The sequence below is a fragment of the Tachypleus tridentatus genome, chromosome 12, assembly GCF_004210375.1.
Source record: "Tachypleus tridentatus isolate NWPU-2018 chromosome 12, ASM421037v1, whole genome shotgun sequence".
Classification (NCBI taxonomy): domain Eukaryota; kingdom Metazoa; phylum Arthropoda; class Merostomata; order Xiphosura; family Limulidae; genus Tachypleus; species Tachypleus tridentatus.
The window spans coordinates 46997057-47060244 of NC_134836.1; the positions used below are offsets into that span (position 1 = coordinate 46997057).

Consider the following 63188-nt stretch of genomic DNA (forward strand, 5'->3'; position numbering starts at 1 on the left):
GAAACTTTTAGTTGGAGAGATATGTTATATTATTTTGAATGAATTTTCTGTGACATATTGCTATCTCCAAAACGCCAGTAAGAGTCTTCGTGACTTTATGTCAGCTGTATTTTTACGTGAATTGTCGATTTGTATATTACAATCGTTTTAATGTGACGCAATGAATGCTTTATTCTATAAGCATCATTGAGCGTTTTTGACAAATAGAAAACACATTTTACTTTTAAAATCCTTGAAGAACAATGTTATAAAGAAGAATTCGTAAGGTATAATTAAGGAAGCTAAATCTAAGTTATCTGAAAACAAACTAAAACATTTCGCTCCATCAGAAACTTATCACGAGAGGAATAGAGGCTGTTTACCTTGAAACTAACAATTTTTCAGGAAAACAAAACCAAAATAAAATATGTCCTATCTCAAGAATAGTAGAATATATTGCTTGCATAATATTTGTAATATATTAAGTTAGAAGTTGAACAATAACAAATTTTATTTGATGTGATAAATAAAAGGATAGATTCTAAGCTTGCCTTCAAAATATAATAGATTTGCAGCAATGAAATTCTAAATAATTACATGCTGTAAATGAATAAATTTCTGGGTATAGTCAATTATATTAATCATTTGAAATAATTTTTACACCAAATTCACTTAGCCAGATAAAAATTACTTAACGAAATAGCTATACTTTAACATGTGTAAAGATGCAATTTTTCTATTCGATATATAACTATGAACTGTTGTCATAGATTTATATTGGTAATTTTTTCTCTTGTTCTTTTTACTATTTTATACAAATATCATTATACTTCCTTCATAGAAAATTAACAAATACCCTAAGAACGACAATAATTATTTGGTGGGATGATATAAATTATTTGGTTTCAATTCCTTCTAACTTGATTGATTTAAAATGGTAACTGGTGGACTTTATTCATGTTGACTTAACACAAAATGTTCGAAGATTTATTATAAGTGTCAGAAAGCTCTAATTTTTCTCGCCTATAAAAATTAAAAGCATAGTAAAGACATGGAGAAAATATTGGACAAACAAGTATAAAACTATATGAGATTAAAGAAATTGGATAGAAAGTCTGACTGTAGAGAAGACAGATTGGGAATAGAAAAACGTAGAAAATTCTTTGTTTACATAAAAGAAAAAAATGATTTCTTCAGTGAATACTTATCCTGATGCTTGTATTAGTTCTAGATTTGGGCGTTTTTATTGCTTATAGATGAAGTAATAGATTCAGCCTTACGGTGTAAAATATATTGGCATTCACATATACCAATATATCGAAGTCGAAGATTTTCAAATCAATTTTCTAGAAGAATAAACGTATTTTAATTAATTCTGTTCTACATCTTTATTCTGCAAATTAATGTTCACGTGGAGATTATGTATTAATAAACAAGTTTATCATATAGACTATATTTATTGTTCTAGCCTGTATTTCATAATAAAATGTAAATAAAAAAGCTTAATTTTTAATGAATTTATCGACAAGCTCTGAACTGTTTCTTTCTGTCTTAAAGACGTGAAGCGAGTTTACCTTATTACCTCTATGAAAAGCCAAATACAACCTTTGCAGTTATAATTTTTTATTTAGCTACTCTAAAATAGATTTGAAACCAAAACTGTAAAATGAAACAATTAGTTTTTTTGTTTGTTTCTTTTATCAACGTCAAGTCATCACCCTAGAGGCCTTTACTTTATTAACAGAACTTATCAGTTACACTGTCTACGTAATAACAACTGTCAAAGTGTACACAGTAATAGTAACCCAACGTTAACATGTACTTTTTTTATTCTGGTTATTGAGATTTCTATTTTCGACAGGTTGGATGTTTATTTCTTTTTTAGGTTACTTTAGAAATATGCTTAGTGTGCCAAGGGTATACTCTTTGATATAACTTAAGTGAAAGGTCATAGTAATAGAAAAAATCTGTTTTTAAGTTTGAATTAAATAGATAAAAACTTCGTTAATTCTGTATTGCGAGTAAGTGTTCAGTAGTACTTTTCTGATTATGTAATTTCGGCTTCTTTTAAAGAATTACAAGAACAAATTAGAGTAATTAGCAAAGTGCTACTGAACCTTTTATTCGCGATTGAGGCATTTGAATTTTTTTTAAACTTTCCAATTTACTGTGTTAAATCTAGTCAAAAAGCATAATCCAATTTTTGTATATGATCGTAAATTTGAGACGACAGTAGGTATTGAAATATATATCATAGATGTCTCGGATACTCGCACTTTTGAACACCTTTATTCTGTATGAAAGAAATGTTCGAAGTAATCTCGGTACGTACAATCTATGAGCGAGCATAACAAATGCTATAAAGTTATGATGGCAGAATCGTACGAAAGGCCAGAGAAGCACATTTTATGTTGAAGTATACAACAACAATCATGTTGAAGCTAAAAAATCAGGATTCTTCTGAGATGTATTTTTCTATTTAGACCAGTTGACTAAAACTGATTCGAATTGTACCAAATTTTAAGGATCTAAACTCCTTAGCAAAAGAAATTTCATTTACAGTCCTGTAAAAAGTTAAATAGTTTTATCGATATAAATGTTAATTTGTTATATACATATCACACATCTGGTGGGACAACGATAAGACTACGCGCTTACAACTCTAAAATACTACGTTCGATTTCCTTCAGTAAACAAAGGAGAGATCCTCATGTAGTTATGTTGAAAGTAACAAAGAAACACACACCTTCATTTACAAACGTAAATTAAATCTTTTTGAAAAATTTAAATTGTATACACATTCCAAATGATTTTGTTTCATTACGTTTCCATTAAATTATTAGCGAAAAGATAAAGGTGCGTAATAAACAATATGAAAACAAACAAACTGATGATGTGATTTAGACTACTTTATCTGCTACGGATGATCGCATTAACATGGCGCAGTGATTCTTATTTTATGGCTGAAAAATTCTGGAACGTTTAAGTAATTTGGTAATGACATTCCTTCTACTTCTTCAAGTAGTCAGGACCTATAACAAATATAAAGATCTAGTCAGTAGCAGAAAGCAAAGAGATTTAGTGAAGCCATTCATAATCAAAACAGAAAAAACAATTTTTTTAACTATGGCTGTATTCTGAAGTTTAAGAATACCTTGATATCTACAAATACAAAGTATAAAAACAAAAAATGGAATAGAAAAAAGTTCGTTTTCCATTAATGAAATTCCCAATTTTAACAGAGTAGAGCCTACCTAATATGAGCATATTAATTATAGGTTTATAAGCATAAATGTTTTTTTCTGCATTCATCCCACGTGTAAGTGTTATAATTTAAATAAAACAAAAGATGTTGAGGTGTATTGATCTTACATTTTTATTGGTAGACCCCAGCAGATCATTTCTACATTCAACCCACGTGTAAGTGTTATAATTTCAATAAAACAAAAAATGTTGAGGTGTATTGATCTTACATTTTTATTGGTAGACCCCAGCAGATCATTTCTAAATTCAACCCACGTGTAAGTGTTATAATTTCAATAAAACAAAAATGTTGAGGTGTATTGATCTTACATTTTATTGGTAGACCCCAGCAGATCATTTCTACATTCAACCCACGTGTAAGTGTTATAATTTCAATAAAACAAAAGATGTTGAGGTGTATTGATCTTACATTTTTATTGGTAGACCCCAGCAGATCATTTCTACATTCAAGACATAGGGTAAAAGCGAAAGAAAATATGTCTAAAAATGAAATAGTTTATTTGGTAGACAATTACGTAAGTACACCAATGAATTCGCTGCACAACAAAGTTTTTGCTTCTTGAACACTGTTGGGTGTTCCTTATAGATTTTTGACTGCTGATCACGAAAATCACATCCAAATTTGCCCACAACGTACCATTTCATCGAAATCATTGGTTTCATCGGGACATTGCTACAATGGAAAAACGATATCAGGGCAACTGGAATCCGGCAATGCTTGCTGACTACTGTTGGACACTGATGCACCGGATATTGAATACAAACCAAAATCGGGAGAAAAACACTTTTAATTATGTTGAACTTAATAGCGTATTAGAAACATAAACGCAATAAAATACGTCATTGCCGGTAAACAGTTAACTATCTATTTCTCAGAGTTCCTACGTGATGAAGCAAAACCAAAACTATATTTGTGCATACCCACCAGGTACCTGTCACAATCAGCAAACACTTTTCAGGAAGCAAAACGTTTCAAAAAAATTGTTGTGCAGTAATGTTAATGCAAATAACAGTAACGTTATAAAAAGTAAGAGAGATAACATAAGAACGTGGAAGTAAATCATCATTATATTATATTTTTGAAAAAATCTAAGCAAAATAAGATGTATCTGAGATCTCGTATGTTGTTTTAATCTGTGCTGAATAAACACTAAATTTTTACTTCAGTGTATTTCTAAAGTAATGACACATATGTAAGATAAACGTATTTTAAATGGCTTAGAGAAACTAAAATATTAGGAATACTTTACGTTTATGGCACAAAGTTCAATAAAGTTATGGTTTAACATATTTTTATACATAATAAAAATTACTTTTGTTTAATATTGTGAAAGTAAGGACTAAATAACCAGGTATGCACGTTTTTACACTTGAATTTTGGTGTATTAAAACATTGTTAGTCTTTTTCGTATTTAATGGAACAATGAGTTTTAAAGTCATTACACTTAAAAACACAAATTCAGAAATTTAAATCAGCGTCTTCAGTTGTTTATTTACATAAGACAACAAGTACTTTTAGAATCATAGATTAAGCAAATAATGCTAGGCCTTATTTTCTACCACAAGAACTTTCAAATCAATCAAAGTACACTATTTGGACTCAACATCTGTTGTTAGGGACAGCGGTTTTTTTATATCTTCGAAAAGTTTTCGAAATTCTCGAGTTCTAATGTGTGCTTAGATCGATATATATATATATTCGTCTTTCTGATAGAAATTCCGTAACTAGCCACTTGTTTCTTTATTTTTTCTGAAACCTTTCCTAGCTAGTAATTTATAATAAATTGCAGTAAAATAATGTATTCAACAAGACTAACTTAGTTTAAAATCTACCTCTGATATGAAGAAATCTCTGATGCAGAACGAAATGGTTAAAAAAGAACACCTTCTAACCAGATTAATGCATTTTTCCCATAGAAATACAGGAAATTATTGTTTTTTGTTCTTGTTTTGTTTTTACGGATGAAGCTGTCTTTAAGATATGATGTAGCAAGAGTTCTGTGAAAATCTTAGAAAATAGAAAATTTTGAGCTGCAAGTGAAGACGGAAAGAAGACCAGAAATGTGTCAATTTTTAAGGCTTTTTGGGCGATCTTATGAAAACAAATGTGAATGTAATTTTAAACAATCCCACGAGAATATCAATGAATAATCATTTCAGTTGCGATGACACCAAAATTTATTCTTGGAAAATGAACTTAGTATTGAATAGAATTAAGTGAATATGACAAAATCCACGTGTTTTAAAAGATTTTCTGAAAAAGCAGGAAATTGAATGGTTTTAATGTATGCAAGAGAATGTATTTAAAATTGCTTTCAGCGTATGACAAATTTCGCTCATTGTTAATGTGTAGGACAAATATTATTATACATCCTTCATGATTGGAAACTGTATTGGACGAGTAAAGTACCATGCTGGATCAACTATTGTGATTATTATTTTAAAGAAATATCTATCCTATTACCAGATATTTTGCCCGGCATCGCCAGGTGGGTTAAGGCGTTTGACTCGTAATCTGAGGGTCGCGGGTTCGAATCCCCGTCACACCAAACATGCTTACCATTACAACTGTGGGGGCGTTATAATGTGACGGTTAATCCCACTATTCATTGATAAAAGAGTAGCCCAAGAGTTGGCGGTGGGTGGTGATGACTAATTGCCTTCCCTCTAATAATACGCTGCAAAAGTAGGGACGGCTAGCGCAGATAGCCCTCGTGTAGTTTTGTGCGAAACTCAAACCAAACAAACAAATCTATTCTTTTACGTATGATATTTTTATATTTCTTCTCCAGAATATTTCTTAATAATAATCGCATTAAACTTTAACATCTTCTGACAGAACAATAACTTAAATAATTATATTCTGTCAAAAAAAAAAAAATGACATGTCAGTTTAAGTTGCACAATGGAAGGAAATGCCTGACAGTGAAGTAGCTATTTTCAGTAATTATAATTGGCTTAGTTGCTTTGTTGTTGTTTTATTCTCGCTTTTCCATTGACAAACTGGTTTTGGCATTATATCAGACAATTTATTCATGAAATATTACAGTGTATTTAAATATAAGCCAATGATGCACGTAATTAAATATAGAAAAATTTACTAAGTTGAGACGGCTATTGCAGATATCCCTTGTGTCGCTTTGCGCGAAATTCAAAAAACAAATAAACAAAAATGTTTTTATCTTCAAAATAGTACTGCATAACTTTCTTGTCACTTGGTTTGTTGTAAGAGGTGTTCAGTAAGATTGCACTGAAGTTATCGTTGTAGTTATATTTTAAAGGTTAAAATATTAAACAATGCAACATCCATGGAGTTTTAAATCAATAATTTTTATGACCTGTGTGATTTAATAACATGTTTTTGTTGGGAGGTTTATTACAGACTGCACTCGCATTTTTTTCAGATATTTAGAAACAGTAAATCACCTACAAGTAAAATTATATTTCACTGGTGATTATTTAACTGTTTATAAAATGTGAATATAGAATTAATAGGTATTTAGTTTATTGCTGTAACAGTTTCTCTTCAATTGTTCGATGAAAAGTCTAGTTACCGAAACCTAAAGCGTTGTATTTCTTTCTCTGTAAGTTCTATAAACTTTGTTGTTTGTTTTTAAGCACAGAGCTACACAAAGGGTTATATGTGCTCTGCCCACCATGGAAATCAAAACTCGATTTCTAGCTGTATAATTCTGCAGACATACCACTGTGCCAGTGAGGGACAAGCTCTACACATCAGCTGAAAGGCTTAAATTCACAGAAGACTTTAACACGGACAAACTTATTAACTTCAAGTTTATAAATCTGGACGAAACGACCGACTGACGGTAACAGGTAAACTAACTAACAAGGCGTTCAGCTAATAATCAATCATTCAGTGAAATGAACTTACACTAGTCAGATGTTTTCTGACTAGTTTAGCTTTTGATTCACTTCACTCAAATAATTTTCTTAGCTTTCAAGAAAATTCCAGACAATGAGATAAGATTTCCTGTAGTCAACAGTAATAGAAAATTTTAAATTAAGTTTCTTTTGAATTTCGGATAAAGCTTTACAAGGGCTATCTGCGCTAGCCATCCCTTGTTTATCAGTGTGAGACTAGAGGGAAGCCAGATAGTCATCACTACCCACCGCCAACTCTTGGGCTACTTTCTTATCAACGAACAGTGGGATTGATCGTTATAATATACCGGTTCCACGGATGAAAGAACTATCATGTTTGGAGTGATTGGGATTTAAACTCACTGCCCTCAGATTACGAGTCGAGCTCCATACCCACCAGACTATGCCGGGCCACAAAAGGTTTTTTTGCTTCAAGTTAAGCAAAAGCTTCACAATGGACTATCAGTGATCTCCTCATCATGTGTATCGAAACCCGGTTTTGAGCGTTATAAGTCCGCAGACATACTGTCGTGCCACTGGGGACTATCTAAATTAAGAAAAAAAAACATAGCCTACAACATTAGAGAGAACAGAGTAATACCTGCTTTTCGAAATTGAAATGACAGTTCTTTGCTTTTACTTTGAGTTAAGAGATATATTTTACACAAAAAGTAAAAGACATACAGAAAATTTGCTATTAGCGAGGAAACATTTTATAGCGGCTGATAAATTCGTACTAAATACGTTTCTCTGTCTATCTATTTATCCATCCATCTGTCCATCTATCTTTCAGAGAAAAACCAAATGTTGCCATCAAAAGAGTACTTTCCTGTTGATATAAGGTAAATCAAATCACTTGAAAGATTTAGTGAGGTAGTAACGTGATTGCAGAAACTTGTTATAGGTTTGTTTTGCATGTCAAACTATTTTAACTTTTTTTACGTTTTGATACGTATATTTACAAAACTTGTAATGAAAAATAAAACTGTATGTTTTCTGAACTACTGATCATTTTACTTCGTAAGAAAATATCTTATAGGTGAAATGTTGCATACATAATTTATAGAGTATGGTATTATATTTGTACTAGAAATTCTAGATAATTACATTTGTTTTATTATGTTGGTTTAGTTTCTAATATTACAGATTAATTTGGCGAATATTTGACATCTTCATATCATCGAACAACTAATGTGTGCACATAAAGGTATTGTGGAGTTCATTTCCCAGTAAATCCTGTAACTTTTAGAGTGGAATGTAACAAACTATTCATGCCGTTAGAGACGCTTAGATTTTTAACAGAAATTGAGAAAATTATTTACTGATAATGAACATTCTAACACATTTAAAACTCATTTTGTTTTAAACTTCTTTATACAAGTGATATTGCAGTTCATGACCTTTAAAACATGTTAAGTTTTTAACATGTTAATGTTAGAATGATATTATTTTAGAAGGAAAAAAAAAAAAGACTAACATTTTTTTCGTTTTATCTAACCAATTGCAGTGTTCTTAGCGTGCTCCCGATAGTACAGTGATATGTCCACGGATTTACAACGCTAAAGTCAGGTTTCGGTGGCTCAGCAGATAGCTCGATGCGGCTTTGCTATAAGAAAACACACACACGCACACTCTTATTAAGCGATTGTAAAGCTATGTCTATAGGAGCAACACATGCCACACGTTTAAAGAAACACCAACTGTTTTATCCAAATATACCAACTTATCTAATTAAACAGATATGAAGTTGTTGTCGACGAAACGTTTTGCACAGTTAGTTTGTCATAATGGAAAATTATTAACGTTATGGAATATAGAACAATGAGCATATTTGTTCTATCCAAGAAAGAACTTTCGCTCTTTCCTTGATTATGTTTTCCTTTTCATGAAAGCGAAGCAAACTCTTACTTCAATAACATTAATATTAACATTTACATGTTAATATTACATGTTATTTACACTATTCAGTGCACCTCATCACTATTAATTAATCTAAAACTATTGGTCTTCTTAATTATTCAAATTTTTGAGAAGTTACAACAGTCCATTTGCCTAATTGGGTACTACAGAAAACTATCCACGTCAGTCCATTAAAAATAGAAGTTAAACTCTGTTTTCTAACAAGCTTCATGGTTCTATTTGTTTCAAAAAATAGTGCGAGAACTCTATCTGCATATCCAATATTACTCGAACGTCTTATCTGTACGTAGCACTTAGAGAATATTAAATATAAGTTCAATCACCCAAATCAAAAACAGATCATTTAATTCATCTAAAATAAGTAGAAAAATCATTTATAGAAATTTTAGTTGAAAACTACATACTTAGTTCTAATTATTATAGGGAAACGTGGTGTTTTGGAAGATCTTTGTTAACTGTGCTGTCAAAGTTTTAATAATCTGTCTGTTTCAACAATAACAAAAACGTAAAATACACGTGGTAATTTATTTTATTCTTTCTTAAATAGTTTGTACAACAAAGTGCAAATATTTCGAGATTTTTTTTCCTTTTGTTTTATGGATAATGCAATCTCAATGGTTCATTGCATTCTTTTATTAAAGTGTGCACTCTTTCATATTCGCAGAATGGTGGAATATATACCGAGCCTTGTTTAATCAATACATGTTTTGCTGGGCAGAACAGTGTTTCAGCACATGTAATATTTCGATGCAGACAAGCTACGGTAAACCCCGACTAGTGTACTATATATAGATTTCGTGCTGGAAGTTGAGTGAAAGAGGTTTTGTGGTAGCAATTCATATAAAATGCTTAGATATATTATTTCTCATGCCTTATCCATTTTTAGAAAGAGTAGCAAGCTATTCAATGATTTCAATAACGTGTGGTACCACAAATTGTTACTTTTGATGGGGAGGCAATATTAACAGCTTAACTATTAACCTCTCATGTCGTTATCTTACGTCAAAATACCTGTATTTTCAGTAGTGTAACTTTTGCTCTCAAACACGTGTACCACTTAAATCATTTTTGTATAACATTGTTATATTCACTAAATATTTTATTTAGAAAAAGTTTGTTTGTTTGTTCTTGAATTTCGCACAAAGTTACTCTAGAGCTATCTGTGCTAGCCGTCCCTAATTTAGCAGTGTAAGACTAGAGGGAAGGCAGCTAGTCATCACCACCCACCGCCAACTCTTGGGCTACTCTTGTACCAGCGAATAGTGGGATTGACCGTCACATTATAACGCCCCCACGGCTGAAAGGGCTAGCATGTTTGGCGCGAACCCGTGACCCTCAGATTACAAGTCGCACGCCTTAACACGCTTGGCCATGCCGGGCCATTAGAAAAGGAAATCCACAAAAAAAGAATTGTATTTCTCTTTCTATGAGCAATCCATTAAACAATATCACTTATTTCTTTTAATATTATCATATACCAAGAGCCTTTTAACCTCCAGATAAATCTTTAGAATATTTTACATAGCTTTCCTCAACAGATCGCTTTTACCTTTGAAATTTCCTATATAAGTAAACCAATATCTTTTTCTTGCAAGGTGAAGTTCTGGAAAGAATAACAGTAAGTCTTTTTTTGGGGATATATGTATCTAAATGAGCCTTCGTGTCATTAAAACAGATACCTTGAACATTTTCTTTCTGGGATAAAACATCTTATTTTCATATTGTTTGTCGAAGTTAATGCGTTTGTTTTACTAATTTTCATGTACATTATTATAAATATGGTCAGTATTTTATGTATTTCGTTTTGGAAATAGATACTTTAATAAAGAGATAAGGCCAACTATACATGACTAGTATAAAATATCCAGGATATGCTGCAGGGTTCAAAGGCCCCAGTGTACCGATTAACCACTCTATTAGCTCCACTTACATCTACATCTATACCACAAATGGAGCTTCATACAGGAAGACAGTCCACAATAGCCTCGCTAGATTGTGAGTGGTAGTATGAACCCAAATTCAAATATGGTTCCTAGGAAATCGCTATATTGTCTGTAAGTAAAAAAAAAAAAAAAATGTCACATGCAATTCCTGCAACCATAAAAACTTACTCCTAGTCCCGTGTATAGAGAATGGGTGACCTTTTGGGTTGGTGTTTGCCAACCATGAAAAGCCACTTGGTATATGTGTACATCTTCGAGTTCGACTACGAAATTAGGTCATGCAAAACTTTGAATTGGTTATTGGTGTTAAGCATAACGCTACACAAAGGGCTATCTGTGCTCTGCCTACTATAGGTATGAAACAATATTTCTGTGGTGTAAGTTCGGAGACATACCGCTGTACTACTGGGAGACAAATCAATGGGAGAAGTTTGCAGACAAATAATTTGCAAATTAACAAACCCACAGAGTGACGTAGTGAGAGCATGATCCGCTACGTACTTCAAAAGCATTTTCATGACTTACATAGAACACAATTTATCAAATATACAATTTACACAATATGAACACATTTTAAACCAAAGTAGAGGAAGAAGAAATGAAAATTAAATACCAGTTTTGAGTAAAGAGATGCCGAAATTCTCTTATACTGTAAGACCACTATTATACTTGGGTGACAATCTGAGCACGTTTTAGTCTCCGTTTAATCCCTTCGTAGAGTAATTACAACATCATTCTATAATGGAACACTTGCTTATATGATACTGAAAAACACGTTCTTATTATGCGACGTGCGATCCCTAACTTCGCGAAAGTTTATCTTATGTGCATATAAAGTTGCAATAGGGGTTGCGATATTTCTATTTCGCCTCCATTTCCCGTCATGGAGAACTTTATTTTTCTCCATTCTTAGGGTGCAAATATGACGTCACGAATATGTCAGACGCGGATCTAATGCACTGGTGCTACGGGTAATTAAAAACAAATAGGTAAATCTAGAAACATCATTACGATTACCTGAAACTTGCCGTGACAAATAATGTGAACGTTTAAACCAAAACAAACGTTACTTAATTTTATGACGTAAGAAAAAACATACGAACCTTCTTGCCTCCCGCTAGTACAGCGGCATGTCTACGGATTTACAACGCTAAAATCAGGGGCTCGATTCCCCTTGGTAGGCTCAGCAGATAGTCCGATGTGGTTTTGTTTTAAGAAAACACACACACATGAACCTTCTTGTAAAATTAAGGACGCTCCTTGGAACACTCGTAGCGCCCCTGTTATCTTTGTTCCTGCTATCTGTAGAACTGTAGAAGGCAATAGCTCGAAATACATGCATACAAAGCTATCAGTTCAATTAATATAGATTGTGTTAAAAGCTTGTTTTTACCCATATGTATTTGATTCCAATGGAACATCAAAGCACGCTAATTCTTAGTAAGTACAAATACTTTATAGTGTATGTTGGATGAGATTTATTTTGGTTGGTTTAATAACCATATTTTTTTAAAAATTAGTATGTGTAGCTTCTTAAACTTGATCATTATTTTGAGTATTTTGTATATATAACAACAGAACGTGTCATATTCTGATATAAGAATTTCAGTGTGAGTTAATTCCTGCAAGAAGTTCAGTATTTTGGAGAATAAGTCACTTTTTGTACACCTTATTAATTTTAGAAGTATCATTTTTACTGATAAGTGAATTAAAATATTTGAATTCGAGAAGTATAACTATATTATATTAAATTTTATTTACGTGACTGCTTGGTCATATCAACAAAATAAAAATATTCATAGCAATGAACACACTGTATAACAGACATACAAAGATATAAAGAACACAATGTCGTTTAATGTAAATTAATATTTTTGATCTTTTTTCAAATCTAGTAATAACATATTAATCTATACGAAGATCCTTCTCGCTTGTACATGAAAGCATTCAAAGATAATTTTACATTTCAAATACGAGTTATTTTAATAACAAAAGTATATAAGAAAGTAGACGCTATGGAATAGGTACTGTGTAACAACATAATTAATAGTGAAGAAATTATTGTGAATGCAATTTTCATAAAAATAGTTGGACTAATAATACACTACTGCAATGTAAAGTTAGGTTTTACAATGTCTTTGGAAACTTAACCTTACGTTGCAGTAGTGTATTATTAGTCAATATCGTTTGATACTGTACAAGGTACAGCACCATTATTTATATATATATATTAGTGAAAGTTAATACATTTTGATGAAGTTAAGTAAACAAAATGACAAGGAAGGATTGCGTTAAAACAGCAAATTCAAACCTTTGACTAATTATACTAGTTTGTTTTATCTTAAAAATAATTCGAAACAAAAATAAATTAAACAAAAAAAAAACGTTGAACCAATTGAAAAGATCCCACGGTACAAACTATAATGTGGGATTATAAAATGCACCATAGGTTTTGGAGGTGATTTGGAAGAAGGACCCGCACTGCGGTGGGGATACTCACTCTGTCAGTTTTGACATCCATTCGCCAGTCTAACATAAGAAATGAAAGAGTAGCAATATATATAGAAATAGAAATTGGGAGAGCGAGATTTGGGTGCTCAAGCCCGCTGTGGGGAAGGTGACTGCTTTCCAAAATAAAGAAAAAATAATTGAAATAAAAATAAGAACAAGAAAACAAGATACTGCAATTTGTGAGTAAGTAAGTTGAAACTTACCTCTTTAAGTTAGCAATATGATAGAAAGGCTCTATTTCATAACACAGAAGACGAATTATACTGGTATGAAGCGTCCCATCCAGTTATCTAAACAAACTAGTATAGCTTCCAACCACCACCCAAATAATAGTATCTTATTTTCTTATTTGTATTTTTATTTTATTTTACTTATGTATATATATATTAGGGACTGTTCCCAGTAGCTCAGCGATAAATTTTGGCAGGATTACGACGCACAACATCGGGTTTTGATATCTTTAGACGCAGAATACAGATAGCCCATTGTGCACCTTAACAAGAAACAAACCATTAGCAACTATTAGTGTTGATGAAAATTGTATTTCATGCTATTTATAAGCATTACTGAAACATATCAATGCGATGTTTTTTTTCGCTAAAACATGAATCTGTGTTGCAACTACAGAGGGTTGAGTACGTTAAAATAGAACATTTTTCTGAGCCTCACCATAACGTGCAGAGTTTGACGGCTATAAATTTCGAAAACATTTCTGCAACGTGGTTTCCATTACAAAAAGGCTTAGTTATTAAACTATCAGTTTTAAAGTGCACAACTTCTCCCAGCACACTTTCCATAGTTCATCTAGTGTATGAAGGGCGACCTTTCCCCAGTGCCCTTTGCAACAGTCTCATTAACACAGACGCTCACAGATGACTATTGGTCTGCTATATTTCGGAAAAAATGAATAGCTATTTCGTTCTTAATCTGATTGAGGAACGCAACGGTTAAACGGCATGTATAACTAGAAGTCTTACCTTGGTAAAACTACACTCTGTTGACTTCGTTCTAAGACGGAGATATTCATTAATGATGTTGCATTTTGATGTCTGGAACACATATTCACCTTTTGTCACTAATTATTATCTGTTTCAAGACGCCGTACTTTGATTAACACGGCTAGGGCATGACTTGTTACAGGGCTTTATTTTGATTAACACGGCCAGGATATGACTTGTTACATAGCTTTATCTTGTTTAGCACGGCTAGTATATGACTTGTTACAGGGCACTTTCTTGTGAAACGTACACTAGAGTAAATAACATTAAATAAAGGGTATGACTTGTTTCAGGGCTTTTTCTTGTTTAGCACGGCTAGGGTATGACTAGTTACATGGCTTTATTTTGATTAACACGGCCAGGGTGTGACTTATTACACAGCTTTTTTAGCACGGCTAGATTCCGACTTGTTACAGGCCTTCTTCTGTATAATAGTGTTTCCTCAAATTAATCAATACTCCTTTGGTTTCCAATGGTATTAACTAGTTTTGAAATTCAACATTTGAACACAGGCTTATGATCTGAGTATATGAAGGACTGTGTCTTATTTTCCCGAAAGCCAGGATTTTCGGTGGCATGACATTACTTATAACATGCCAGTATTAAAATTTAGTTCTGATACATTTAGTTCCGCTGAAAGTTTAAATCAGCTGTGTTTGTCATATGGCTTGCTGAATAACATATTTAGAATAGTTTTAATATAATATTCTCAATTTGGTCGTGTGAGAGGGCAGGAGATATTTTTTATTTTCGTTTTTTTTTCTATCTCTTTTGGTAGCCTTTTAACAACTACCCGTACAAACTTAAATTATCTTATAAGTTCAAAACGTAAATCACATATTGGTAATTGATCCTAGCGTAATATGAAACGAGAATGCATATATAACCCTATATTTTACAGGAAATTAAAAATAGAAATAAACATTCGTAAAGTGTTATGTTAAATTGGATGATCCTCTTTTAAATAAAGACGTATACTAAAGGAAGGATTTAGTACAGTCTCTGTAACCTGTGGTTGCTCAGCTATCAACTGTATTTTACGAAAATCATTTTGTACAACCACCAAGTTTCAGCAGTTGATTAACAACGATATTGAAAACGATTTTGAAGTGCACCCTTGTGATCTGTATAACATTATTTTTTATAGGTGTTCAGTGACAAAAGTAGGTGGGTTATTTTATTTTCGTTTTTTTAAAGACGAATATGACTTCTTGTTCAAATGTACGAGTAAGTTGTACCTAAATAAATTATGATTCACGAGGTTTTGTGCTATAGTCATTGACAAAGATGTGATGTGCACTTGAGGGTGAGCGATACGAAACACCCACAAAAATCAAGTAACAAGAAAGACAACAAAAGAAATCTACTCGATAATTGACTTGTAAGAACAATACTTCTATAAAGAACATTAATGATACATTACACAGCAATAAAGTCGCAGTGATCGAATGTTTATTGACTATTTTCAACGACTTAGTCTGAATTCGGGTCCGACTTATCGACTTATTGAGCGATGGTTTGTTTAAACGTTCAATTCTTGTGGAGGAATCTTTAATTTTCATTCGAGGAATGAAAGGCATTAAAAGAATGTAATTATAGATAGAAAGGAGTGAAGCTGCAGGAGTAACATTAACTGTACGATCTTTCAAAAACCTTGTAGAACACTGTGGAAAAGTTTAATTATGGTTAGAGTTTTCACATTATTAATTGACACGAATTGAAACATTTAACTGTGCCATTTTGATTCACGTTTAAAACTAACTATGCTATAAATATGAGTGAAGGGCATTAGAATAAAAAAATATCACCTTGTCTTGTATAATTAAATGGACTTCAAAGGTTTCATATACTCTGGATTTTACTCTTTGCTGTTGGCTAAGTCTCTTACATTTGCTAAACTGTGTTTATTTAAACACCAAAAGAATAGCTCAAGAAAATTAGAACGCGTGTGTGGAAGTGGCCTACGCAATTACTTGAAACGTAAATGGAAGATATAAATGAAACCAGAATCTACTTCTTTTTTGCATTATATTTATTTGTAAATCACATAAAGTTTCATGGAGTACTTATAATAATAAGGGGATTTGGTACTTTTATTCCTGGAAATGAGCCTCAGCTTGTTTTATTCTTTTCGCCAGCTTTATTCTGATTTCAACTAATTCTTGGTTGAATAGCTCAGATGAAATCTCTGTATTCAGTCCTGCTTGTTTTGACTCTATAAAAAAAGAATTAAGAATAACAAGTTATTTTTCCTGCATAACACATAGTATCCAGTATATTTCTTTCTTTGCTTCAACGCAGTTTAGTTAAATTCAAACTTGCCAATTCTTCTGTTACAAAGAAAATTGGCCCGGCATGGCCAAGCGTGTTAAGGCGTGCAAATCGTAATCTGAGGGTCGCAGGTTCGCAATCCGGTCGCGCTAAACATGCTCGTCCTCCCAGCCGTGGGGGCGTTATAATGTGACGGTCAATCCCACTATTCGTTGGTAAAAGAGTAGCCCAAGAGTTGGCGGTGGGTGGTGATGACTAGCTGCCTTCCCTCTAGTCTTACACTACTAAATTAGGAACGGCTAGCACAGATAGCCCTCGAGTAGCTTTGTGCGAAATTCCAAAACAAACAAACAAAGAAAATTTACCTAACATCTCTGAATAAATTAGTTCAACCTGTGTATACATTATAATATGTAGGAATAAGACATTTTGGCACTTTTACCACACGATTTTATTACAGATTTTCTGTTTTTTTTTTTATAATGCCTATTGCCCTTACATTAAACTTTTGAGCCAACTAATTAAAGCTAATGCTTTTTTGAACGAATGTACTTTTTTTTTCAATGGAAGTTCTCACAACGGACAGGAGTAGTTTGCTGCTAAAGACAAATGGCTGTATGAGAGAGGTGTCGAGTCTAGGAGAAGTATATTTTGAGACATTGGACTCTTTCTTATGTTGCAAGAATCCTAGATGTCATATACAGCCATCTACTAAGAAAGATCGTTTGAAGTCTGGTGTACAAAAGATGTCAAACTGTATATTATCCCTGAGGATTTATATAAGCGCAATGTCACTTGGTGAAATGTCACTTGGTGAATTTGAAACCTTGTGGAGAAATCTGAATAGAACTTCTAGGCCATCTTCAACCAGAGTAACATAACCTTAGTTCTAATGAAGACCATTTTAGACCAGCAGTGACGAACTGGGTGTGTAACTAGCATAAATATACCTTATTAAATGAGACTGAAAATGAACTTCACAAACTTACTGTTTTCATCCAAACAAAATACGACTTCCTTCTCGAACAATTCGGTTTTCGAACATATTGTTTGAGAAAAAAATATCTCGGTTGTCGAACATAAACTCGGTTTCCTAACCAAACTGTCGTGGCCCGAACCCTCGAAATAACCCGACTGATGACCCGAACGACCCTTCGACCATTTTCGGCCCACGCCAATCTTGCCCAAAACATTTTAACCGCACTTGAAGCTCAAATCCCCCGCTAAAATCTGCTATGAACGTTCTCGTTGTTTTTTTTCTAAATATTCTGATTAAATAAGCTACCATGGGGTCAAAGAAGGATAATGAAAGCAGCAAATCAAAAAGAAAAGTTGTTAGAGCCACAATATAGGTGAAAAAAAGATCTCATAGCGAAGTATGAGAGTGGTATTTGCGTGTTTGACCTTGTTACACAGTTTGGTATGGCGAAGTCTACAGTCTGCACCATACTGAAAAATAAAGAGGTCATCAAAGGAGCTGATGTTTCAAAAGGAGTGATAGTGCTTACGAAACAAAGATCACAAACAATGGAAGAGGTAGAAAAACTGTTATTGATTTGGGTAAACGAAAAACAGTTAGCTGGTGATAGCATTTCTGAGACCATCATTTGTGAGAAAGCAAAAGAGTTGCATGCTGACCTCCTGAAAAACACCCCTGGAACGAGTGCTGATACAAGTGATGCTTTTAAGGCTTGTAGGGGTGGTTTGAAAAATTTAGGAAGAGAAGTGGCATACATAGTGTGGTGAGACATGGGAAGGGTGCCAGTTCTAACAAATACGCTGCTGATAAATTTGTTAGGATATTTAAGGACTATGTAGAAGCTGAGGATTTTATTCCCCAACAAGTGATCAACTGTGATGAGACAGGCTTCTTTTGGAAGAAAATGCCTTTTGGAAGGGAGGATGTTCCTAGTTCACGAATCAAAGAAATGTGTGGAAAATGGGGAGAGTTACAAAGTTTTCTGGAAAATTTTCACCCTGACAAAACTGTAGCAAACCGCAGCATAAACCTTTTCAATGACAATGCCATGTCTTACTTCAGAAACATTTTAAAATGCAGGCAGAAACAAACCTCATTAGACAAGTTTTTAGTGAGAAATAGGTCCAGTGAGTCTCAAGCAGGTTGAAGCGATACAAAGAGACAGAAAAGAGAAAGAACCACAGAAGGAGAGTTACCTGACGTTTTTATGGAAGGTGAATCCCCTTCCAAACAATAATAACCCTCCTACTCTCCACGTTTCTCACTATCTTTCATTTATGCCATCGGCTCTCCTCAGCACAGGTAAAGTGCGGTTAAATTTTCATTTATTGTTTTTATTGTGTTTATAGTTTTTATGGTTGACTTTATGCATGTAAGTATTATTATACATGTATAAATAAGCATTATTTTTACTTAAAATGCTTCATAATGCGTAATTTTTGGAGGTCTGTAACGGATTAATTTAATTTACAGTATTTCTTAGGGAAAAAATTGATTCGGTTATCGAACAAATCGGTTTTCGACAAGCCTTCTGGAACGGATTAAGTTCGAGAACCGAGGTACCAATGTATGCAAGTACAAATATTCTTATCTATGGAAATGTACATATCATTTTCCGACTAGGACGTACTCTATTGCAGAAGAGAAAGAACACTGAAAGAAACTAATTGGCTCATTCAAACACGTCTAGCATCTTAGAATAAAAACACCATTGTATTACCGCTACCATAGCTGGATATATTTAAGTTTTCAATTAGTACAAAACTATCAACATCATAATCAACTCTGAAACGAGAGGAACGAAAGGCAAAAATGTGAAACTTTTAACAAAGTGCACATGTTTCCAGCAAGTCACATGGAATGTGGGAAACATAATGGCATTATTTGATGCATCTCAGCAAATCATGTCGCTGCAACTCAGTATATATAAAGTATGCAGACATATTAAAAATGTTCAGTTGTTGTTTGAATGAACATTAAGATGAGGAATATGCGTGATCTAGGCGACTTTGACCGTGGAATGAATGATGGTGTAAGATATGGTGGATCCAGCATCTCAGAAACTGCTGATCTCCCGGGAGTTTCACGCACTACAATCTATACAATTTACAGAGAATGGTGAGATAAACGAAAAACATTCAGTGAGCGTCAGTTCTGTGGGCAAAACCACCTTGTAAATAAAATAGATCATAGAAGAACATTCAGACACGTTCAAGCTGACAGAAATGCCATAAATACTCAAATAACCACTCTTTACAACAGTGGTGTGTAGAAGGGCATCTCTGAGCGCAGAACATGTCGAACCTTGAAATGGATGGGCTACAGCAGCAGAAGATAACGCCAGGTTCCACTCCTGTCTGGTAAGAACAGGAATATAAGGTTACAGTGAGCACGGGATCACTTAAACCAGACGAATGAATATTGGGAAAACGTCTCCTGGTCTGACGAATATCGATATCTGCTGCGACGTGCAGATGGTAAAGTCAAGATGTGGTGTAAACAGCATGAATCCATCCTGCCTTGTGCCAATGGTACTGGTAATGGTTTAATGGTATGAGGAATATTTTCTTTGCAGACGTTAAGCTCCTTAATACCATTTGATCATCATTTGAATGTAACAGCGTACCTGAGCATTATTGTTGACATGTGCATCTCTTTGTGGCCACAGTCTACCTGTTTTCCAATGGCTGCTTCCAACAAGATAATTAACCATGTCATAAAGCGTGCATCATTTCAATCTAGTTCTATGAAAACATAATAGTGACTTTAGTGTACTCCAATTGCCTGCACAGTCTCCAGATCTCAATCCAATGGAGTACCTTTGGGATAATATGAAACGGGAGGTTTTCGGCGTGATGGTATGGCCGACAAATCTGCAGGAACTGTGTGATGCTATTGAGTCAGCATAGACCAAAATCCCTAAAGAATGTTTCGGCACCATGTTGAATCCATGCCACGAAGAATTCAGGCTGTTCTTTAGGCAAAAGATGGTCCTAATCGGTACTAGATAGGTGTACTTTATACAGTGACCATTGAGTGTATATCTAACTCACACTATTGACAACAGCTACACAAAGACATTGCTACCAAAAATAAATTACGTGATATTCCTTCCAGCTACTCTGAAACCACTCCAGTATGATGAAGAAGGGTCACAATGGTAAGAAAGTGTGTAAAGAATTTCCAAAGATGATGTTTGATTTAGGAAACAAAGCCAATGTAGCAAGGTCAGGGCTTTGAATCATACCAGTAGATTATATGTGCACGATGGGTTTCGTTTAATTTTTTCTCTGTAAAATTTCACTGTATGCCTATATTTGTAAAACATGCTTAAGTACATATCCAAATAACGAAAGCACGTTATAAAGTTTATTTAAATGTTAGTGTTTAGAGGTATCGTTTTTAATAACATTTTACTCTCTTCCTACCCTAACAGTAACCATTATCATTTAGTTTTATTATTCAATCCCTGTAATTTATATTTTAAAACTAAAAAATGACCACACCTCTATGACGTTTCAGAGAACAGAGATTATATCTGTACATATAACTTTTTCTGTACATTATCGTGTTAGAAATATTTCTTCTGAAATGTGAGAAAGAGAAAATATCAATTAATTTAACTTACTGCAAACTATCAATAAGTTTTGATTAATGAGAGAAACATGATATCCTTTCTTTTAAAATCCTTAAAATTGTCCTCCGTTGATTGGTAGAAACATTGCAAATATACATCCGAAACTTTAGAAAATAAAAGTGTTTTGAGCATTAAAATACTGTCATATTTACAGTTTTAATCTCCATGGAGTAACTTTTTAGTTCATCTAATAATATTAGAAAATATTCTTTTTAAAGGCGAATATTTTAAATTTACATATAGACCAAGGTCCATCACTGAAATATTTGTGAGTTCTGATTCAGTGTACTGTTACAACAGATTTTTAGTGATTTTGAAATTTGAATGGTATATACTAACTTACCACTTTATTAGGATTCCTATTATACATTTGCTGAGCATTCGATTTATTTGTTCACTGGTTTATAAAAATAAACTAATCATTTGGAATGTCATGTGATTCCTAGAATACTATAAATGCGAAAATGTAACGATATGAAAAACAATCTAAAATGTTTGGACAAAAGGCATAATAATGGGTACTCGTGTATACTGAGCTTAATGATCAAATACTATTTATTTGATCAGTTGTTGAAATAAATATCTTGTGAAATCGTTCCTGCCTATACCAGTTAGTTTGCTGCCATATTCAAGAAATTCCTGACAAAAACAATTTTTGGGAAATTATGGGTGGGATTCTATTTTCTTTATTGAAAGGCTGGTATACTGTTTTCTCATCATTTAGGCTCGAATCAACTTGTTTGAGTGCTTTCATGAGGAGATATTCAGATTTTGCTGATTTCCCTGCTAGGTTGTCTGAATGTCAAGTGTGTTTCATTTTGTGGCTGCAAAATCTTCATTTATAGTTCTTTTATTGTTAGTGTTATTCATATCCCATTATTTTAGTGTTATTTCAACTTATCGTATTGTCTGCTCTGGCCAACTCAGATAGACAAATTTATATAGTGTTGTGTATTTATTATGTTTTCGAGTTCTATTTTTTGGTTAGTCTTTGTGTTCTCCAATGTATAGAGTCTACATTCACAAGAAATGCTGTAAATGACGATTTTGATTTCCATTATCCTTTAAATGGTTTATTTTTATTAATTATGATATTAATTTATTTTGGATTTTAAATACTGTTCTGAATTTATGCTATTTACATATGTTCTATATGGTTTCAGAAAAACGTTTGACGTATGAGAGTATACTTGTCTGTGTAACTTTTTCTTGCTTATTTTTAATGATTAGATTGTCTTATTAATTTTCGTCTTTATCATGTGTTTCGAATATTTATTCCTAAAAACGGATGTAATAATGTGTTTTTCCTTCTTATAATCTTATATATTAAAATATTTTTAAAAGTACAAAGAAAACCCCAAATATTAATAAGGAGTGCCATATTTTCACTCTGCTAAACAAAATATTTTATAATGAAATAATCCATCGTTTTTTATTGTTCGAAACTGACTCAAAGACCATGAAACATAACTTTTTTCTTTATACAACACATTTAACACTTGATCACCTGCCAATATCACATTTAACTGAAAATCATAATGCTTGACAAATAGATTAAAAATTAATCAAAATATCTTCCGGCATCTTGTGGATGCTATGTCCAGGCACATTCAGATTATTATTGTGGCAAAATATAACGGTTCACATCTGTATGTCTATTTTATGTATGGGGAGAGGAATTCTAAAAAGTGGCAGTGAAGTTATTAGTTAAGTCTTTATTGCAAAATCTTGAGGTTTGACTGACTAATACATATATGCTCTAAAAAACAATTGTACATTAAAAGAAAACAGCTTTCAAAGAGAAATAATACTTACTATTTTCCTCAGATGTTGAAACAGACTTTATTCAGAAAATGCTACAAAAAGTTGTTTTTACGAGGTATGAACAAAATTGTATTTTTGATTTCTTCTGATCTTAAAATAAAGTAATTAATAAATACAAGAAACAAACATTATTTTCCGAAAAAGATGTTTAGTAACTTAAAAGTTAATCAATTATATTTAATTGATATATTTAAGTCATGTAAATTTATGAATATTGCATGTAATTATGCCCACCACTGACATAGCGGTATGTCTGCAGACTTGTACCACTAGAAACAGATTTTCAATACCAGTGGTGGGCAGAGCACAGATAGCCCATTGTGTAGCTTTGTGTTTAATTCCAATCAAACAAACAAAGCATCTGATTATTATGGAATACACTGAGTTGAGAAAAAAAAAACTTTGTGAAAACAGTTAAAGAACATATCGTACTATTTTGAAAACGTGGTTTGCTCGTTATGTCATTAGATTTCGTTATAAAAATAAATGCCATACATATCAGTTTTGTTTCACTGGAAGAGTTATTGTTTGATAACATTCACAATTATTTTTCTAACCATTGCACAATTTAAGAGGTTCTTAAGGAAAATTTTAAAATACTGAATTCAAACAAAATATGTTTAGCAAGATTGACATAATTGCGACAAACGGAACGATAATTTAGTTATTGTAAATATTTTTATGACGTTTTATAAAATAAATGTGCGAAAAGCACTAACAACTGTCATGATTTAAATAAAAGTTATTTTGCATATGGTTAACTAAGGGTAAAGTACAAGTTATACAATGTTTAAAGTAAAAATCACAAGGTGCAGTAGAATGAAGAATATTTTGTTTATTTGAAATTTAAATGCAGATAAAAATTAATAAATTATATTTTAAATTATTTAAATTTTACTGTGAACTTTCTTCATCTTGGTCCATTAACGTTATTTCGTCCGCTGTGTTAATAAATGTCATAAAAGCAAGATCAGATTCATTGGATTCTCTGTTATTGAAGCATCGTTGAGAAGAAGATTCGCTAAGCACCATTTCTTGATGATGTTTGCAGCATCTAACAATCTGTGCAATCCAAAAACACCCACAAATCATCACTAGCAAAATGCCACCTACCGACACAAATACGATGCTAACGTAGTTGGTTCTAATTCCTAAAAGGAACAAAAAATCTTCCTCTCTTGTCATCACTTGAACTGAGTTAAGAGGAATGATGAAAGTGCCTGTTTTAAGACACAACCAGATTGTGTATCGTGTTCCTGGCTTTAAACCACTAAGAGTGTAATGCTGAGCAGTTATACCAGTTTCAAATGATTTACTTAATATTTTTGCACTGTTTTCTTCCCTATATTGAAGTATGAAGTCTGCTTTAATTGAACTTGTTGTATTCCAGGACAACGTAACAAAGTGTGAAGCAACCGTTAGCGCAAAAAGTTGAATGTTTGGGTCTTTTACATCAAGCGCAACGTAACGAGTTACATTTCCTTTTTTATTAAATGCAAGACACGTATATATCCCACTGTCCTTGCCATGAAGATAACGTATCGATAAAATTCCATCACGAACGCAAAAGCGACTATGACATTCGCCATTGCTCAGAGTGTAGCCATTATTCAAGATCCATTGGATATTTGGAACAGGAACTCCAGAAGCTGAGCACAAGAAAGATACTGCTGTTGATGGAAGGCAAGATATGTTCAAAGGGAATAGCGGTAAGATTCTAGGTGGACAAGTGTCAGATAAATTAGGTAAGGTTCTAAGCAAATGAATCTTTCCATTTTCATCACGACAAATTGCTTCTTTAGCCATCGTAGGAATGTCATTTAATTTAACTGAATCTTGAATCCATCGTATTGTACAATCGCAATAGAATGGATTTCCTTGAAAAAAACTGTTGGTGATTGTTGATAAAATTCTTTCTGATACAGTTTCTAACTTATTGTTAGAAAAATTGGCGAACGATAGTTCGGGTACGTTTTTAAATGCATCAGTATCAATATAAGTAAGTTTAGGATTTCTGGATAAATCAAGATGGGTCAATTTTGGAAGATTAACAAATGCTTTCGATTCTATAAAAAATAGGTGCTTATTTTCATTTAAAATAATCGTGGATACATTAATCAAAGTGAAAGCCTCTGATGATATAACACGAAATGGATTACGACTGAAGTCTAATACTTTAATGAAAGGTATTTGTTGCAAAGCCTTTGTTGGTATTTTTGTAAAAAGATTTCCTGAAAGCCGCAGTTCCAGGATTTTATGAACACGCTGAAAAGCGAACTTACCCAGTTTTGCTAATCTATTATTTTCGAGATTTACGAGCTGCATCTGCCCGATGTGATGGATAACTGTTTGTGATACACGGCTGATATGGTTATTTGATAGCAGTAAGATCTCTACTGATCGCAAGTTCACAAAATAATGTGAGAACAGTGTGTCAAGTCGATTATTTGTTAAATCTAGGCTTCTTAATTTGGGGAGTTCTAAAGAGAGAGGAAATATTGTTGCGATTCGATTGAAGCTTAAGTCTAAAACTTGTAAATTTGGAAATGGTCGAAAACTATTTGCTGGCAAAGTCAGTAGGTAATTGTGGCTAAGATTTAGACAAATAATGCTATCTAAAACAGCTCCCTGGTTTTTCAGGGATCTCAACTGATTGAAACTTAAATCTAAAAGTAGTATGTGAGTAAGAACTAAGTCGAACATGTTCAAGTTTTCTGAATGTCCCAGAAAGTTATGTTTTAATAGTAAAGCTTCCGTATGGCTAGATATATTGGCAGGGATTAAGAAGAGGGAGGAATTCTCACAAAAAACTGTTATGGTGTCAGGCTTTAACGTCTGCCACTCACACGTGTAACATTGGCATTCTGTAGGACACGACGTGTTCCAGGTTGTGATTTCTGAGTTGAAACACCAGCAATTGGAAGAAAGTCTACTGGATTCGTTTTTCGAGGAAAAACAGAGACACTCACTGGAACATGACAAGTTCCATGAAGGAATTTCTGAAAATTCCAAATACTCCACAACACAGTAGAAAACCATTATTTCTATCCACATGATGTGGAACAACACAGGGGTTATGTTTGAAACAGTCGTCAATCACTCAGACAATGTCCACATATATTACTTAAGTTGTTGTATTTTAACAATAAATAAGTATACTCTATTGTTTTATAATTATTAACCTCACGCTTAAAGGTGACGTTATATTCCAATATGACGTGTTTCGGGTATAAGATAATATTACTGAATATTCACTACTGATAAATTATTAATATTTGCTGCATTTTTCATTGTACTTAATACTTTGTCAGATAACTTACTATAAAAAATTATTATTATATTTCAGCATAAATGAACATTAAAAGATAAACTGATGGAAATAACCAATATTCTTCTTCAGCTCTGAAGTGTTCCGAGGTACCGAAGCTAAAACACTTTTCAGTTTTCAACAATCCTTGTAGCGCAGTTTTGCTTGAAAAGTATGAAAGATTCATATTTCTGAGCTTCTAAGCTGGTCCTTCGACGAGTTCTGTCGCCGATGTAAATCCATATGATCCAATTTCCCTAAAACCCTAAAAAATACAGAATCGAATTTACTCTTCGTAAGATTCGCTTGGCATTGCTTTTAATATTTTTAATACATGCTTTTAGTATAAACCATATTTAATACTTATTCGTATCTCGAATGCTTAAAATATTTAATTCACTTATGACCATACTTATAAATATTTACTGTTGAGAGGTTGATTAGACTTAAAACAACTCAAATCTCTTTGTTAAGGCTATTCGGTTGACAATACAGTTTTCAGGCACGAGTTTTAGTTGTTAAACATTTAAATTTCTCTAACAGTTCTTTTTATTAATATACTTCGTTTTTATTTAAGTAAAGTAAAATGCGCTGTTAAGCATTCACTTTTAGGCTTTGGTAAACGTTTTTGCCTCTTTTAGGATTAATTTTGTTCAGATATGTCGTACAATTTTGCTTAGAACTATAAAATATTTATCTATTAACTTCTGTAGCAACTGCAAACATGCAATTTTTTTTAATTTCCCGTCACTTAATGAAGGTCCGGCTTAGCCAGGTGATTAAGGCACTCGACTTATAATCTGAGGGTCGCGGGTTCGAATCCTAGTAACACCAAACATGCTCGATCTTTCAGCCGTGGGGGCGTTATAATGTGATGGTTAATCACACTATTCTTTGATAAAAGAGTAACCGAAGAGTTGGCGGTGGGTGGTGATGACTAGCTACCTTTACTCTAGTCTTACACTGCAAAATTAAGGACGGTTAGCACAGATATCCCTCGTGCAGCTTTGCGCGAAATTCAAAACAAATCAGACCCAATCACTTCATGATCTCTCGAAATTGTTTTCTTAAATTATTATCATATAGTAAAACATTTTTAATTTCTGAGAAGTTAATTAATATGTATATATATATATATGCCAAAAAAAACAAGAAAACAAAACAAAAATGCAGCTACAAAACAGTCATCTAACACGTGGACACAAACAAGAAGTTGGACCACTATGTAGTATGTTCTGGATTTTGAGATATCGACGGAAGTAAAACTCAGATCGATTCATTTGATAAAAGAGTTAATCTAGAGATGAATAGTAAAGTCACAGCAACAGTTGTAGGCATCTTTAATAAGCGTTTCAGAGTTATCTTCAGGATATCTGTGTGAGTAATGAAAGGTATAATGTTAGTATAAATACTGATATAAAAATGAAATAAATCGTGAGAGAAAATTGTAAAATATTTAATTTAAAAAAGAAGGAGAGAGTGAGAGACGGACAACGATTTGAATAAAGCAAGAGGGAAAGAGCTGGAATATCTGTTCAAGCTTGGAGTTTCGTTCATGAAAGGTAGACTTTGTTTCGTCATCAGTGCGTGGTCGTTACTACAGGTTAGAATTGAACAGAAAACAGGATGCGATGCCATTTCGTCAGGAAAATATATATGAGAGTTAGGAAGAATCTAAAGCTTAATTCTACTTTTATTAGAAACTCCCATGTGTTTGAAAGATCGAATTTATAAATGGCTAGAAGTACTGCTTAAGTAGGTGGCTTTACAGGTACCACATGTACGTTTATATACGACCTTTGGGCTTAAAATTGAAAGGAAAATGTCTTTAGGTCTGAGGGTTATTCATAGGAATGTGTCGATTTGAAGAAATATCGAGTTTAATGTGGGGCAGAAAGACCTGATTATCTTATTGATTTAGGTTCTAATAATAAAGCTTTGTTTTCCAAGGTAAGTTAAACTTTGTTTTCCATCAAATGAATCAATGACGTTGTTGCTCCTGGATAGGCGCAGTATTTTGAGTGAAAATTGGGTCTTGTGGACTTAAGCACCCACATTTTCTTTCTGTTTTCTTTTTAAGTATGTGAGGAAGGTAAAATTAAGGCTAAACTGGAGATATGGGATAATCCTAAAGTAACTTGGGTGTTACAAGATACATTACACAATGACCTACCTTATGTTTTATTCCCATTAAATCCAACCACATTTCATCTAAGGTTTGGATATGCAATGCTCACGGTATCCTTTCTGTTCGTGTATATCTGTTGTTAAGATTTTGTGGTTTATTTAACATATGTATGTATATATTTTTTTGAGTACGTTAGTTTTAAACTTGAAAGTTCATATTTTCTGGTTTTTAAACATTATAATATTCAAAAGGGACCAACAGTAGCTAGCAAACAGACAAATTTCTGCATAAAATTTACAACTGTATTACAGTTTATTTTCATTTATTGTAATTAAAGAAAACAATATTCTTTTAATGTAACAATAGGATGATTTTACTTGCTTTTAAAATATTTGTTATATTAGAAACGATAAACGAATGAATTTCAAGTACCGCTCATGATATAACAAAGAAACTTTTTATGTGCTTAAAATAACACTTAGTTGTCTTGTTCTGTGCTGAAAATATAAAATAAAATATTTGTATTATTTCAACTCTCGAAGCCCTCAGCAGACGTACAACGCTTAAATCCGGGTTTCGATACCCCTGATGAGCAGAGCACAGACAACCCATTGTGTAACTTTGTGTTTAACTTTAAACAAAACAAAAACTCGAGAAACTACGATAATGTTTAAAAGCAATTGAATTTTATGGTCTTTGAAGTTTTAGGAAGAAATAAAATATAAGACTCTTATGAAGCTTCAAGTTGTATAGAATGTGCTGTGGCTACAATACTACACTTCACTTTGAATACGCATGGAGTACATATAATAGTCTTATAACTAGTCTTGTCGTCAAGAGAAGAGCTAGTGATGTGGCTAGACACTTGTTCCTGTTGATTTAGGTATCGTAGTCTTTACGTTGTTGTAACGATGAAAATCTCGTCCATCTTCATCCAACGTGAAACTACAAGTCACAGAAGGAGAACTTATCGACTTAAGATGTTGGATGGTGTTGTCTAATACAGACCTCTTGTTTCACAAAGAAAGATATATAGTGCCGATTTTATTTATTTTTCCTAATAAGCAGCACGTATAATTAAAACTGAGTCAATAGTTACTCTTTCGTTTTTGTAGTGGATTAATGAACCAACATGTTTAGATCAATCGAATACTCTTTAAATATCACTAGTCAAAGGGGCTTAATCTCATAAAGTGTGTGTGTATGTGTTTCTTGTAGCAAAGCTACATCGGGCAATCTGCTGAGCCCACCGAGGGGAACTGAACCCCTGATTTTAGTGTTTTAACTCAGAAGACTTACCCCTGTGCCAGCAGAAGGCTAATCTCATAAAGAACAAAACAGTTTTGGTTTAGTGCATTGAATTCTATCTTTGCAGAAATTAAAATTAAAGTTTTAATTTTTAGAAGATTCTGGTTTAAAGTGAAAACTGCGAAAACCAAATACGAGTGAAATATTAGCCCCCCATAGTGGCACAGCAGCATGTCTGTAGACTCACAACGCAAAAAAAAAAACTGGGTTTCGATATTCTTAGTGGGCAGAGCACAGGTAGCCCATTGTGTAGCTTTGGGCTTAATTAAAAAAGCAACCTGAAATATCAAGCTCACTGAATATTTTATATCCAAACAGGTTCTGGAATCCTGGTATGGCTGGATGGTTAGGGCGATCGACTGGTAATACAAGGATCGCGGATTCGAATTCCTGTCACACCGAACACGCGCGCACTTTCAGCTGTTGGGCATTATAATGTGACGGTTAGTCCCACTATTCGTTGGTGAAAGAGTGGTCCAGGAGTTGGCAGTAATGACTAGCTGCATTCCCTCTAGTCTTACACTGCTAAATTAGGAACGGCAAGCGCAGATAGACCTGGTGTAGCTGTGCGCGAAATTCTAAAACAAACAGGTTGAGAACTAAATAGAGCTGAAACGATTTCTACCTTTTTAGTCTACTAAAAATAATGAAACTAATATTTCTGATTAATATCTTTTTAATTTGTGTGTTTTTTGTAAAAGAATTCAACGTCTTAGTTTTAATAAAATTAATTTGTTTATTTCAGAATTTTAGTTAATTAATTAATTAAATGTACCATTTCTACTTTTTTAATTTTTGATATGAGTTCGATTTTCATGGCCCCCCAGTGGCTCAGCGGTATATCTGCGGATTTACAATGCTAAAAACCAGGTTTCGATACCCGTGGTTGGCAGAGCACAGATAACCTATTGTATAGCTTTGTGCCTAATTCAAAAAACAACATATTGCTCATGATTTCTTCCACATTTTGAGTAATTTTTTTTAAATACGTACACTACTTGTAACGATTTATATTTTTATTTAATTTTTTCCACAACTTTCAGCAAAGGCATTTTTCACAAGATAAAATATTCAGCCATAGAAAAAATTACTGTCATTTTAAGGGATCTTAAACAAGTCTTAACGATTCTCTACATCTAATAACAATTATTAATGTTAAATATCATAACGTCTATCTTTATTGAAGCTGACACAACATCGTATTAAAACATAAAAATTATGAAACTAATAGAATTTAGGTAATTTGGTTTAAACTCGCAGGGAATTAGGTGAACATAACTTTTAAGGAACACAGAAAGGAAAGTCGATGTAGGTTGTGGTTGTTTTGAATTAAGCACAAAGCCACTCAATGGGCTATCTGTGTTCTGCCTACCAAAGCTATCGAAACCCGGATTTTAGCGTTGTAAGTCCGCAGACTTACCGCTCAGCCACATTAGGGAGCGAAGTCGATATAGGAATCGGCAAATGATATTGATTCCTAGAATATTTAATACAAAAATATGAAGCACATAGCTCTAAACATTATCAAATAACGTAAAATTTTATAAGGATTCGATCGAACTATTGTATAAAAATGTTCTTTATTATAAAGATGTTAAATGAGTTAAGAATATCACTTAAGTTCCCCTTTCAGGATTTTATATAGAACCGCTGAAAAACATATGGATGCAGGATATTTATTATTTATATGTATTTTAATATTTGTGTTGCAAAAGTTTTGCAATTAAAGGAAATGACGTTTTTATATTCAGAATTATTTACTTATATTACAGATTACAGAATCTTAAACATTATATGGCCATTTTAACTAATGTACTTTTTGAATCGTCTTCTTCATCTCACTAAAGCTGGAGAATTCCGGATTTTGTTCGATATTATACTTAAAGATTAATTTAAATTCAGATCTTAATGTAAATTAATCTTTGATATCGAAGTATCGAATCTCTCATATAAATATACATATACGAAGTTTTTAATTCAAAATTACCAGTAAATTGTTTCATTACTTAAGTACAAGTACGGGAAAAATCAAATCCTAAATGTGTTTTGTTCCTGTCTTTGTTGTACTTGCACGAATACAAGTTAACATCATATAGCCCCAGCATAGTCTTTCTCAGGACTTTTCTGAAGACAAAGCACATTAACATTCGAATCATCAATACTAGTAAAAGTACCCGTCCCCAGTGACGAGGAAAGGTTACTTGTGTTGATCTCTTGGTTTCACTCAAAACGAAAGTTCTGAACTACATATATCGCCCACTTCGAAAAGTAATTGTTGAGAATTTCAGCCATGTTAAAAGACGCTTAACAATAGTTCACGGTAAATATACATTATTATTGTTTAAGTTACGTCACAGTTTGAAATGTGAAAGATGGTATAACTAATTTTTAATAATTTAGTGAAGAACAACTTGCTTGTAAAATAAAATGTGACATCAACATTATTCATGCTTTTTCATATGCTATTTCAAAAGTGGATGCTACGCTTTGACTGCGTGCCCAACTTTTTAAACGAGAGACAGACGAACGGTTGAACAGAAACCACGTTCGCCATATATATATATATACATATATTAGTGATAATAATTACATTTTAATGAAGTTAACTAAGCAAAATCACATATACACATACATAAAAAAGATTAGACATGAACACACGATAATAGACATTAATATATTCTTATGTTCTTAAAAAACCCCGTAGCATTCACATAACATTCAAACTAAAATCTGATAAAAGATATTTGCGTTTTTTATTTGAACTGCCAGAGAAATAATGCGATGATATAGCTTTTGTAATCGTTACGTATGCGCATTGATCTGGTTCATCGAACAGATTAAATTATCAGCGAATACGTAATTTTAATGTTGAGCTCTTGGCAACTTATCTGATGATGAAATAGGTATATTTCACTTTACTGGTTTTGAACTATAAATATTTATGTTTATCATTAAAATATTAATATTATATTAGATATTTTTTCCTGTGATATTTATCTATCCAAACCTTTCAGAAGAATTTTTAAAATCAGAAAAATTGGTAGGTTTTAGGTCATGCATATGTTTCTTTTGTCGCATTCTCCTGCGTGTTTAAAAACACTTATAATAAACCACATAATCTCGTATACCTGACTTTGTGAATGCGTAACATTAAGTGTAACGATAAGAAACTGCAATAGTAGAGGAATAGGTAATTTTGATCAACCTATTTGGTGAGTTAAATTATACTATATATGTCTACGTGAGATTTACAAAAAAACAACAACAATATACATTTGTAGAATAAAGTAGAAATGTATATATTTTTACATATATATATTTCTCTCAGTTGAATATTTTTCAAAAAAATAATTACCCCCCGCTAGTACAGCGGTAAGTCTACGGATTTACAACGCTAAAATCAGGGATTCGATTCCCCTCGGTGGGCTCAGCAGATAGCCCGATGTGGCTTTGCTATAAGAAAAACACACAAACACCCACAAATAATTTGAAATTGGTAGTAAAAACAGTCTGTGCGTAACTGTAAAGCTGTAGTAAAAAGCACAGTTTATAAGATTACATTGTCGTAAATGTTAATAAGAACCTAGGTTAATAAACACCCATATGAATAAAAATCTATGACGTTATTAAAACATCGCTTACTTCTGGATATGGCGTTACTTTTTGTTTTAGAATCTACGGTATAATGATAAATTCCTGCCATATTTGAAGGTCTTCCAGTATTTTAAGTCACTGTACAACGCGTTTAATACCAGCATATTTTTCCCAAATCATGCTTTTGCTTTCACAAAAATCTATACCACGAGATGTTGTTTTTACTACACGTGTGTACTAAGATGAAAACTGAAATTAACCTGAGTTAAGAAATATATACTTCTAAATATTGCTCATATCCCTTTGGTTCCAAAGCTATTTACTAATAATATTTTAAATTAGTTTAAAATATCCCACAGAATAAAATAATCATTCTACATAAATATTGAGGTTATTATCTAAACATTAAGAGATAAAGTGAAGAAAATAAATATATTTTTTGCTACAACAATATACTGTCTCCGTCCAATTAAATCTATCTGTTCAGTATAGGTTTTATCAAACACGGGTTCATAGCTGTTACAATACCTTTCACTAAAACACGATTCATATTTAACTTTATAAAACGTATTATTATTTAAAGTAACTGTTAAGAGTAGGAAAGAAAACACGTCTACCTTAGACACACTAATAGAGCCTTCATAAGAGCGCCTTCTAATGAGCAGCCATTTTAGACGTTTGGAGTTAGCATTTGTTATGGAACAGTACTGAAGCTCTTAGTTCCGGCGACTAGTAGGTAACTCCACGAAGAATCCTTTGACTCGTCTTTCCATTGCGCTGCGTCATTTCAAAACTACAGGAACTGTTGAGTTGGCGCATGTTTAGCAGACACGAGATGAATTTCCACGAGCTCATCTTCATAAATGTTCTCTCTTCCTGAGATTAAGAAAACAAATAAGGAAAACGTCATCTATAGAACCATTAGATATGGCATCACATAAATACGTTAAAAACAATGTATCTGCAAACAAGTTCTTTATCGGTAAAACATAGCGTGGTTCGTTGTTCAGTGAAAATACATTGTGGCTTAGATTGGGGCTATTAATCTTTTGGAGAAAAATGTAATTATGATTTATCTTCCTTACTACTTTTTTGTTCTTTTAGTTTTCATTTAATTTCATTGAAAACGCAGTAAACTTATTTTTTCTTCCCATATGTGTCTTTTTTACGGGCATTATTTAAATTATCAAATTAATGAATAAGTACATTCACAGTAATTTAAGAGATAGTTTGTTTTATACAACAAACTATACGATTAGAACATATTTCCAAGTTGTATGTAACCGGAACAAGAGCTTATTAGTTGATATGTATCGTCTAAGAGAGGAGGAACTGAAATTCTGATGGATTCTTAAAGTAGAGCTTGTAAGTGTAAGTAGTAAAAATAATTAATAGTTATAAAACTTATTTTTTATAAAACAAACTTAATACAAGTTCTTATAATTCCTGATGACGAGATATTTACTTGAAGTAAAAATGTATCTTCAAGACGGCTGATATGGGTGGTTTGTAACAGTTAGTAATAATTTCTATTCTAATAGAATAAAACTAAAAAACAACTTTTGCAATGATAATTGTGTCACAAACATGATGATATTATCTAATATTAGGGTAAATACAATTAAAAGGCTTAGTCACATAGATTTAACACAACTTGAAAGTAATGCCACTCAGAAAATATTTCTATATATTGGTTCCTTCTCAAACAAGATGTGAAATATCGCATCGATTTTTCCTGATTTAATATTATGTCACGGTAAGTTAAAACATATTTTATTTCATATATTATAAAAATAGTCAGAAAAAATATTTTACTACATAAAAAGTTGCTTTGCCAATTATATTAAGATTTTATAATGGGTTGTGAAATCTCATTTCTTTATATTGCGCAGTGTTTTTTATATATTTTATTATATCATACTTGCATTCCAGAAAGTTTTCATTCCAAGATAAAAACCGATAGAATTGTTTTATTAAAACAAATTTTAGGATAATCTCGCAACCATCGACATTCTGATTCAATAATTTGTTTGCTTTTCCTATTGCAAAGCCACTTCGAGCTATATGCTGTGTCCACCGAGAAGAATCGAACCCCTAATGTTAGCGTTGTAAATCCGAAGACTTAGCGCTGGCACCGCAGGAGACAATTGAATAGTTGCTAGACTAAATGGTCCGCATAGCCAGGTGGTTAAAGCACTCGAATCGCATTCCGAGGGTCGCGGGTTCGAATCCTTGTTACACCAAATATGCTCACCATTTCAGCCTTAGGGGTGTTATAATTTGCAGTCAATGACACTATTCCTTGGTAAAAGGGTAGCCCAAGAGTTAGATACCCAAGAATTAGCAGTGGGTATTGATGAGTAGCTGTCTTCTCTCTTGTCTTTCACTGCTAAATTAGGGACGGCTAGCGTAGGTAGCCCTCGCTTAGCTTTGTGCGAAATTTAAAAAAACAAACAAACTAAACTAAATAATGACTTTACTATAAGTTGATCTGACGGAATTTGATATGAGCAAACAAACAACGCATTCAGTTCTTCAAAGTACTTTGTTTTTCCTGGTTTAGTCAACTGTAGTGAAATATCAATAAGGAAAATAAATATAAAACACCAAAATAATGTTTACAGAGTTTTCGCAAAAACGAATATGTAACGCTAACTTTGAACTTGAAATATTAAGATTCATATATTTTTGTCTGTTGTAAAGTTTCCTTAAGAAATGTAATTAAAACAAATTCATTGACCAACTGAGCTACAAAACCTTTAATGAAGAAATCTGAATATTTAAGTCAGTATTTATATAATTTTATGTTCCTACAACAGTGGATTATACTCAGGAGCCTCAGTAAGATATAATGCTATAAATGCGTCAACGTATCTGTGTGTGTTTTTCTTATAGCAAAGCTACATAGGGCTATCTGCTGAGTTCACCGAGGGGAATCGAACCCTTGATTTTAACGATGTAAATCTGTAGACTTACTACTTGTACCAGCGGGGTACTTATCTAAATAAATAACATAAAGCATAATTCTGTGAATCAAATGTCTCAAAACTTCACTAGCATATCATTAAAACAAAACTATAGTTATTTTATTACAGCTTACAGTTTGTGCACTAAATAATATGTTTATTTATGACAGCTAGGGTTTTTGATCAATGGTGCGAGCATTTTCCAAGTTCACAAGTTTTAACGCTAAAGAACGATATAGTATTTCAACCAACATTGAACAATGTACGTTATTAGATTGTTGGATATCAATTTAAATGCTAAATTGTTTGCAGTTAAAAGCAATGTAACATTAAAATAATTATAGAATAAATAGTTATTGAAAACAGAGACTTGTCCAAAAAAATACTCTACATACGTTTTGGTGTCGTATGACCGAATCTTCAGTCTTTTTTAGTACAAATCCTTGTTTTTTGATAACTATTTATTATGTAATTATTTTGACGTTGTATTTTTGTTGATTGTACGAATATGTTACACAAGTGTTGTTCTAAATTTTTTACAGAATCGGTCCTTACTGTTAAAACTTGTGAACTTGAAAATGATAGCACAAGTGATCGAAACGACGTATCTGTTCTAAATACATATCTTAATTACTGTAAAAGTTATAACTTAAAATTAGATATACTTAATCGGTAATGAAACTGAAAATAAAACCATTAAAACAAAATCTAAGCTAAATTAAAGAGTCTGACCAAATAGGGTTAGCTTGAAGCAAATGTATTGGATGCTTCGTCAATGCACCTAAGATTAGAATTTCAACGTGAAAGAAACCTACATTTACAGGACATCGTGACAATTTATTTAAAAACATATATCAACAGAAATAAAATTATGTGTATAATATGTTGTAATACACATGTAGGTTATTAGAAAGAATAAATACAAAAGAAAGCTGTGTGCATACGACTTTGAGACACCGAATAAAAGTCAAGACACCAGCACACAGAATATTTTAAAATACAATTGTCGTCAAATATTATAAATTGTCTATAACTGTGAATTGCCTTGAATATATAAATATGTATACGTACACATTACTCACTAAGGCATATTATACAGTTACATTCGTTCAGTTCAGTTGAATTTTATTCACATACTGGACAATACGATGAGAACATGTTGTAAATAATTAGTGATTTTAACTACTGTCAATATAATACATAAAATGGATGCACACACATGTAGAATGACTTATTAAACGTGTGTCCTCTCTAACAAGGAAAAAGCGTCATCGTTAAGATAAAAAAAACATTATACAAAAATTAAAAACATGTAATATATTTGGTACTATCAATTTACTAAGTTTCGTAATTTTTATTAAATCACACAAAAATAGCCAAGTAATAAATACATTGAACAAATAGTTTTCAAACGTAACGTGAATTTTTTTATGTCTTATTCATCTTATATTATTGGATACATTGCTCCAAATTTCTATCCAAACAAAAGTTACTGAACATTGATCTTTGAAAAATGGCAAGTTAAAAGTAGCATTAATTATTGTATTATAACTACAATAACGGTTGTTATTTCCTAAATAAAACGTTTAAGACTGGGTATATTAATTAATTATTTGTTTATTATAAGCATAAAATTACCTACTATGATTTATTTCATTGAAGTAATACACATAAAATCTCGATATGTTAAATTACACAAATAAATCTTTTTTTGAAGGATCATCCATGGATTTATATTCTCATGAACCTCGCCAAAAATTATTTTCATATATACAAGTGAACAAATAGAAGTAAAATATAAAGTCATTAACTATTTCATATTGACTATTTTGTTTATTATACCTATGTATCTTGCAAAACAATTTCTAATAGTTCTCATGCGCTCAAGTTATTTTAATGGGTTATCAATGTTAATAGCTCCAAACTAGTTTTTGAACATCTTTTAAGCACTATTTCGTTCATATATTCAATTACTTTCTTCCCGTTAGTGGCCCGGCATGGACAAGTGTGTTAAGGCGTTCGACTCGTAATCCGAGGGACTCGGGTTTGAATCCCGGTCGCACTAAACATGCTGGCCCTTTCAGCCGTAGGGGCGTTATAATGTGACGGTCAATCCCACTATTCGTTGGTAAAAGAGTAGCCCAAGAGTTGGCTGTGGGTGGTGATGACTAGCTGCCTTCCCTCTAGTCTTACACTGCTAAATTAGGGACGTCTAGCGCAGATAGCCCTCGAGTAGCTTTGCGCGAAATTCAAAACAAACAAACAAATCTTCCCGTTAGCCTCTTCCCCCCACCATACACACCTTGGTTCAGCGGTAAATTTGAGGAACTTATTATTATCTAAAATATTGGTTCTTTTGTTTAATGATTAACAAATCTTCTTACTATTAGTACGTTTATTTTGAAAAAAAATATTAATTCAGTATTTTCAATACTTAAAAAGAAATTACTGTAATTAAACCAGTGACTTAACCTGTCTTATACCAGCTTAATTATTTCAACTTAAATTATCTACCGATGTTCTCATGAAAACTTAAAACTATATTGTCAGCAGCAAGAAAAAATTATTTTATATCACATAATAAATGTAGTAACTCATTAACATGAAAACAACAATGGTATCGTAAAAGAACCTTACAAAAGTTAATATTTATTAATTTAATAAAATATTTTTTATTAAATTTTTATTTTTTATTTGTTTCAGAATTTCGCGCAAAGCTACTCGAGGGCTATCTGCGTTAGCCGTTCCTAATTCAGCAGTGTAAGACTAGAGGGAAGGCAGCTAGTCATCACGACCCACCGCCAACTCTTGGGCTACTCTTTTACCAACGAATAGTGGGATTGACCGTCGCTTTATAACGCCCCCACGGCTAAAAGGGCGAGCATGTTTTCTGCGAGTGGGATTCGAATCCGCGACCCTCGTATTACGAGTCGAGTGCCTTAACACACTTGGCCATGCCAGGCCAAAATATGTTTTATTATTATTGGTTTGTTTATTTGTTTTGAATTTTGCCAAAGTTACATGAGGGCTATCTGTGCTAGCCGTTCCTACTTTAGGAGTGTAAGACTAGAGGGAATTGCAGCTAGTCATCACCACCCACAGCCAACTCTTGGGCTACTCTTTTACCAACGGATAGTGGAATTCATTGAAACATTATAACGCCCCCACGGCTGAAAGGGCAAGCATGTTTGGTATAACGGGGATTCGAACCCGCGACTCTCAAATTACGATCGAGTATCTTAACCACTTGGTCATGCTGGGCCTTTATTATTATTAATCATCAACTATTTCGATTCTGCTTTTTAAAAAAAACTCTCCAACCAATCATCACACTTCCTTCAGGCTTCTTGTTCTTTGTTTAATAAATAAGAACACTAAAGTATCGTTTTAATTCTATTTTTTACCATTTTTGTTATTACCAGTTCGTTTTTACCAGAAGGAACAAAATGTATGTAATGTTAATTTATTTTGTGTGTGTGTGTGGAGGTGGGCCGCGTTGTAGTTATTTGTCTATATTTTGATTTTTCAGAAAACATGTGAAATCCCTCCGATGTGAAGCCCACAAAACATATATGTTTTTTGCTTCGGTAAATAATAAGTTTTGATATTCTTATTTTCCTTATTTTTTTAAGTGTACATCAAATATCCATAGTTTAGTTTATCTCTGGTCCTCCGCTGGGACAGCGCTAAGTCTACGGATTTACATCGCTCTAATTCCCTGTCGATTCCCCTTGGTAGACACAGCCTGATCTGGCTTTGATGTAAGAAAATACACACGCAAGCTGTGATCTCTTTATTTCAAAAAATATATTTTAGAATATATATATATGAACAAAGTTGACCTTCCTAAGATAGCTTTGAAACTGATAACTTATTTCTGAAGACCATTAGATTTGAGGATTTCTAAAATTATACGTAAGAAAGAAAGCAGTGAAAATTAATAAGTTAGCGTTGAGCTTAAAAAGCAGTAAGAAAGTAGAAAGACAAGCTTCAGAAAAGTAGTTAAAAAGTTTTAAGTTAGCGTTCTGCTTCTTTGAGAGTTAAAAACTTATTAACATGATGAAATCAGCTTGTGTTAACGTTTCAAGAAATTTGATAGTAAATACGTGATTGCAAGTTTTTACTGGTATAAACAATGTATTCTTAGTAGGTGTTATTATTTGATCTTCATAAACAAATTAGTATTTATTTCTTATAATAATTTTACGAAAACAACAACGCTTATATAAAGTATTTTCAACAATAATAAAGTCATGTATAATTATGTGTGTGTTTTTCTTAGAGCGAAGCCACATCGGGCTATCTGCTCAGCCCACCGAGGGGAATCGAACCGCTGATTTTAGCGTTGTAAATCCAGAGATATACCGCTGTACTAGCGTGGGTCGTGTATATATATATATATATATATATATATATATATGAAATAAAAGCTCAGACAGGAAAGTTAAAAATATATTCTCTTATTAAACGTAAAATTACCAAAAGAAATTATTAACTGGTTAGCATTAAATCCTTTCAGATGACACAACTGTGAAGAAAACAAACTCTGAAAACAAACAAACTCTGCTAACAAAACAAACAAACTCTGTTAACAAAACAAACAAACTCTACTAACAAAACAAACAAACTCTGTTAACAAAACAAACAAACTCTGCTAACAAAACAAACAAACTCTGCTAACAAAACAAACTTTAAAAGTTAGTGATAAATAAGACGTATATTTGATTCCAATCAATTTTTATTTCAGAAATACGCGTCCAACAATACGACATAAATAAGAAACAACTACTAATAACTGATAATAAGGGAAATATAAAAAAAAAAATGTGAAATACAATTTCTACAAAAGTAGTTCTCGATATTTGTGATTTATGAATAAGCATACCATGAATCTAGGAAACAAACGTCCTCAACAAGCTGTGCCTCACCTTTTATCAAATAGTTGAATTTGAATAATTCAGTTAAAGTTATTGTAACAAACTATATGTTTTTGGTTTAAATTTTGAGAAAACTTACAAATTTACTGTAATTATATTAGCATGAAAAGCATTAGATGCGTGTAAGCTGTATATGGTAGTTTGTTTTCACCCTTACAAACTTTAAAATCAAGATACGAAGTCTATGTCTTAAGTTGCCTGAATTGTTTTTATTGTTCACCTACAAGATGTACAGTTTTGTATAGTAAATTATTATCATTCTTGTAAGTTGCTAGACATGAATGTTAATCACAATTGAGATATCATTTCTAATTTATCCTTAATGTTTATATTTTATGTTTATTTTAAATTTCTATTTTAAGAGATTAATTTTCAACAAAATGTTTAATAAACCTTTGAAGACAAACGAACAAAACTATATCTTAATTTTTTATGAAAGACATTCATACTTTAAGTTTCTACACAAGGGTGGGTGGGTGTTTTCTTATATCAAAGCCACATTGGGCTATCTGCTGCATCCAGCGCTAAACAATGGTATTATTTTATTATTTCTAATTAGCAATATATGTCAGTTTTGAGAGTTTCATGATGAGTCAGCGTTCAGTTCATAGACTTCACACACTAAAATATGGTTCTATTTCTGACAGACAGTGTGCTCATAGCTCGTATATTTTAAGCGTAAACCAATCACAAAATATTTTAAAGTGTAATTACTAACGTATTTGTGTTGTTTTTATATATTTTAGGCTATTAATTTAACTAATTTTCATACATATTGATGAGATACCATTGAAAAATAAACAAAAAAATCTCAGTGCAAAACAGTATCATTTTACTTTGTTTTAGTATTATAATTCGTTTATTTGTTTTAATATATATCAAAGACATTTAAAGCTCTAAAAATGAAACTGATTTCCCGTTATTTAACACTAATAACCTTTAGAAATAAAAAGTCTTTTGGTGTTCGATCATATGCTGGAAGGGTAAATTGTTAGTGTGATAGATTAATATATGTGAGTACGAATTACGGCATAATAATTTCCGCAGAGTAATTGGAAATTCTGTCTCTTTTAGGCTTAACTTTTGTAATTAAAATTTAGCTTGCTTACGATTAGTCTGATGGCTCTGAAAAATATTCTGATATTTACTCTGTGCCTGCATCATACGATCAAGCTTATATTATGTAAACACGTTTTACACTATATTCACTTTATTTAAACTAATGTTAATTATTTATCGTTATTTTTATTCCTACTAAGCGTTTGTTAGAGTTCCTCAAAATCGTCTTATCCGATTTTTTATAGGCAGTGGACAAAAAATAGAAGTATGTAGGTAAATTAGAGCCAATATATACATGCAACGTCGAGGTTAACACACAGGTGTGGCTCATCCATTAAATAAGCAAATAACGTACCAGCATGCTCAGGGGTTGGTAAAAGAGTAGCCCAAGAGTTGGCAATGGGTGGTGATGACTAGCTGTCTTCCCTCTAGTCTTACACTGCTAAATTAGGGACGGCTAGCGCAGATAGCCCTCGAGTAGCTTTGCGTGAAATTCAAAACAAACATGCCCAAGGTCATGTGTAAAATAATGGACAGGCCTGTCTGTCTATAATCATGGCTACAAGAGGAGACCTCAGTGACCTTGAAAGAGGGGTGACTGTTGAGGGAAGCTTCAGTGACCAAGACAGCTCAACGTGTTGATATTTAATGAGCAACAGCGTCAAAGGCAATGGATGTCAGCAAGGGATTCCGAAGGAAAGACATCATCAGAAAACGGCAACAGTCGACGGAAGTGTGTACTTCTGTATTGTATTCGAACTGCAAGGCCAGACAGGCGAGTAACCGCAAACCAATTGACCGCAAACTTTCACCTGAGATGTGAGCAGTCAGTTTCATCAAAAACGGTCTGCCGAGAACTCTATAGATGGGGATATCATAGTCGGGTTGTAGTGCACAAACTGTCATCACACTTGGCAATGCACGTCCAGTGGTGCAAAGAGCACGGGCTGTGGACTACGGAGCATTGGAGAAATGTGAATCGGTCAAATAAATCATCCTCCACCATGATCTGAACAAATGGACGAGTGCACGTGTGCCGCCAATCCAAAGAACTCTACCGTCTTGAACGCTTCATTCCAATAGAAAAGTGTTCTGGTGGTTTTGAAATAGTGTGGAACACGTTTTATTTGGCATTGTTTAGGTGCACTCCTATGCTCAGAAGATAAGGTAGATGGCAATTGTTACTTTGGTACTAAGTGACCATGTTTACTCCATGTTACAGCATTTATGTTCTGCTGGAGCAGGAGTAGTTGCCCATTGGTTTTAGATATTCTAGAACGAATCCTAAGACAGCGTTTTCCACTTTCTTCAACCTGGCATAAGTTGATTGACCTTCTCATGGGATTGTGGTGTCGCATTTCTTTTGCAGAATTCCAAACGCTAGTGGACTCTGTCACGGAGCATACAAGCCGAACTTGGCCCAACGCCTTAGTAAGTGACTACATTGGTCTATCCATTTTACTGGCCACTACCTTTAGTTCATGTTATAATTGTACAACATCTATGAAAAGTAAAGGATTTTATTTCCATTAATTGATTTCTGTTTAGTCTTATTTATTAAATTGTTCCCACAAGTAATCGTTTTCTTTAATGAAAGGTTGATTTCCAATAAATTGAATAAGTTATTTTGATTTTATAATATGTATGGAGATTTACTTTTGTTTTATTTTACTCAAGGTCATCTTGAAAAGTTTGTTTTTTGATCGTTTTCCACTTTGATGATTACCATTGGCTTTTTATTATGGTCAGTAGTTTTTGTTTTGCACAGTAGGAGTCAACAAATTGGATTTTTCAATTCAGTTTGCAAATTATATAATAGTAGATTTCTTAAATTAAAGAGTCAGAAGAGGCCCGGCATGGCCAGGAGGGTTAAGGCGTGTGACTCGTAATCCGAGAGTCGCGGATTCGAATCCCGCTCGCACCAAACATGCTCGCCCTTTCAGCCGTGGGGGCGTTATAATGCGACGGTGAATCCCACTATTCGTTGGTAAAAGAGTAGCCCAAGAGCTGGCGGTGGGTGGTGGTGACTAGCTGCCTTTTCTCTAGTCTCACACTGCCAAATTAGGGACGGCTAGTGCAGATAGCCCTCGATAGCTTTGCGCGAAATTCAAAAACAAACAAGAGTCACAAGATAACAGTAAAGATAAAAATAAACATAATGATGGATAATGAAAACAATACTTATAAATGTGCTCACTTTTTTATGTTTTTGAATTAAAAGAATTACAAAAATTAAACTTCTAAACAAATAATAATCAGAATATTTTATCATTTTTATCATCGATGTACAAAGCGTGAATTATTTTGGACGTAAAGTCTTACATAGTTATGTCGTACAGAGTATCAGAATGTTCTATAATTTTTACCATTAGGCTTCTTGATTACATTCTAATTAACTATTTAACAGGAGGTAAAGTCACAAAGATATATGATTTTTATGTGATTTCCTAGGTCAATGTTTGTATTTTTTTCAGCTTTAATTAAGAAGAACAATATTCTTATATTTTCAAATAACAAGACTGAATAATTTTTAAATGAAACATTTTTTTGAAGTTTAGTTATTATAACCTGATGGGAAGTTATTAATCTACATAATATTGATGGGAAGACACTAGAGGGAAGAGTTCATTTTTAAGAGTTATCTATTTCGAGCCTTATATCTTCTAGAACATTGTTTGTAAGTTTTACCGAATTTATTTATATGCTCGGTGTTTCCTTAAATAATAACTGTCATTTGATAATACTACTATTGATTTGAGTGCCTTTTCTCTTGTCGGGTGGTGAATACACGTATATGTTTTTAGTTGAACGAAAAATGCTTTATATGCCATACATTATATGTATATATATATATCTGTGTAAGTTAAACAAGTAAGTTTTTTTTTTTTTGGTTTACATAGGTCAAATTAAAAGTATGCTGCATCGTAAACTATAGATTGTTCTATTGCAGTATTCTGTAAACAACTGTACACAGAACAACATCGGTATGGTTTTTGTCTTGCTAATTACTTTTGAATCCATAATAAAATATTCATATTTAACCAATCAAACATTATATGAAGCTAACTAACTATTCTGCTTGAGTTTTTAATAAGTTAATTCGTTTTTAAATTGGAAATTCCGTCTTCCTGCACAAGAGTCGTTGTTAATTATCTTAAGTAATTATAGAGCTATGTACTTAGAGATTTGTTTGTAGTTAAACACAAAGCTGCACAAAGGGCTGGCTACCTGTGCTCTATCCAGCACGGTTATTGAGCGGTTTCTAGCGTTGTAACTACGCAGACATACCATTGGTCCATTGGGGGGCATCTACTCAAATCAAAACATCAATGGTATTTTATTTGTACTACATTACTTAAGCCGTTTAACAAAACTGTAATTCGGCGTTCGTCCTCCTCTTAAATTAACATCGAGTCTGTTCTTATTTTCACTATGTAACAGGGTAATATCTGCTATAAGAACTTTGTAATTTTTAATCTCATCACAAAAAATGTATAACAATTTTAAGAAATATCTTATCGAATACAATGTTCTATAAACCAGCTTATGTGTTAAATACAGAGGTATTTCAGAGTTGAAAGTTCATGAACTCAGCAAGTGTTTACAGATAGTTTGTTTCGTTATTATGTACAAAGCAACACAAAGGGCTAGCTGTATTTTGCCCAAAGCGGGTATCAAAACCCGGTTTCTAGCAGTATAAGTGCCCAGATATACCACTGTGCCCCAGGGGGTTCTATCAAGTAGAGTTTAAAAACAAACATAAGTATGTATTTAAAACTGTTAAGTATTAAATAAACTTTAACTCTTTGAAGTTTGCGAAAAAAATCAATGAAATGTACATTGTGTATAATAAAAATAAGAAGTTGACGACTGCAATGTTTCAAACATGTGCAATAATGTATTGTGTAATGGGAGGTTTTTTTTAATGTTTCAAACATGCGCAATAATGTATTTTGTAAGGGGAGTTTTTTTTTTAGTTTTTATTCTTGCTTTTAACTTCGTGTAATAAATTATTTTGTATGTTTGAGACGTCGGAGTTGTCACCGTATTATTTTTATTGAATCTTTGCATAAGGATTGTCAGTTGAATACATTGTGAACTACCATCAAAAGATGTCAAGGTTGGGGATTGTAATGGATTTAGTGTTATACATTTATTTTGACATCTGCGTTTGTTTCAGTTTAATGTATGTTGCCTGTATTGTCGGATGTATATTGCTGAAGTCCTGCCTATTCTCTAAATTTGTTGAAAATTCTAGAAAGGCCAAGAGATAGTAATAGAATACTATTAGTCAGGTACTATACCCCTCGGAAGCTATAATTGTGATTAACGCTTTTTAATCGTAAAACTATACGCATGTGACCAGGAAAGTTTATAAAGTTTGTACATTACAAATCGTTCAACTTCGATGAATTAACTTCGGAGGTTAGTACTTCTACGCAGACATTAAATATCTTCGTCGGTAAAAATGTCAGTTTGAAAGCAGTGTGAGACAAGCCAAGAAAAGACAGCTTAATCAACGTGTAACAATATCAACTTAGAATTACCCAGTGGCTCAGCGGTATGTCTGCGGACTTACAAAGCTAAAATCCGGGTTTCGATACCCGTGGTGGGCAGAGCACAGATAGCCCTTTGTGTAGCTTTGTGCTTAATTCAAAACAACAACAACAAATAATTCATTCATCGTAGACATGGATTGTCAATAAAATATTTAGTTCTAGACCAGTTAGAAGACTCGGTATAGTTTGTAAAACTCTTGTATATTAACCATTATTTGTAACAACTATTTCTAATAATCGTTGTTATAGATTGTATTGTAATTTTATATTAAAATATATTCATGTTATAAAGAAAATTGTGTTGGCAAATATCATAAATTTGATTCATGTGGATATTAAGTTAAGTTCTTAACTAAAATTCAAATTTGCAGTTATATGAAATGGTATTAAATAGCGTTCATAACATAATAAATCAGAGACTCAAAATTATAAAACATAACAGGATTAATTCCATCGTTTTGTTCAGAAGCTTAATACAGAAAAAAATATTGTTGTTGTTTGATAAAATGAAAAAAAATGGGACGTAAGGACGACCAGTTCCTGTAATTGAACTTAGTTTGAGGTTAATAAATATAACCTGAATAAAATAGTGGTACGCTTAATTTGTATACACAGTAAAAGACTGTCAAAATAATATATATATTACATCTTATAGGAAGATACAGATATATAGAGATTTGCATATTCACAATTGTTTTAATATAAAATACTCAACCTTATTTATGTATGTGTGTATGTATATATATATATATATATATACATAATAGTGTGTGTGTGTGTATATATATATATAAAAGGAAATCAATATCAATCACGAATAAAACCTTACAGCATATTCACTAATTTCACTTAAACTTTGAAATTAAAGAACTTAACGACATGAATATTAGCTACAACAAACTTCACAACAAAATAAATCAGGCGCTGTATTTAATATATTGCAGAACATTTGTTGCTTACATTTCATAAAAATCGATTTATTGATTAAACTTTATTAAGGAAGCTTCGCAGTAGTACTTGAAGCAACTGTTGATTTGTAGGCTATTAAAACGTTAAAATAACGTTTTGGGTATTTCTTTTCAAAACAAGTGTACATTTTTAACTTTCAAACCCGAAAATGTGAAACATACGAATATTCTATAACAGTAAATTTGATACGTATAATGAACGAAACTAGATATTTGTCTAGGTATAATAAAGTAATACTTTGTATTTAATACACGTATAATTGTATTTAAATACGCACATGAATATGAATTATCACATAACTAAATATAACTGCAAAAATAATAGCATAATCGAACAAAACGGTTTCATTAATAACGTATTCGAAAAATAAAAACTTCACACTGCAAAGTGAAATAGTTTACGTTGAAAAAGTTACAATTCTAGTAATAATTACGTAATACTTGACCTTTTCAACCAGTACAGAGGTTCATAATCAGAGGGTAGATAGATATGCATTTTGAAACTTAAGACCGTGTCGTTACTTATTTTGTCTTATCATTCCAACATCAGAGATGGTTCAATTCGACACATAGGCACATATGTTTTACGTTTTTGTTCAGTTTGTTTGTTGTATATATTACTGACAAGCAAATTTGACCTTTTATGAAGTTTATGTCTCCATTTTTCGCATTCTGTAATATTATTTGTCTTTGTTTTACAATGAATCCTCAAACAGTGAACAGTCTAATCCATTTGTGCGTAAATATTTTCTAAAATATTTATGCACCAGCTTGCTTACTGTTAACGACAGTTTCTTTTAGAACGTAAGTGGTGCACAACAAATTCCAAAGAAAAACGTCACAAACATATCAGTTTATCCAACACACTACTTCTGAGGAAAATATTGATTTTAGCATAAAAAAGAATGTTTTCACCAGATATTTTTAGTCAGTTCTTTACGAAAGTGTTGTAGCAGGAATGAAGGGGGAATGTCGTGGCTACTATTTAAGAAAGTACAAGTTTTCTTTTTTTCACTTATTACAATCTGAAATTTACTTAACCTCATGTATAAACTGGAAAGCATTGCTTCGATGTAACTCGTGTTAAACGAATGAAGGAAAAGAAGTCTTATGAATCACATTTTATCTTTTTCTATGTTAATATAGAATAAACGGATGAAGGAAAGCCCCTACGAAATGCCTGGTTTGCTCCGATATTGCAAGATGTGATAGTCAGTGGTCAGTTCTCGTGGAGATGAGCACTAATATTCCCCTAAGGAGTTTATAACAACCAGAATGTACCTAAACGTTAATTACGTTCACCTCATAATTCTGCTTTTCTCAACGTCTCTTGCACAAAGAACCTCCACCAAACTCTTATTGTTCGATATTAGTTTGAAGAGCAGAACATTGGATACACATTCTTTATTCAGAAAAATACACCTTCTTTATTCAGAAAAAATGGCTGAATAAACAGTAAATTAAGCATCTTTGAAAATAAGACTGAAAGACGCATTTAACGTTGTAATCGATTGCTGAAGCATGTTAACTTGATGCTGGCTGCGCTTCTGTAACGGGTGCAATTGAACGAGATATCTTTTAATGTCTTGTAGAGAACATACACCATTAGTCTTAGACTATTTAAACACAGTTTGCTTATATCAGATTTATGTGTGGTTTTAAGACAGTTATCAGTCAGTGAGTAATAATAATATTTAAATGGTCAATAGTTTATTTAAAATTTGTTGATGACATTCAAGTTTTCGGTGTCGCTAGCTGTGAGGAGGCTGTTCCCAATTTACAAAGGATTTGGATTGTTCGGTAAGTGAGACATACAAATTACAGATGACTTTTGATTACAATAAATGCAGTTTAATTACGAGTGATATCATAATTAGAATTATGAATATAATATTGATGAGGATAACCTTAATAGTGATATGGTAGAAAAAATCTTTGTGTTATGGTTGATAAATATCTTAAGCCATCTAAGCAATATGCTGTTGCTTGTGACAGGGCAAATATGATTTTAGATTATAGCTGTATAAATGTTGAAAATAAGTCTCAGGAAGTTATGATATCAGTGTATTGGTCATTGGCTAAGCATAATTTGGACTGTTGTGTTCATTCTCTAGTTCTTTATCTCAGAAACGACCTTGAATTGTTGGAATGGTTTCAGAGAAAGGCAACTAGGATAATACCTGGAAGACAACTGTTATTATATGATTGTAGACAAAGATCTTTCATATTGTTTCTCTTGAACAAATAAGAGTCAGAGATAATTCGCTTGAAGTGTTTAAGATTGTTGAGAAGGAACTAATAGTGTTGATGTATCATCATTTTTTCGTAATTAATTGTTACTATGATATCACTTTGGCAGCGAAGAAGTCAATCTCAGTTAAAACAGATAAAATGGATTTATAAGAGGGAAAGCTTGGTAAAAATCTGAAACACGCCATTGTACGAACTTGAATGTGGTGTTTTTGAATTTCTACTAATAAAATAGATTAAATACAATGAAAGAATGAATTAACTTTACCCAGCATCATTAAACTAATGATACACATTTATTTAGGAAGTTTTCAATAAACAATAAAGCATTTCAATATTAATCAACAAATGAATTTGAAACAAAAGCTATCGTGTGAATAGATTAGAAAGAAAATTAGTTTGTTACTTTGACTTGAAATACTTTGATATATTTAATACAAGTTCCACCAAGCATGTTTTTCACTTAGTCTTGGAAGTTCTGAGATTTGAAGTTAGAGGAAAACGCAGTTATGTAGTGGTACCAATCCGTTTTAGTTAAAACAACAAAAGAAAAACAACTTTAAGTAATGCTTTAGACTGTGATATAAATGTGAAAATCAAAGCAAGAAATTTGTGCAAATCGTTGTTGAGCCAGTTCAGTATATTTTTAAGTGATAGTGACTCATTGATATACCACTGTTCATCTGACTCACTGATATACCACTGTTCATCTGATCTGTAAATTTTCATCAGTTTGAATCATCCAGAGACGTTTGAATGTAATACAATCTACTTATGATGCGCTTTTGCTACCACTAATTTCCCTGTTGACAATGAATATATAGAACACGTCAATAAATAACAGATTCGTTGATTCTTCCAGTGGCACATCGATATGTCTGCGGATTTACAACGTTAGAAACCGGGTTTCGTTACCTACAGTGAGCAGACCATGGACAAACAATTTCGTAGCTATATGCTTACAAGCAGATTCGTCGGACGACATATGTTTAGAACCTTGAGAGAGGAAGATGAATTTACCCTCCAAAATACTTAGAACCCAATACAAATTGATTTGATTTTTTTGAAAAGCTTTATGAGGGCTATTTGTGTTTGCCATACCTAACTCTTGGGCTACTCTTTTACCAACGAGTAGTGGAATTGACCGTGATATTAAAACGCCACCCGGCTGAAAGAGCGAGCATGTTTCATGTGACTAGGATTCGAAACCGTGACCCTCAGATTACGAGTCCAGTAACTTAACTACTTGGCCATGCCGGGCCTCCGGATAGGGAAAAAAGGAACTTCGAAAACATGGAAAAAAAGTACGTCAAAAATGAAACTTCTTAACAGTGAAACATCATAAACATAATGTGTAACTTTAGTTCAGTCCAGAAACTACAACCATAAACTTCTTTAATATTAAAAAAAACGTTGCTGCGACACGTGAAGGTGGAATGGAAGAAACATTGTGTTCAATGAAAAAAAACTAGATATAGAAAACGAAAACTATAAAATAATTTATATCACGGACAAGACTTCAATGTTACAGAAGTGAGATGAATAACCAGATTAAAAAAGTGTACGTCATAGAAACAGTGAATAAAGCCGTGAAAATGGGTAACATTAATATATTCACAGCTTTGGAGACGTTTCAAATACACACTTAATGTATTCAAACAGTTCCAGAATGTTAGTATTCTTTACAATTAAGCTCTGCCCACCAGGCATATCGAAACCCGGTTTCTAGCGTTGTGGTCCGCTGACATAGCATTGTGTCAACGAAGGGGCGAATTTGTATGGCTAAATATTTACAAGGAAGATCGAATTAACTGATCGACAAAACTAACACCTTATTTGATAAATTGGTGAAGTTACTCCCTGGTCTTTTATTGCAGTGCCCTGTCACACCAAACATGTTCGCCCTTTCAGCGGTGGGGGCGTTATAATGTGATGGTAAATCCCAGTATTCGTTGTAAAAAGGGCCTAAATTTTGTTTACGGTTCCTACTGAGTAATACAATATTATAATAGCTTTAAAAATGTTTTATTTTATTGACGTAAAAAAACAATATTTTGACCCATGGCAGAGGTCAGTATGGAGTTACTGTTACAATCGAACATTCTGTGGCAGACGTAAATTAGAAATAAATAAATACCACCTTCATTGCTGGCTTAGTTAAAAAATATATAATTTTATTTAAATTCATATAAGGCCTGTTGTGATGTTATACTCTAAAAAATAATGTTCTTTCTGCCTGAAACTGTTTCTTTTGTTTTGAATTTTGTGCAAAACTACACGAGACTATCTGCACTAGCCGTCCCTAATTTAGTAGTGTAAGACTAGAGGGAAGGCAGTTAGTCATCACCACCTATCGCCAACTCTTGGGTTACTCTTTTATCGGGCCTGGCATGGCCTAGCGCGTTAAGGCGTGCGCTTCGTAATCTGAGGGTCGCGGGTTCGCGCCCGAGTCGCGCCAAACATGCTCGCCCTCCCAGCCGTGGGGGCGTTATAATGTGACGGTCAATCCCACTTTTCGTTGGTAAAAGAGTAGCCCAAGAGTTGGCGGTGTGGTGATGACTAGCTGCCTTCCCTCTAGTCTTACACTGCTAAATTAGGGACGGCTAGCACAGATAGCCCTAAAGTAGCTTTGTGTGAAATTCCAAAACAAACAAACAAATACTCTTTTATCTACGAATAATGAGATTGACCGTCACATTATAATATCCCCACAGTTGAAAGGGCGAGCATGTTTGAAGCGACGAGGATTCAAACCTGCCACCCTCGGATTACGAGTCGAACGCCTCAACACACTTGGTCATGCCGGGTCGTTTCTTTGAATTAAGTAGAAATTGAAAGAGATGTTGTAGTTACAATCATATATTCATTTGTGTTAGTGTTTAAAAGTAAGGAAACTATAAGCAGAGATGTGTTTAATATTTTACCAGGAAGGAACATCTGTAAAAGAAATCGACTTTAACTTAATCACTGGATCCAATTAAAACGAGCCATCCAAAGCAAAGTTTCTACAAATTTGATTTTCAAAATGCAAGAAAGTGTTAACTCATGAAAGCAAGAAATAAAAGTCACACCTTTGTGTTTGAGGTTCGACTCACAAAGTTTAATGAAGAAAAAAAAGATATCTCAAAACAAAGAAGAATCATCAAAGCTGCAGTTAACATAAAGATAAACTAAAATGACAGCAACAAAGGGGAAAAACAGATAAATAAATGTAGACTGCTTGTACATCATCGGTAAGTCTACGGATTTACAATGCTATAACTAGGGGTTCGATTCCCTTCGTTGGACTTAGTAGATAGCTCGATGTGACTTTGCTATAACAAAATACAGATAAATAAATAAATACTTTCTATTTTAATGTTAAAAATAACTCGTTAACGTCAGTCCTTTCATTACTTGGGCTTCTGATGAGCAAGTAAAAATGCAAGGTGTCTACTAGGTAGAGTTGAAAAGTTATCTGAGTGGCTGTCAAAAACTTAATTTTTATTTAGTTAAATGTTTTCTGTTGTAGGATTTTCACTTGGGCGAAAAAAGCATCTGTTGAATAGCAAAGAAAAACAAAACTCTTGCCCTGCATATAATAACTTTGGGTGAGCTATAAGTGTGGATGTGAAAAACTTACTCTGCATGTAATAACCTTGGGTGAGTTATAAGTGTGGATGTGAAAAACTTGCCCTGCATGTAATAACTTTGGGTGAGTTATAAGCGTGAATGTGAAAAACTTGCCCTGCATGTAATAACTTTGGGTGAGTTATAAGCGTGGATGTGAAATCCTATTATTCAATTAGAGTAGCTCACGAACCTAGTGGCAGGTAGTATTGACCAGTTGCCTCTCATTTCCAAGTTAGGGGAGACTAACGCAGATAGCTCTTTCTCAGCATTGATTAAGACACAGTAAAGAACAACAAATTTTCGTTATTCACAAAATGCACAGTTTTCCATGCAATAGAGAATTTGGGTTCAAGTTCCCATCCAACCAAAAAATGTTCACCCTTTCAGCCGTGGGCGCACTATAAAGTGATGATCAATCTCATTATTCGTTGTTAAAAGAGTAGCTCAAGAGTTGACGGTGGGTGGTGATGACTAACTACCTTTACTCTAGTGTTACACTGCAAAATTAGGGACAGCTAGTGCAGATAGCCCTCGTTTAGCTTCGTACTAAATTCAAAAACAAACCTGCAGTAGAGAAATTCAGAAGTTCTGTATTAACATTCTTTACATGTAAACAATAAAAAAAGAGCTAATAATTATCAATGTTGTTAGTTATTATTTGCCACTATTGTTTTATTTAACATTAGTAACATAAAACTTTCCATTCCACGAGAATACAACCGTTTATTTAATCTAAAGTTAACGAAATAGTTTTTGTAGCAAATATTGACGTCATTATAGTTATTAGTTCATGACTACATATCCGTATTTCCTTCTTAAAACTGTCCGGCATGGTCAGATGGTTAAGCCCCTCGACTCGTAATCCGAGGGTCGCGGTTTCGAGTCCCCGTCACGCCAAAACATGCTTTCTCTTTTAGCCGTGGGGGCGTTATAAAGTGACGATCAATCCCACTATTCGTTGGTAAAAGAGTAGCCTAAGAGTTGGCGGTGGGTGGTGATGACTAGCTGCCTTCTCTCTAGTCTTACACTCCTAAATTAGAAACTGCTAGCGCAGTTAGCCCTAGTGTAGCTTTGCGCGAAATTCAAAATAATTCTTAAATTATGTATTACTATTCATTGCCTTTCTTAAAAATCAAGCATTTATAATAAATATTGCCGTGTGTGTGTATGAAATTGTGATGATAGTTTAACTATTTGATGTTATTGTTTTCTATAGATACAGCTAGCAAAACTACACAACGTATATCTGCATTTGTCAACCTTAATATTAAAATGATAGACAGGAACAAAGGCTTTTATTCAACAGCACTCGCAATCAATTTTGGGTTACTATGAACAAATAGTGATAGTTTACCGGAACTACTATAAATATATTTATAACCCTAAAGTAACGAGTGAGATTTGTGGCAAAGAGACTCGAATCCAATACCAACTGATTTGTAAACTAACACATGCTAGGCCTTAATTTGTTCATTGTTTCTAAGGTGCTACTGAAAGGGAAAATAATTACAGACGGTTTTTTTTACATAACAGTTTACTTAAATCTTTCAAAACTACAATATCTTCAAAGAACAATCAATTAAATGTTCTAGTATTAATATTTATTAATAATCACAATTTTGGTTTTCGAATTATAGTCTGAGTTTTACTGCAAACATCCAAGCATATATTCACGTGGTGAATATATAACTAATTTAAAATAATCAATGCAGAATTAAATATAACTGGTTTCATTATGTTAAAGAAAACCTAGCAATCATCTTCAGTATTCACAGATATGCCACGTGAGTTACAGGCTTCGCCTAAACATACGGTTGAGCTGAAATTGTGAAAGATCTTCCTTGAAGCATCTGTAACAGTTAACAGAAATGGTTAATCGATTTATATCTGTTTGTTTTCTGGTAAATACGTCTAATTAATTATAATTTCTATTTTTACTGTCATCTAGTGTTTCATAAGCAATAGACAATTACATATTGTAGGTAATTGTAGTGTAGTATTGTGTGTTCATTTGCTTGCTTGAAGTTAAGCAAAATGCTGTACAATGAGTTATCTTTGCTCTGCCCACTACGAGTATCGAAACCAGGTTTCTAGCATTGTAAGTCCGCAGACATTCAGATGTGTTACTGGGGGGTGGGCTGTACAGTAATATGTGTTAACAAATATATTACTGGGGGGGAGGCTGTACAGTAATATGTGTTAACAAATATATTACTGGGGGATGGCTGTACAGTAATATGTGTTAACAAATATATTACTGGGGGGGAGGCTGTACAGTAATATGTGTTAACAAATATATTTTTTCTGGCGTTAGACGTTATTCAGTGACTCAAATAATTAACATTTTTATATTAGTTTGATGTAAGTGGTCTCCCGCTGTTACACCGGTAAGTCTACAGATTTACAACGCTAAATTCAAAGGCTCGATTCCTCTCAGGGGACTCAGTAGATATCCCGATGTGGCTTTGGTATTTAAAATACAAAAATACATATAGTTTATGTAACTAATATATTTTAAAGGTGTTTTATTTTCGAAACCAATTGCGTTGGTTACGAACACAAAAGGAAAACACCGATTTTTCAAACATAGAAGTCTGTCGCATTTCACTCTATACACATGTAATTACACTAACACAAGTTCTATAACGATTGATCAAATGGAACAAGAAACACAGCGCAAAATAAGAAAAACGATTCAGGTTCCTTGTTCCACAGAGCCAGTTCACACTTAAGTTCTACATGAATTAAAAATGATCATCCGATTTAAAATTTACAGTTTTCGCATTAATCTTACAAGTATTCATATTTACAGATATCTAGTTGCTTATTAACTATTTATATCTCGCATATCTAATCGCTAATTAATTATTTACATATACATATACCTTAACGCTTATACGTCTATATTTGCATATTATTCTTCAGATTAGCACAGAGTTTTCTTCGGAAGTTAGGTCTTTGGTACTGTTAAGTCAATGAAGCGAAAACCTTATTTTATCTGTGCTCTCTTTGAAAAAAAAAAAAACGTACAAGTGTTTATGTGAATTTAATGTATTTTTATCTTCTTTTTTAAGTTACGGATTCTTGAGTGAAAGATATCACTTTCAGAAAGGCCAGCAGAAGGCTAACCAAAGATTTTTTGTTTCCCGTTTCCAAAATTATTTCGTATTTTCCGTCTGAGGTATGTGCCAGAGTTCTATGGCACATACTCGGTTTCCTCCGCAGATGGTAATAACATGGATATACATTCACTCACGCACAATCGGACTGTTAAAACTTGTCACATAAACAGCAATGAAACATTGTTTATGGCCGAAATAATCGACGTTGTTTGAGAAGTTATCAGAAAATTACCTGCATTATTACGACTATATTTCCTTTCAAGAAATAACATTACAGTACTAAGTGTGTGATAAAATGAAATAAAAATGCGATAACATAAAAATCAATACGTGTAACTTATTATGATGTAACAAAGTTTGAACTATATGTACCTATAGCTTTCTAAGTAATGATTAAGCCAATGTAACAAAACAAGATTCGTTTGTCTTTGCCCCTTCCCATCAGGCAGTGGTTCAACAGTTTGTCTCAAGGCTTATAACGCTAAAAACCGGGTTTCAATACCTGTGATAGCTTTGTGCTTAACTACAAACAAAAAAAATATGTAGGTATACTCTACGTACTCAACTACTAATATATTTTACACTAAGCATGCCTTGACGTGACGTATCTAACGTCTCGTGTTTTTTTTTCTTCTTTTGTGTAAAAATAAGTTAAGTGAAAAGAAAGCCTATATGATTATTTTAAAAATTACCATCTTTATATCACATATTTGTTTTTGCAAAATTACAGTATTTCAAGTACGAAATACTTATAACATTGATTAGGAACAGAAAATTAAGGCTTAATACTTGAAACTTCCTTTTGTGGATTCGGTTTTGATATCCCCCTAGTGACATAGCTTATGTCTGCGGACTTACAACGTTATAACTCGGGTTTTGATACTCGTGGTGGACAGAGCACAAATAAGTAGTCAGTTGTGTAATTTTATGTTTAACTTCGAACAAACAAACTTTTCTTATTCATAAGCTCAGTGGTATGTCTGCGAACTTACGACGCCAGTAACCGGCTTTCGATACCTGTGGTGGGCAGAGTAAAAATAGCCCATTGTGCGGCGTAATGCTTAACTTGAAACTAATAATGTTTTCAATAGCAAATATTGATTGTGTTTTATACGTCCTATAAAAGATAGGATCATATGTAAAAGAAACAACATTTTTCTGACTATAATTGGTTCCACAACCTATATAAGCTTGAAACATTTTATAGACAGTTGAATAATATTTTTCATGAGGAAAGTATTCGACAAAATAACATCAAGAAGGAAAGATATTCGATGGTTCTTTTCATTGGTGAATTCTCAAAAAATGTTTGAAACAATGTATACAAAAACAAACACTAAAATCTCGCCCAGTTGTTTTTGTTATTAACATTACTTGAAAACAAACACAAACTCTGAAATTTTACAAAAATCAATTTTTCTTACAATTTAAAGAGGTCAGGTTAATAAGTCTGACCTTTAGGCACGTTATATAATTGCTCTTACTTATTATAATTTATCTCAGACAAGTTTCCAATCTTTTATGTAACGTACCACAATTTGGATTTAGAAGTCAGTTAGATGTTAATATGTTTTAAATTTATAATATTTCTCAACAAGATTGATACACACAATTTTTTTTCTTAACAGAACTATATTTTTATATACGAACAGTAATGCAATTTATAGTAAACGTTATTACAAGTAGTTATTTGAACTAATAATTTATAAACAAAAGTTTTACAAACTTACAAACAATGTTAAGTCTTCTATCTAATCCAGAACTTCCTTGATATCTTATCGATGGATCAAAACGAGCGCGGCCGGCATAGCCAGCTGGTTAGGGCGCTCGACTCATAATCTGAGGGTTGCGGGTTCGAATTCCCGTCACACAAAACATGCTCCTCCTATTAGCCGTGGGGGCAATATAATGTTACGGTCAATCCTATTATTCGTTAATAAAATAATAGCCCAAGAGTTGGTGGTGGGTGGTGAAGACTAGCTGCCTTTCCTCTAGTCTTACACTGCTAAATTAGGGACGGCTAGCTCAGATAGCCCTTAAAAAAAGTCCTGATTAACGTACAAGAGATACTGAGTAAAATAATGACCAATATATGGTTGGATACCTTATAATAAAACAATGTTGAACACGTTAATCAGTAAGCCACATGCAAACAGTACCAATATAACAATCTCGGTGGAACGAGATATATCAGAACTATGCTTCAACATTGTTGGTCTTTCTGGAGCTAGTGGGATGCCACCGAGTTTTTATCACTTTTGGGAAAGGTATGTGGTTGCCCTTTCTAACACAAACAACACATACACTTAGTTTATAGAGATGTATTCAGATTAGGGATTTGGAATTTTAATGATGGGAAGAAATTTAATTGCATTTTAAAACAACATGGAACGTCGATCAATTTGGAGAACTAGGATCGTCGACGAAGAGACCTACAACAAATCGTACTTTAACTGCGGTAAGCAAATACCGCATTTTGTAACAGAGGAGAATCAAAGCACACAAAGATCGAGGGCAGAAGCCGTTAAATGCCCCAAGCAACAGTATATAAAATATTTAAAAAAATCCTGCGTAAAACAAAGTGTTATATAACATACCCACTTAAAAATTAACTTCATATATTTAACATACTGCTAATTATTATTTCACTTGGAGAACGTGTTTACATAAAATTTAAACAGACAATTCCTGAAAATCCTAAACAGAAAACTATATGTGCGTGTCTTTGAGTTCTGCACTAGAAGAATCATTCATTATGTTAATTTATATTATTTGACATGCTAATTTTCTCCGAGGTTCTGATATTGTATTCTTCAATCGATTTAACTTAGTACTGTTACTATAACAAGCTTTATGAATGCACGCGAAAATGTTCCAAAACACGTTATTTAGATTTAAGTAAGCTCCTTTTAATTTTCAATGGAAATATTAAACATTTGTATTTTATTATAATCCTTGTGTAGGTGAAGGTTGTGCTTAACCACAAACATCTAGTGCACGGCAAAAATAACCAACTCGTGAATAACTTTAAAGTAGAATTTGTCTCTTATTCCTTTAAAGCACTCACAACCAAAAAGCTTTTGAGGTAATGAGAAAAACATTTTATATTAAATACCAAAGTTTGTTTCATTTCTGATATTATACTACAAGAAAACTTACGTATTTACTTATTTCTGAATAAAAACCTACGCGATGCAATGGACTGTATGTATTCTGACTACTGAGGAAAATATAAAATCAGTTTTAGCATCGTAAGTCGGTACACTTACCTCTTAATAACCAAGAAGACTAATGTGACAGTATAAAGTGGGGTAGATAAAAATACAGATAAAGCTATTTGCACATTTAATTAGATTTCCATGATTGGTATCACACGTGTGTCTCTAATTCTGACAATTGTGATTTGTTTCATATGTAAATTAGCAATAACAAAATGCAATACTGCACATATATATAATATATATATGTAAATCCGGTTTCATGTGTAACGGCTGGTATATTAAATTAACAATTTAATAAAGTATAAATTTTATTTATTATATAACATTCCAATTTTTTTAAATTATATATATGTCAGATTAATCAAAAACTAGTTGGATCCAATATTTATTTTCTTAGTATTCGTGCAAACAAAGTTTCCTATTGTATTTTATGAGGTTATTTTAATTAGACAGAAGGGTTATTATTATTGGACTCCCACCTTAACGCTGTGCTGTTCGGTGAAGAGTACGTATGAACATATTCACTGACAATGAGAGTAAACATAAGTTTTGAATGAAAAATTAAACATTAATGGACATTTAAATAGCCTACTTTATACTTTACTGATTAAAGTTTTATGGACATTTAAATAGGCTACTTTATACTTTACTGATTAAAGTTTTTTTGTCGAGGGAAATACATAATATTTAAAGCAAGGAAGAATAAAATATTAAGTAGAATCAGGTTAAACAAATTCGTCAGCAAATTTGTAGGAAAAGACAAAGCCCCAAGGTAAATTACTTTCAATATTTTATCCAACTATCCGGTTTCATCTCACCATCAGAGACTTGTGACAATCATCTCACCATCAGATACTTGTACCAACGTTGAATGAAAATAAATAATAATATTTGTTTGTATATCAGAACGGCTGGTATAGGTACTAACACTTTTATTGATAAGGAGAGAACAACGTTTCGACCTTCCTAAGTCATCTTCCGGTTAACAAAAAAAGACCTGAATATGACTTAGGAAACTCGAAACGTTTTTCTCTCCTTATCAATAAAAGTGTTAATACTCACAGCAGCCGTTCTGACAAATGAATCAGACTTGAGGAAAACAAGACAACTCTATGTTTCATTTATTTATGAAACGTGCAATTTTCTTGTTTTTTTCAACTCTATATTGTAAAGTTTCATCAGGTATCGTCGATTTCATGTATCAGTTATATAAAATTAATTAGTTTATAAATGGTGTTTAACAGTAAAAAGCAATATTTCATATGATAAGAAAATAAATTATAAATAAATTAAAACTATAATTGTATTTAATTATTGGCATATATAGGATAAAAGAAAAAGAAAAATATATTTCAATAATATTGGAAGATGTTATAATCTCATTCATGATGGAGTATATGGACTAAGAAATGGAAGTAAATCCCCAACTGGATGTGAATCTCACTGTCTGATTTAGAAATAATCAAGGTTTGGTTATCCACTTTAAAAATAAAAGGAAAAATAAACAGTTTTTCAAGGAAAAACACTTATGAGAATGGAAACAATTAGAGTACCACAACACTGAATTTAATATTATGAGGCTAAGTCTACAATTATATATGAGTGACACAGTGTGCTAAAACTCTCAATAATATAATTTCACATTGGTTTTCACGTGTTCTAACAAGATTTTCAGTGACAGTTACCACAAGTACAAACGTATTGTATGACAAGGTTGAAATTTTAGATGTTGTGTATTAAAAATTACTGGAGCATCATAGCATTAGAAAAATGTATCAGATTTCTTTTCTTTTAACAGGAAGTACACAACATTTGACTCTGGTGCTAAGATTTATTACTAACTGTATACACACATCTGATTGGAGAAACAGAATTTTTACTTACAAAGAATTAAGAAGTTTACCGTAATGTAGTAGTTTGTATTATCTGTTCCCCGAAAAAAGAATTTATTTTTGCGTAAATCTACAAAAAAGGGCAGTCTGTACACATCAACTTCTAATTTCCATGTGGTAATCTGAAGGAAAAGCATCTAGTCAACATGTTCCTCGCTTTCTCTTAAGATACTCTAATCGAATTGTGAGATTTAACCATCACTCCTAAAGAAACAATGTCCTCGAAGTGCAGAGTGCAATATTTTTCAAGGGTCACGATAAAAGAATATTCAGGTTCATAAACCAGGTAAAACATCCCACGATCTTTAGTCTGTTTAGTGTAACAATTTCAAATAGCCTGAACCTGAGTTAAACTGTAATTTGAATTTAGAAGTCAAACTATGTCGATATGTGTCCAGTTTATGACACTTGTCAACGAGACTAATACACATTGTTTTTTTTAATACAAATATATTTTAATATACAAACAATAATACATTTTATAATAACGGTTATTATAAATAGTTACTTATAAACAAAGCTTTTACAAACTTACAAATAATACCGAGTCTACTTTCTGGTCTGGAATTTCCTTGATGTATTATCAAGGGTTTGCGATGAGCGAGTTAATTTCGAGTTAATAGTAGGTACAATTCTCTTAACACGGAGCTAGCTAGCTCTGTGCTCTTCTTTCTTCCCTTCCTAAATATCGAAATAATTTATTTAGTGTTTTCGTAAAACTATTAATTTCCAACGTGAATCCATTAAAGTTAAATTGTTTATCATGTTCGAAATTTATAAATGTTTCTGGCTAAATATCTGTAGTTTCCGGATTAATAAGTGTTAATCATATTATAACTTCCGAGGTTTATAGTACGGCAATTATAGCAAACTAATAATATATACATACTGTCCCTCTAGTGTTGGTTACACTTACAGGCTTAACGATATATTCTAGAAATTTCAACCTGCACAATAATATAGACAACACACCAGTGTTCACGTAAGCACACATATATATTGTTGATTCTTATTCTTGAGAATCTTATACAATTTTAGTGGATAGATGGGAATTTTG

The 63188-nt window shown here is 32.7% G+C and overlaps 1 protein-coding gene across 1 annotated transcript; it reads right to left on the reverse strand.

Annotated features, from left to right (window-relative positions):
* Window positions 1-23264: 23264 nt before the first annotated feature.
* LOC143233202 (uncharacterized) lies at window positions 23265-34331 on the reverse strand. The gene is made up of 2 exons (XM_076469175.1): window positions 34163-34331; window positions 23265-26780 (listed from the first exon to the last, which is right to left on the reverse strand). Exon 2 carries the CDS (start codon window positions 26260-26262, stop codon window positions 24103-24105), a length of 2160 nt encoding a protein of 719 aa, XP_076325290.1. The 5' UTR covers window positions 26263-26780; window positions 34163-34331; the 3' UTR covers window positions 23265-24102.
* Between the last annotated feature and the right edge of the window lie 28857 nt (window positions 34332-63188).

What these genes read in the sequence shown, in the direction of transcription:
- LOC143233202 (XM_076469175.1), bottom strand. Translation starts at nt 26,262, where the DNA reads ATGTGGATAGAAATAATGGTTTTCTACTGTGTTGTGGAGTATTTGGAA.